The 72,089-nt window shown below is 39.4% G+C and overlaps 4 protein-coding genes across 7 annotated transcripts; 1 reads left to right on the top strand and 3 right to left on the bottom strand.

The window, feature by feature from the left end:
• Positions 1-17,736: 17,736 nt before the first annotated feature.
• Positions 17,737-18,682, bottom strand: gpr160 (G protein-coupled receptor 160). The gene has a single exon (XM_056236484.1). The coding sequence runs from the start codon at positions 18,643-18,645 to the stop codon at positions 17,737-17,739; it is 909 nt and encodes a 302-aa protein (XP_056092459.1). The 5' UTR covers positions 18,646-18,682.
• A 5,831-nt stretch (positions 18,683-24,513) lies between these two features.
• Positions 24,514-40,635, top strand: nadkb (NAD kinase b). Of its 4 annotated transcripts, none has more exons than XM_056236480.1 (12): positions 24,514-24,591; positions 25,443-25,703; positions 25,791-25,874; positions 26,578-26,707; positions 26,869-26,977; positions 27,131-27,216; positions 27,386-27,488; positions 27,608-27,762; positions 37,943-38,042; positions 39,170-39,327; positions 39,468-39,550; positions 39,797-40,635. In XM_056236480.1, exons 2-12 carry the CDS (start codon positions 25,453-25,455, stop codon positions 39,954-39,956), a joined length of 1,419 nt encoding a protein of 472 aa, XP_056092455.1. In that variant the 5' UTR covers positions 24,514-24,591; positions 25,443-25,452; the 3' UTR covers positions 39,957-40,635. The 4 variants fall into 4 exon arrangements, with proteins under 4 accessions (XP_056092455.1, XP_056092453.1, XP_056092454.1 ...); XM_056236478.1 differs by lacking the exon at positions 24,514-24,591 and adding an exon at positions 24,659-24,693; XM_056236479.1 differs by lacking the exon at positions 24,514-24,591 and adding an exon at positions 24,773-24,864.
• Positions 40,636-42,075: 1,440 nt separating this feature from the next.
• sec62 (SEC62 homolog, preprotein translocation factor) lies at positions 42,076-57,499 on the bottom strand. Its single transcript, XM_056236483.1, has 8 exons — positions 57,404-57,499; positions 53,670-53,778; positions 50,325-50,430; positions 49,680-49,887; positions 49,492-49,587; positions 44,310-44,370; positions 44,114-44,233; positions 42,076-44,008 (listed from the first exon to the last, which is right to left on the bottom strand). Exons 1-8 carry the CDS (start codon positions 57,437-57,439, stop codon positions 43,509-43,511), a joined length of 1,236 nt encoding a protein of 411 aa, XP_056092458.1. The 5' UTR covers positions 57,440-57,499; the 3' UTR covers positions 42,076-43,508.
• A 2,845-nt stretch (positions 57,500-60,344) lies between these two features.
• Positions 60,345-67,502, bottom strand: samd7 (sterile alpha motif domain containing 7). Its single transcript, XM_056236476.1, has 10 exons — positions 67,369-67,502; positions 65,371-65,440; positions 64,414-64,530; positions 64,154-64,277; positions 63,352-63,476; positions 63,181-63,259; positions 62,367-63,055; positions 61,721-61,833; positions 61,525-61,635; positions 60,345-60,598 (listed from the first exon to the last, which is right to left on the bottom strand). The coding sequence occupies exons 3-10, from the start codon at positions 64,514-64,516 to the stop codon at positions 60,359-60,361; spliced, it is 1,584 nt and encodes a 527-aa protein (XP_056092451.1). The 5' UTR covers positions 64,517-64,530; positions 65,371-65,440; positions 67,369-67,502; the 3' UTR covers positions 60,345-60,358.
• Positions 67,503-72,089: the final 4,587 nt, after the last annotated feature.

Below are 72,089 nucleotides of genomic sequence, written 5' to 3'. Positions count from 1 at the left end.
CCAGCAAAGCAACCATGTATTTTGCATTCTAAAGGAAAATATCCCATTTTACAGGGGATAATGAATAATGTGGCTCCCTTGAGCTGATTAATGGCAAAAAGAGACAAAAGAAAATTACAATTATATAAACCGAACATTTTTTATAATGGTAAAAAAAATACACGTAGTATACAAATAACTACCTGCCAGCACAGCATGTGACCCTATTATATCGATCACACCTTTTCTAATGTGAGACATTAATACAAACAAAAAAAATTCAGATGTGATGCTTTTTTTGGAGAACACACTCAACACTGTAATAGAAATTATATTGTTTATGACTTTTGTAAGCAGCAAAGATATTTAAGTTGTAATTCTGAGATAAGAAATGCAGTGTTTGTGTGTATCATTGCATATGTTGCCAATTCTACAGTGTGATGAGAGGTTTTTTTGCTCTTGCATGAAAATGAGACGTTGCTCTCCTACCTCATGTTGTGATATAAGATGTTTTCTAAAGCAGATGACACATCTCAAACTGTTTATCATGATTGATATTTACGAGTTGAATACATGTACATGCTTTTAGCTAATACCTCAGTTGTATCTAGTATTTTATTGTTTATTTCCCCTCTTTCAGACTTTGTAAATATATATTGTATAGACAATGAACTTGGATTCAATTCAAGTAAAGTTCTGTAGTGTCAAACCAGTTGTGTTATTGTACTTTTTGTATTTTTAGCACATATGCTTTGACCGATTTAGCACTCAAGCTATGAAAATATAAAATGGGAAAACACTTGAAATTTGTTAGCATTAAAGCTAAAATTGACATTGAATTCACTTAACCCTCATCCTTCCCTCTGGAAAATTAAAAAAAATTGTTTATGGAAAGGGTCCAAGACCCCATGATTTTGGTGCACTTGAACACACACAAAAAGAATGGATTTGAGGTCAAATTGACCCCCATAGGAATTAATGGAATGCGAGGAATGCTTCAGTACACATAAAAAAAAACTATAAATGCTTAAAAATTCAAGCTATAATGTCTACATGTGTATCTAAATGCATACTGAAGAGAAACTGACTTTAGGACCCAGGGGTAACAACTCATTTGCTCCAAATAGTGCTATATAATATTTAATGGTATGAGATGATTAATTAATTGCATTTGATAGATTATACTTTCAATAAAATATTTGCAATGGGTTTGTAAAAGTTGTTTTTATGCAGGTTTGGTCTGAGTTTTTGTTACATTTACCCACGCCAGGGTGAACAGGAGCATGACATTGTCCAGCCATGACTTCCTGTTCCACAAGACTGTGATGCAAGGAGGAGTTCCAGTCAGATGATAAATCAATTTTTATTTTTTATGAAGACAATCAAATAATAAATGAGAAATAATATTTCATCCATAATCAGTATTGAAAGTTTATTAAAGAAGCAACATGAACAGTTAAAATATAATAACACTATTATAATATTCTTGCCTAAGGAAAAGTAAAGTTGTTGAGAGATCTCTCTTTGAGTCCAAAGCGAAGCAGCCCCACGGGACATAACTACATATGAAACATAGGCCTATAGCTTTTTATGGTTTCGCACCCTATAGCCTATAGTTTTCTGGACCATGTGCCAAGGAAATCACTAGGGACAGCTGCCACTCGACCTGCCACCACTAGGGACAGCTGCCACTCGACTTCTAATATTTCTACTTCTAATAAGTCACACTATTGAGTATAATATTCTTTATTCTTTAACCCGCCACTTGACCTGCCACTCGACCCGCCACCCGGCACTCGACCTGCCACTCGACCCGTCACTCGACCCGCCACCACTAGGGACAGCTGCCACTCGACTTCTAATATTTCTACTTCTAATAAGTCACACTATTGAGTAGAATATTCTTTATACTTAATATATATTCTTTATTCTTTGACCCGCCACTCGACCTGCCACCCGCCACTTGACCTGCCACCTGACCTGCCACTCGACCCGCCACTTGACCTGCCACTCGACCCACCACTTACATTTTTGCATTTTACAACGGGTGAATATCCAGTTGTCACTAGTGTTTGTCGTTTGAACCTTTCTGGATCCGCCATCAAATTGATAAGTTTAATTATATCAAGTGCTGTGAGAAAAGGCTATAAATCTCCACCTCCAACATCCTCACATGCACGCAATATAGCCTACTAGCCGGAGGAGCCATAAAGGCTCCTCCTTTATGTGTACAGATGTGACAATGAAGCAAAGACATGCTCAAATTTCCCGCGGAAATCCACCAGTACCACTAGAATTAAAAACATTATTACAAGTGTCATATACACAACTGCCATTTTACTGGGGGTGGACTCACACACTTTATTTCCGGTTCAGCACCACAGGTCAAGTATACATGACAACGGTATTATTTAGATCAACATGTGACATCTCCCCTTTTAACACAAACCCTCAACTTATAAAGTTTTCAACATATCCCACCGCAAGTCTTATTTGTCGTCATTACTAAACTGGATATGCTTAGCCGCAATTGCACTCTAGCTGTACTTACAGTGGTAACGTATAGTGCATATTATTCATCAACCTGTTTAATAAACATAATGAACCAGAATAGGTGGGAATAACTGTAGCTTAACTGGTCTAAATTCACTAACTTAAATATTAATTGCAGAGCTAAAACTTGAACATATAGCTACCAACGCATGTACAATATTTACGCTTTACTTGTACATAACATAGTCATCAAATCTCTTTGGCAAACATCTTGCTCTGACTGGGCGCTCACAGACTGACACTGGCAGCTGTGAGGATACCTTGGGGAACCCACTATTTGTAGGGGACACTCGTGTCTCCATCTGCTCTGTAGGTGTACAGTCTGGGTCTGCAATGTCCGGTATCACTTGAAGCGCTGATTTGTCAGGATCAGCAGACAGGTGAATTCTGTTGCGTCGGTAGGTGGTTCCATTTTCTGTGATGACCGTGTATGATCGAGGGGTGGTATGAGGTTGTACCACAACTGCACGGTTCCACACCCGGCCTTGTCTGATGCGGCAGCTTTCACCAGGTTGCAGTGAAGGCAGTTCTCTCTTTCCCCGGTTATAGTAGTGTGCCATCTTTCGTTGTCTCACCACCAACTCATCTCTACCTTGCACAGTGGCTTGAGGCATCAGTTTACGAGAGGTTACAGGCAAGATCGACTTGAGACGGCGACCCATAAGCAATTGTGCTGGAGTGACTTGGAGTCCGCTAATAGGACTGTCTCGGAGATCAAGCAGGCACTTGTAGATGTGTAGAATACCTCTGCTGCTTTTCTCATTAGCTGTTTTATTGTTTGCACAAACCTCTCACTTGGTCCATAAGACTGAGGATATGTAGGACTAGACGTCAACAGGTTAAAGTTCCAATCTGCGGCAAACTGGCGAAAAGCCTGACTGGCATATGGCATATTGTCACTCACCAGCATGTCCGGCACTCCATGCCTGGCAAAAAGAGACTTCACCTTGTTGATGATCTCTTGTGCTGTCTTGGTTCTCAGACTCACCACTTCAGGGTACTTAGAGAAATAATCAACGACGAGTAGGTGATCTGTTCCATTATAAGTAAATATGTCAGAACCCAGCTTAGCCCATGGACGGTCTGGCACTTCATGTGGCAGCATTGGCTCCCGGGTGTTGCTTCTGTGAAATTTTGCACACACACTGCAACGAGCAATTGCATCTTGAATGTCCCTAGACATCCCAGGCCAATACATGATAGCTCTGGCCCTGGTTTTGCACTTCTCAATGCCTACAGTATATGAGTGTCATGTAGGGCGGAGATAATCTCCTGTCGCATAGACTCTGGGATTACTACTTTGTCTCCTACAAAAACAAGTCCATGTTCAATATATACTTCATCTCTCACCTGCCAAAACTGTTGCGCTAGGGGAGGTACACTTGCCTTGTGAGACGGCCAACCTCTCTGACTCACTGCTCTTACTGCCTGGAGAGTCAGGTCACTTGCTGATGCTTGCTGGATCTTTTCAATTGTTTGGTCACTCATAGGTAGTACCTCAGTAATGCTGTGTACCCGTAGCTCTTGTGCATCCTCTATGTTGGAAGATGTAGCATCTCTGGTCTGATACGCTCGGCTTAAGGTATCCGCAATGTACATATGTTTTCCAGGGTGGTACTTCACATTGATGTTGTATTTTAACAAGCGTAACAACATTTGCTGGAGCCGTGGTGAAGCCTTGTGCAGTGGCTTCCTGGTAATCATCTCCAGCAGGCGGTGGTCGGACTGTACTGTCACTGGTCTGCCATACACGTACTGGTTGAACTTTTCAGTTGCGAAACAGATTGCGAGCAGCTCCTTTTCAATTTGGGAGTAATTTTGTTCTGATGTTGTCAGAGAACGAGATGCGTATGCAATGGGATGACTATCCTGCAGCAAACAGGCTCCAAGACCGGTTGATGATGCGTCACACTGTATCACGGTGTCTTTGGTTATGTCAAAAAACTTAAGCACTGGCTTGCTGCTGATAAGTGTTTTCAACATCTTTAGAGCTGCTGCATGCTGCGGTTCCCAAGTCCATGCTGTATCTTTTTTGAGTAGACTACGTAGTGGCGTTGTTGTTGTGGACAGATTGGGTATGAACTGTGACAAGTAATTGATCATGCCCATGATCCTTAGAAGATCCTCTTTTGAAGTTGGGTCAGGCATGTCAGTTATGGCTGTCACTTTTGACTCGTCGGGCTTCAGACCTTCCTTGCTGATCACATGGCCCATGTACGCGAGTTCAGACCTCTTGAATTTGATCTTTTCTTTGTTGAACTTACAGCCCATGGATTTAGCTCGCTGCATCACATCATGTAATGTCTTGTCATGTTGTTTCTCATCTAGTGAGGCGACAATCAAATCATCTGCTATAATATGCACGTCTGGGATGTCCCCAAAAACCATCTGGTTTCTTCGCTGTAGGACTTCGCTGGCGCTTGATATTCCGAATGGCATTCGCTGGAAGGAGTATCTCCCAAAGGGAGTATTGAATGTACACAGGTCTGGACTGGCTTCAGTGAGTGGAACTTGGCAGTATGAAGTTGTCTGATCAAGCACCGTGAACATTATTTTCCCTGACATCTGGCTGATCACATCAGAGCTGGTTGGGATCATGAAGTGTTCCCTTCTAATGGCGCGATTCAGATCTTTAGGGTCCAGGCATAAACGAAGTGAGCCATCTTTCTTTTCCACTACCACAAGACTGTTGACCCAGTCTGTGGGTTTTGATGTTTTACGGATGACGCCGGCAGCCTCCATATCATCAAGCTTTTCTTTAAGACATTTATGAAGACTCAAAGGCACTCTGCGCGGCGGGTGAATTACAGGTGACACATTGGGCTTCAGCCTAATGTCATATGGTTCTGTGAATTTTCCAAGACCAGTAAACACATCAGGGTACTGTTCAATCAAATCTTCTTGAGTTAGTGATTTTTCAATGTTGTCTACTCTTTGAATGAGTCGAAGACCAGAGCATGCTTGACGACCTAAGATGGTTGGTCCATTTTCAGTAGTGAGGAAAAAGTCATAGCTAGCTTGAGCACCCTTGCGCGTCGACCATTTTAAATGAACTTTTCCTATGTGCTCTATGCTTTGCTTTCCATATCCAGACAGTCTAGCTGAAGACTTGTAAACAGGGATGCTGCTGTATCCTGTTAGCTGTCTGAACTGTGACAGTGGCATACAGTTTGTATCTGCTCCTGTATCTAGCTTTATTTTAATCTTGTCTTCATTAACAATTACCTCCTCATACCAGCAGGGGTCACTGAGATCATGTGTCATTGAGTCTATAAAGAAATGTTCAAAATCAGACTCCACTGTGTGTACAGTTGATACTCCACGACCACGACCTCTGCTACGATAGCTAGGTATTCTGGCTTGACATAGATCTGCAAAGTGGTTTAATTTCTTACAGCGACGACACTCCTTACCAAACGCGGGGCAGTTGCGAGGTTGATGTGTTGTACCACATCTGCTGCATGCATTGGACATGTGCTGCGTTGCTTTAGCGGTAGCGCCACTCTGCGGGTGGTTACTAGCTTGTGCTGACTGCACGCGCTGTTTCCCTCGTCCTCGAAAACGTCCACGGTCTCTGCCTCGCGTGTAGGTGTTTAGAGTGTGAACTGACTTGTCCAGGGTTTGCGGCGACTTGCCTTGTATCATATCAAGCTCCCGCTTAGCGCTCTCAAACGTGCGAATTCGCTGTGTCACTACTTCAAGGGATGCATTGCCGTCATCGCCCATTACTTTCATTTTCATTGCCGGATCTTTTATGGAAAAGAATAATTTGTCTCGTAGCATGGTCTCTAAATCAGCAAACTGACAGTTACTTGCCATCGTCCTGAGGTCATTCACGAATGCTTCTAATCCCTGGCCTTCAGGTCTCTGATATGCCCAAAACTGTGCTCGCAGAGCCATTACTGGATTCCTCGTGTTGGAATACTGCTCGAATTTTCTGAGCACCGTATCAAAGTCATTACGATTTTCCGCGTCTCTATCACCTTCAGCCGGTGCCCACCTAAAGTTACTATATATATCATATCCTCTCTCTCCCAGAATCGTGAGCAAAATAGCAACCTTTTTCGCTGAAGATGCGTCACTGTTTCCCGATGCTGTGAGGAACAGGGCGAAACGTTGCTGCCACTTCTTCCACGCGGCGCTCACATTAGGACAGTCAAAATCAAACGGCTCGGGTGGCTTATAGTGTAGAACCTCCATTGGAAAACAGTCGGCCGTCGTACAATGTTCTACTCCTTGTGTATTAAATTAACGATAGCCTTACTTCTGTTCTGACACCATGTCATATACACAACTGCCATTTTACTGGGGGTGGACTCACACACTTTATTTCCGGTTCAGCACCACAGGTCAAGTATACATGACAACGGTATTGTTTAGATCAACACGTGACAACAAGCTTACCGTTTTGAATCGAGCTAAGGCAAGCAGATAGTTTTGAACACTGGCTGGTTATGCATTTTCTCAAAAAAATATTTTGGATAATTTTTAACCCCAAAAAGCTATGGATTGCAGCTTTAATATTTAATGGTATGAGATGATTAATTGCATTTGATAGATTATACTTTCAATAAAATATTTGCAATGGGTTTGTAAAAGTTGTTTTTATGCAGGTTTGGTCTGAGTTTTTGTTACATTTACCCACACCAGGGTAAACAGGAGCATGACATTTGTAATGGAAATTTTTAATCTAACCAGCTTATACTTAAAAGAAACTGCAAGCAGCATAGCATCGTCTTCCTTATTTGCTGAAGACGAGTTGAGAAGAACATTCGCAGAAGAACAATTTGTTTTCTGAACAATTTGTTTCTCCCTAAAACGGATAAGCTCGCCTGCACTAAGAGAAAATGTGTTGCAGTGGAAAATATACTTAATTGTTTAGATGACATATGTGTGTAAGTGTGTGCGTACAACCAAGGGGTGTTAGAATAAGTGTGAAGTTTTGGTGTATATGAACCGAAAGAAAAGGGAAGTCATCGCCCCTTCTCATGTCAGACTCTGTCTGTGTGTGAACTGCCTTTCTTGCAAGAAATAAAAGCTTATACTTATAACTTTTCTCCAGCTGTCATTCCAATTATCGATAAAAGTCTAAAAAGAATTTCCACGACACATTGTCCAGCCATGACTTTATAATAGACTGTGATGCAAGGAGGAGTTCCAGTCAGATGAGATTTCTTAGCTGAAGACAATCAAATAATAAATGAGAAATAATATTTCATCCATACTCAGTATTAAAAGTTTAATAAAGTAACAACATGAACAGTTAAAATATAATAACACCATTGAGTATAATATTCTTGTCTAAGGAAAAGTAAAGTTGTTGAGAGATCTCTCTGAGTCCAAAGCGAAGCAGCCCAACAGGACATAACTACATATGAAACATAGGCCTATAGCTTTTTATGGTTTCGCACCCTATAGCCTATAGTTTTCTGGACCATATGTGCCAAGGAAATCACTAGGGACAGCTGCCACTCGACCCGCCACCACTAGAGACTGCTGCCACTCGACTTCTAATATTTCTACTCCTAATAAGTCACACTATTGAGTATAATATTCTTTATATTTAATATATATTCTTTATTCTTTGACCCGCCACTTGACCTGCCACCCGCCACTCGACCAGCCACCACTAGGGACAGCTGCCACTCGACCTGCCACCTGCACCTGGAACTTATTGATGGGCATCCGCGTGCAGTGAAAGCTCTAACCTGTTAACATGGGTACGGGAAGAAATATGCACTGGAAACGGAGTAGGCCTATGTGTAACCCCTTATTTACACTGCACACATCTGCGGCGCATTACGGCTCCTGCCACTTGACCTGCCACCCGCCACTCGACCTGCAGCCCCCCACCCCCCGCGAAAAAAATTCATAATCAAATTACTAAGCAACCATTGAATCGAATAACAAAAAATAGGTATTATTTTAAAGCTTAGAATCTCAGCTTAATCTCAGTTGCCACTCAACCCGCTACTCGACCTGCCACCAGCCACTTGACCCACCACCTGCCACTCGACCTGCCACTTGACCTGCCACCCGCCACTCGACCTGCCAACCCCCCCCCCCCACCCCCGCGAAAAAAAATCATAATCAAAGAAATTACTAAGCAACAACTGAATGGAATAACACAAAATATACCACCCGCCACTCGACCCACCACTTGACCTGCCACCCCCCACTTGACCTGCCACCCGCCACTTGACCTGCCACCCTCCACTTGGCCTGCCACTCGACCCATCAGCTGGCAGATCGCTAACACTTGTCACCGTTATATGCGCCTGGCACTTGACCTGCCCAATCCACCCCCACCCCCCCGCGAAAAAAAATCATACAAATTACTAAGCAACCACTGAATGGAATAACACAAAATAGGTATCATTTTAAAGCTTAGAATCTCAGCTTAATCTCAGCTGCCACTATAATCTATAGTCCCGCTCAAAAGGTTTCAGAAAATGCTGGGTCTCATGGCCTCAGCATCATCAGTACTCCAGTTGGGTCTGCTTCGCATGCGCCCGCTGCAGTTATGGCTAAAAGCGCGAGTACCACCTCGGGCATGGGCCTCCGGTCTGTTTCGCCTCAAGGTCAATCAGAAATGCGTCACAGCTGTGAAACCTTGGAAAGCAATCGACTGGTACCAGTCAGGTGTAAACCTGGGGACTTCCTCGAGTGTGAAGGTGGTGTCCACGGATGCCTCCACCTCGGGATGGGGAGCGCTGCTCGAGGGCAGACCGTTCTTTGGCCAGTGGTCAAAACGGGAGAAGCTCCTACACATAAACTGTCTAGAAATGATGGCAGTCGACAACGCGCTGAGGCGTTTTAGTCCCCGAATAAAAGGTCACCACATCTTGGTCCGCTCGGACAACATGTCAGTGGTGGCCTACATAAATCGCCAGGGTGGCGTCAGGTCCCTAAACCTTTACAGGCTGACGGAACGCCTCCTGGTCTGGGCTCAGCACAATCTGCGCTCATTGAGAGCAGCACATGTGCCTGGTCACCTGAATTTGGGACCAGACAGACTGTCCAGAAACAATGTTCCAGCAGGAGAATGGTCTCTGCACTTAAAAGCTTTATATAAGCCTTATAATGAAGGCAACACATGCTGTAAGTGTTATATTAGCTCTCTAGTATCAAAATGATCAATAGGCTACAAATTGCTTAGATCGGGCCCAAAAAATCAAGCCCGGCCCAACACATTAAACGTAATTATGAGCCCGAGCCCGATTTTAACCCGACCATTTTTTAATGCGTGGGTCGTTATAACTGACGTTCTCAACTTTCTTTCTCCCGCTCGCAACATTTATGTTTTGTCCCGCCCGCAAATAGACTTTTTTCTGTACCTCCAAATACTTTCAAGTTAGCCTACTTGTCGCCAACATACATCCTCCTGCTAAATTATTTGTTATTAAAGCATTAAAACACAAACCACTGTTAATTTAACATAAAAGCAAGCAGTTTACTATGCGTGCATGGTTTGGCATGACTGAATGCGCGCAAGTGCGCTCTCTTAATAATTCCTGAAAAAAGCTGACAGTTCATCGCGATCTCACACATCTCTGTTATTATCAATGAAGCTGACTGCACAATGAATCTTTCATAATATCCACACGTTGTTCGTTATTATTGGAGGATTTGCCAGCATACAGAATTCAGCACTGAACAAAAGTTCTATCTTAAATAGATAGGGGAGTCTATCTTAAATGCTTCTGATTGGCCATTGCGTTCAAGAAATCAACACATATGTCTGTGATTGGCTATATCGCTCAACGCTGCAAACATGTTATGAATAGAAATTCTGGCCTGTAAATCGTTTCTATTTTGTTTTAGTAGAGTGAGTGCATTACCGCACGCACCCGCGCTTGCACTCGGCCATCAAATCTAGTCCTGCGCCGCACTCTATTGCGTTGGGAGTGCTCGGCTATCTTCCTCTTTTTCCCCTTGGGATCCATGGCCCATGACACACCAGCCGGTTTGTTTGTTTGTTTGTCAGCCACTGGTCTGGCATCACGCCGATCTGACAGACACGTGTGTCACAGTCTATGACGTAAATTCTTCGTTGACAGAAATGTTGAAATTAAATATTTATTATACACATTTTTACAACGTTGAAAAACTTTAAGAATGTTTGTCATCTTTTTCATCCTACAGAAATTATATTAAAAAAAAAAATATTTTTTCCATTTTCAAATTTTTGAAAAAGCTCCAGGGAGCCACTAGGGCGGGGCTTAAGAGCCGCATGCGGCTCTAGAGCCGCGGGTTGCCGACCTATGCCCTAGCGTAAGATATTACGCAGTACGAGAGAACCTCTTGTAAGAGAACGTACTCGGTTACTAACGTAACTTCGGATCTCTCTAGAAGAGGGAACGAGTACTGCGTATCTTTGCCATGCCTGCAAAAACTTCTGGTTCGCTTCGGCGATGAAAAACCAGATTATATCAGCCCATCGAGCTATATTTATAGGCCCAGGGCATGCCCGCTTTGGCGGGAGGTGACGTAGTGGGCGCAAAGCTTGACTTCTCAGAGCATTCTGGTCTGCAACCCATGTCCCCTTCGGTAACATTCCTTTCCCTTGTGTGCCATTTACTCCTTATGAACAGGTTTGGTCCTGCTAACTGGCTCCACCTTTGCCAGAACTTGTCAATTTCTCCTTGGATAACCCTTAATCTCCTGTATGGGTATCCTGCAAAATCAAAATTGGGATGGAACATGGTTGAAGATACATGGGACGTAGTCGAGTTAAAGAGGGTTGTCACTCTTTTTCCCTAAGACATTAGTAAACAGAAAATGGCAACAATTTAAACTTCTAACGTTACATTAACATCTATTAATTTATCTGTCACTCTAATCCAAATAGACTTACAAGTAGCCTAAGTACTAACATTGAAGTTACACAGCAATGAACTTTAGTTAACAGAAAAGAATACCAACTAGTAAGTTAATTAGCTTGACGGAGAGATACAATCTCAAGCGCTCAGTCAGTGTGTTCAGCGAGTGAAAATAAATATGCTAAACGTATACGTTACTATTAGCCTCTAACATACACACTGGCATGTAAAATCTAAGAATGTATTAGCCAATGGCTAATGATAGAAATTATTTAGTCGCCCAGAGTGAAGATTTAGTCGCATATGCGAGTGATTCACTCGCTTTGTAGAGGGTTGAAAACTTAAACGTAATGGAATTACAATCGTCAGAAACAATATTAAACATATTAGTTAGCCAAGTTACATTAGAAAGAACATACCTGATTGATATGAAGTGATCATTCCACAAGCGAAATCCATTGCTTGATGGCTCCCATCTCTCTGTTTTGTTGTGTTGGGTTAGCACGGTTAACAGTGAGCACATTCGTCTGTCAGGATCCTTAGGAATGCGATAAAATGATTTCCCCTTTGCTTTCCTCCGCCTATTCTGGCATCCAGGCGCAGCAGCTGCAGTCCACCATGTTGAAATTGTAAGGTTTTAAAATCTTAAATCATCATTCGACCGCTATTGATACCACTGCTTGCCTGCCAAAATGACGGAGTTTAGATTGCGTGACGAAAGGATTTAAACTTGTGAACACGGAGAAGCACGACGCAAGTGACAAATCACCAGAGGTGGAAAGTAACGAATTACATTTACTCGCGTTACGTAATTAAGTAGTTTTTTTTTGTGTACTTCTACTTTTTTAAGTAGTTTTTAAAATCTGTACTTTTACAAGTACGTTTTGTTTGAAGTATTGTACTTCGCTACATTTGAAATCATATCCGTTACTGAGTAAATAATAATAATACAAGGGAGAAAAAAAAAATCACACTCCGCAAACTACTGCATTGGTTGAGGGGCGGGAGAACAAACTCGCAAGAAAGGTGACGCAGACCCAGCTGAAGCTGAAAGCGAACCGCGATCGAATTCTTATGAAGCGAATTATGGCCACTTTTCTCAGGATATAATTTTTTGTCTAGTAATTTGAATGTTGTATTCGAAAGAAGATGCAACAAAATTACACATTACTGGGTGTTAGATTTTTTAGAGTCACTTATTTGCTTTAAAAAGTCTTTTAAAATGTCAATGACGTCATACACATCGTACGACCAGAAACCTGCTCGTCTGTCTATGCGCGAAAGCACCAGTGAATGAAGGATTGCCGTAAAGCAGGTTTCTGGTCGTAAAACAATCTTCTTTCGAATACAACATTCAAATTACTAGACAAAAAATTATATCCTGAGAAAAGTGGGTTTTTAGGGGTATTGCTCCATAGACCTCCATTCATTCTGCACTCCGCCTGTGAGCGCCCTCATATGGACCTAGAGTGGAACTGCAACCAGTTCAGACCCCGGAAGTTTAATGTGAGTGGGAGTTCTCCCCAAGGGGGTAATCCATCAGCCGGAAGTTGAAGCTGCCTCCGGGGGCCGCCATTGTAGCTGGCTATCACCTGCTGTTAGCATCCCATTGACTCCCATTCATTTTGGCGTCACTTTGACAGCGAATAACTTTACATCTGAGGCGTCCAAAGACTCCATTTGTCCATTATTTATTTCTAAAGAAACACGACAATGTATAAAAGGCTCCATTATTTTGTATCTTACGTTATGGCCCCGTAGAAGCCATTCTTGTAAAAATAGGCTAACGATTGCGTCATAACCACTGGACGCTCTGTCGCACAGTAGAGAAATTACCGTATAGACAGAAGTAGAAGTTCGTAGGCAATCGTTTACTGTCTATGAGGCAATCGGGTGGACATGGAGGCATAAAGTCAAGGGAGAAGCCCATAGATAGAGAGTTCATAAAAGCAACGGGACAAAATATTTCAACAACAGATTTGTTTCAGATTTCAATTCAGATTTGTACCGGCACAGCTACTAGAAGGTCAGAACGGTTGCTCACGTGACAACTACGTCGTCAAGCTCAGTTTGAGCCTGCGCAGAACGCTTGGCTATCAGGAAGTGAGTGCCTATGTTGGGCTTCAACTCTCTCCGTTGAAATCAACGGGGTCGCTGTGTCCATTTCTTTTACTGTCTATGGTTCTCCCCATATTAGACTGGATTCTCTGCCCCGATCTTTCCGATTTGTGGGCGTGTCACTGAGAAACATGGCGGAATACCACAATACTTAAATAGTATGCAGTATGCAGTGATATTGTCAAGGTTTTCAATTTACAGCGCAAAGCTAATTGCTCGCACAGAATATGATGGCATTAACAATGCAACATGTAACGATAAAGTTGGCAGTGAATTTATAAATTAATTAAAAACATTAAAAAACATTAAAAAACAAAGTACATCTGATGCACATTTCTTTGTTCTTCATTTTCTAGAACAAGAGTTTAAGAACCTTACTGTATTTTTGTGTAATTAATTAAGAGAAAGTAGGCTACTCCGCCATCTTACTCCGACGAAAGTGACTCAATATCCCTCGTCTCCTCGCTCCTCCGTCCTCCATCCTATGACCCGGAAACCAATCGAGCTCAGCCATCTTGAAGGACATCTCAATTCTCTAATGGGCTCTATGCACGGCGGTATTTCCGGTGAAGGTCTAAGGATGCTGGATTACTTCCGCCGATCGTAGAGTCCAATGGTATACCGAGAATTTATATTGGTTTTTATACTCTATTGCTATACTAAAGAAACGTTAGTCACAAAAACAGACAAAACAGACACCCCTCATTTTTGTTTATGCTTCTTTGTTTATTATATTAAATAAACACAACTATATATAAAATCACATCTAAACGTATTAAAGTTTCGTTTCAAAGACGAGAGGACAGTAAATTTTGAAGACTCTGCCATAATCCCGGTTTCCTCGGTTTTCCTCCGCTTTAAATCTCCCCAACCGGAAACGCAAGAGCATCCTTGCATCAAACGCGGAAGTTATGCGTGCATATAGCCCATTGCACCAGCACCGCGAGGAGGCGAGGATCGAGGAGTGAGGAGGCTTCCAGAGGAGCTATGAGCGAGGATACACAGGTGTACCCTTTGCGGAAGAGTTTTATCGACTAAACATGACGCATGTATCAATTCTCCTCCCCCTTCACATCTGTCACAATCATTTGAATTTATACTTTACTTTTGTAGTTTTCATAAACCACACAACTCACATATTTCAACAAGGTATCTTGCTTTATTATTATTTATTATGAATTTCTTAAATAAACAAACTTTAACAACATAAGGCCAGATCCTTTAGCACTGCTGATGACGCAGTGAAGTGACGCTCGAGTGATCAAGTATTCCAATGTATAAAAAAAGCTTTCATTCAATTCCTCCGTCCTCGTTTTTTTCCCCTTGCAGCCTTCCCTCGCGTCCTACAGGGGGTGGAGCTGAGACGCGAGGAAAGGAAGCGAGGAAGGAAACGAGGATGCACAAATAAGAACAAATGGTTTCAAGTTTGTTATGATTAAAAGCATTTGTTCAACCAAAAAAAAAAACCTGTTTCATTCATTTAACTGTCATTTTAACTGATGATAATAATAATAACCATAATTTAATAATACAGTTTATTTAATAATTGATTAATACTGTACCGTGATATTTTCTGAGACGTTATCATACTATGAAAATCTCATAACATTACAACCCTACACGGGAGAGTCCCCCACCCCACCCCGCTGTTAAAAAAGTAACTCAGTAACTTTTACTCTGAGTACATTTTAAATGAGCTACTTTTTACTTTTTCAGTAGATTTTTAGACCGGTAATTTTACTTGTACTTAAGTAAAATTTCATGGAAGTAGTACTTTTACTTGAGTAGAATATTGTATTACTCTTTCCACCTCTGCCTATGTCGGAGGGGGTAAATTGGCCCAAAACCGGCTCGATTATCTTGTAGTGTGTGGCTGCTTTAAATTGACCTCAGTAGTCTTATAAAGGGTGCTGTCTAATATTCACTTTTATTCTACTACAATCAGTTTTTTAATTTTTTTTATTTATTTATTTATCAGGGACAATGCACAAAGTACATTAATCTTTCGAAAAGATGTTTTGTGCCAGAGTTAGCCGAAGCTAATTTTCATCCGCAGTCCCCGGGCAGGTGCACACAATTTTTAAAGGGGTCATATAATGGTACATGCACTTTTACAAGTTGATTGTACTGAAATGTGTGTTGGCAGTGTCTGTACACAACCATCATATAATGATAAAAATCCATCCAGTGGTTTTGTTTTAATCTCCTTATATGTTTTCCCCTGCCTCAAATCGAGCCGTTCGAGCCTGTGACGTCACAAGCTCGCACGCCCCTCCCACGATTGTTGATTGACAGGAGCGTTTCAACACAGACCCGCCCTCGCTCATGAGGGAGCTGTCAGTCATAGTCTGCGCGGCGCGGACCGGCGCGGTCATTGTTGATATCCTGGAGCACTCACTGTCTATGAGCAGAATGGCGTCTAAGCGATTGTGGTGTTCTGTTCTTGGGTGCAATAAGGAACACAGCAGTCATTTTAATGTTCCTAAATCCGAACCGCTGAAGACGCATTGGCTGTGTTTGTTTTCGAAGGGAATATTCCCCACGAGCAACGTCAATGCTTTCATGTTTGCGCGAATCATTTCTCACCAGACTGCTTTATAAACGAGGGTCAGTATAAAGCTGGATTTGCTAAGAAGCTGCTCATGAAAAAAGGATCGGTACCAGATTTTCGTGTTCCTGCTGAATCTCCAGAAGAACAGAAGTGAGTGTAACGTTTTATTAAACTTTATATTAATATATTAATCTTTGCAAATCGCTTGCACGCTTCACAATGAATGCATTCATTGTTTACACTCAGGGTACATTATGGCATGTTTTCTATGTATGACGTTCTCAATATAATTCATAATCCCACGTTTATACTGAACAACGCGTTATGGTTATTGTGTTATTGAGTTACAAATGGTGTATGCACAGAACAGAGAGGCGGGGTGAGCAAAGCTCATTATCATTTAAAGTCATATGCACTGAAACGGCGTGCTGAAAACAGAGCTGTTTTTGACCAGGTAAAATAAGTGTTTTCTTACAATACTAATGAGAATTTTTAATTAAAGTATATTACAAACTTTTAATTTAGACCCTAAAGAATCATATTAGCTTGTACAAAAATGGCATTATATGACCCCTTTAAAACATTACATTACAAAACCACTATCAATAGTAAAAATAATGGCAAATAGGCTACACATAATATTAGTCAACGAAAATCATATAAAAACAAACAGATGTTCAAAATGAGAGAACATGTTCAAAAGACAATCTCTATCCATAATATAGGCTACATTAAATGTGCTGATGCTGACACAACTGGTTCTCAAGGATATATTTCTTTAAGTGTTGAGAAAAATGGTTCAGATCTATAGACAGCTTTAAACTGTTGGGGAGTTGATTCCATTGTTTAATGATTTTTAATGAATAAGCTGTCTGTGCAAAGGCGGAGGATCTTTTCGGGATGGCAAGATTTCTGTGAACAGTGGATCGTGAGGTTCGTTTGTTCCGAATAAAGTTTTATGAATTTTTTCATTGAGGGAGGAGCTAGGTTATTAATAATTTTAAAAACAGTTCTCAAATTTGTAAATTGAATTAGGGAATCAAAACTTAATACTTTGTATGTACATAAAATATTGCAATGATGATAGCGAGAGGGGCTTTTCTGTCAAGCACCTTTAACGCCTGATTATAGACTGATCTGAGCGGTTTAAGTGTAGTCTCGTCGGCCTGAGACCAACAGGACAAACAATAAGTGATGTGAGAAGAAATCATGGCATTAAAATACATGAAAGATGCCTCAATTGTCAAACTATTCCTAATATGCTTAAAAATAGAAATATTATATTTAATGGAGTTAGACAGTTTTTTTATATGTTTTTTAAAACTTAACGTTTGATCTATGGACACCTAGATATTTAGTCTCTGTCACGATAGTAATTTTTTGCCCATTAAAATAGATGTTAGGCATATCTTTTACTTTGTTTGACTTAGCGAAGAACATTCCAACAGTTTTTTTAGTATTTAGTGTTAAGCAAGAAGTTTTTAGCCAATTACTTATTTTGTCAGGACAATTTAGTGGCTACTTGCTCCATATCCCTCCCATGTGTGTATGACAGCATCATCTGCATACATGATGATGTCTACGCCCTTGCACACAGCCGGGAGATAATTTATGTAAATACTGAACAACAAGGGTCCCAGACACAGGTTTTAACAAACCACATGTGTTTAATTTTCTTTTTGTAATGCAAACAAAAAAGCAAATACGCATAGGTCAAACATTTAGTGTTTTAACTTCAGTGCGGTCAGTTTGTTGTCCATAATTCCACTCGTCAGCTCCATATGTAAAACAAAAGTACCAGGAACAAAAACCATCTGTAATGGTGTCACTTTGCTGGGAATTCTGTGCAACAGAGCGGCCACACAGTGCCAAAGCGACAGAAAAACTGTTGAGGAAACTCAACCAGATGACGTTTAACTGCAGGTACGCATGCATCTCTATCATTAGCAGCGGTGCGATGATCTTCAGAACGAGAAACGAGGCCCACGTGCTGAGAAACGTATGCATAACCTGCCTTAAACAAATCAAACAGCATTGTGGAGTGGAATGCAGAAAAACCTGTACCCTCCATTTCTCAAAAGGAGCATACGTGTAAAGAATAACAAAAGTGACCGTCAGTAGCAACGCAACAAGAATCTGAGAACTCTGAGGGCTACTGAACAGCTGGCATTGGTGCTTCTCGTCGTCTCTAAACAGTAGAGCAACGTCAGGCACCCAGAAAACATACAAAGCTGCTAGAATCCAAAGGAGACACACTCCCACAATGTAAGTCAGCTTTTGTGTCCAGGATGTGTGTCTTGAGCTTGATGATAGTGTCCAGAAGTTATCTAGTCCCATAAGGAGAAACACTGGCCAGTGGAGCATGGCGTAGATAAAACAAGCAATCTGAGTCAGTAGGCATATGTAGTACCTGGTGAAGTGCCAGCCTGAGATGCTGAAGCCTTCCAGATAGAAAATAGCTGTGAGGACAAAACTCAAGAGACTGTCAATCAGTGCCAAGGAAATGCAGAAGAATCCCGAGAAAGTCCGGATCATGTAGTGACGCTGTACCACGACCACAAGCCAGTTCAGGAAACTCTTGAGCCACAGAACCAGCAGAAGAGAAGGGATTGATGTGTCCATGGTAAGGCATAATCCACGGCAGAAATCACAACAGTCACAACTCTAGTCTTTTTTTGTAACTGGCCAGCAGTTCCTCACTGAAACACTTTATACCAGCTGTCAGTAGACACACCCACTTAAGCAAAGTCCAGCCCTACACATCAAATGAATAGCCCTTTTCTTTGGAAGTTCATTATTAGTAAATCCGTGCATAATTGTCCCACACAATTAAATGTAGGTGTGGTTTTACCTTTCTTTAAGTTAATCTGTTCTTACTATTGCTGATTCAACAACACTACTCGTTCAACAACTTTATTTAAATAGATCTAAAATTGAAAATGAAAATAACTAGAGTAACCAGCATACAGCGCCGCCGCTCCCACCACGCGCATCACGCGCTGTGCGTAGGGCACCAAGTGCTGAGGGGGCACCAAAAATAGCCTAATGAAAAACCAATCATCAAACTTCTTGTTATAATCAGATTCAGCGCGTTCTTCCTCTTCATTCCGCAGCGGCGCCGAGCAGAGACAGAGAGCACGTCAGAAACACAGGACAGGGTGTGTGTGTGTGTGTGTGTGTGATGTGTTCATGTGTGTGTTCATCATTGGTCTGTCACTGCTCGTCAATGTCAGAATATTTGAGATGACCAATCAAATCAAAGTAGGCGGGCTTTATGTTCACAGACGCTGAGCGCGAATTTTAACAGTGCAACTCGACGCTTCAGTGTACGGTCAAGTGCGAGATAAGATGTAAGTAGCTAAACTTAACTTTATTTGACAGTTTTTTTTTTAGGTCATAAATGTTAAACGAATGACAAAAAATAATTAGGCAAACTAATATAGTTTTGTCTAATTTCGCCATTTTGAACTGAAAATAGGCCTATATGTAACATGTAGCCTAGTGTAATAGTTTAGGCTACTGTCATTGTGAGGGGACAAGAAACATGAACAAAGCCGTTTTCATCATGTTAGGCACAGGATTTATAATGAATGTGTACATATTGAGAATAAAATACAAATTGTAACCTTTAGTAAATTAAAAAAGCCAACTTTAGGAGGGGAAGAGACAGGGCAAGATAAAAACAAAGAGAAAAAGAGTGTGATGCTGATGAGGAGAGAAAAATAATCAGCTGCCCACTGACATAGTTTTAAAGCTGTTGTTATCGATTTTTTTTTTTTTTTTTTTTTTTTTTTTGCCTTCACAACATCTTTAAAATGCACATCTGTAGTTCAGAAAAATCCCAAATTTCCCCCGAACACCCCTAACTAACCTGCCTCAAATTCGGGATCCCAGTGATTATAAAACCATGCCATTGCATGGTAATGAAACTAGTTAATAGTAAGCATTAGACCTTAATCTAAAGTGTTACTTTTTAGCTTTTTAATTTTTTTATAAATCATACCCTCATTGGGGGCTTAGCCCCCCTAAATGAAAATCCTAAATAAAAATTCTTTTTTTTTTTAGGGGGGGCGGGGGGACATCATAAAGGAATTATGCTTAGGGCACCAAAATGGCTAGCAGCGGCACTGCCAGCATAGCAGCAATACATTACTTGCCCTTTCATTAATCAACTACTACTATATATATATATATATATATATATATATATATATATATATATATATATATATATACTGTACATACACTACATACTGCTACTTTTCAAATATCCATTAAATTGTTATTTTAATCTTAAACTGACAATTTACTATAAAATGATTAATTTTTACATTTACAACTATGATGATCTAAACAAAGTGTAAAACACAGTGTGAATAATCATGAACCATTTCAAACATTATTATGTGACAATGATTTATATTAACCAGTAAGAGAAAAATATATATATTTGTTTGTGGCAATAATTGCATGACAGCAAAAAAAATTCCACAAATTAAGTTTTTTCCCCTAAAGTTTCCCAAAAGTGAAAGAAAAAGCCACATAATAAATCAGTTAATCACAAGCAGCTTATCTAACAGAGCTATGGCAAATATTAATACATATGGAAGGCTTGCAGTGTCATACACACAAATACCAAACAGTATAATGGTAAATTGTAAGATGATTTGTTCTTTTTTTTACTTCCAAAAATGGTTTACCAGAATTATAAAAATGACATGAAATGTAAGGTTACAGTTTTTACCCATATATAGTAAGGGAACTTACTGTAGTATTATTTTTTATTATATAGTATTATAGTTAAAATTTCAACAACAAAAAATTACAGCATATTAAATATAAAATAAAATCTGTATTGTGGTGGCAATTACATTGTTGTGAAAATGTTCAAGATTAAAAAAAATTAAAATAACATGACAAAACTTTTCTTCAATCATGTGTCCACTGTTGGACATTTGTTAGTAGACAAGTTAAAAATAATTAAAGGAGCTGTATGTAAGAAATTTATTTCAATTAATCATAAAATGGCCCTGAAATGTCACTAGACATTAAGAAATCATGTACATTTCAAAAACTTATATCACTGACAACAGTAGTCTGGCCAGGATATTGTCATTTAAAAAGTGCAGTTGCAGCCCTCAACTGATGTTGATGTTGTCATGTTGTGTTTTGGTCTGATGCTCCACCCTCCACCTATCTACCAATCACGAAGTCAGTAGTGTTGCGGCATCCGGGTTGCCAGCTCTGCCCTAGTTACCACAGCTGCAGCTCGTCACGTTCCTGCTGGATCCTGCAGCCTATCTGGCAACCTCGAGTCACGGAGGAGGGGGAGGGGATACACCGCTCTACAGTAATTTGACAGTGATTGCAGTACTAGTTTTGGCCACAATCTTACATACAGCTCCTTTAAATAAAAAACTAGTGGGAATGTGAAAAGTGTTTAAGAGAGTTTATTACTTCAAGTCCTTGTTGTCTCTTCAACTAAGGTTAAATATATCGTTGTGTGAGAAGGGGCTTGACTTTAAAATGGAGTGGGAACAAGACTTTTAAAAAATCTAAACTGCTAAAACAGAGCATTTGTAATGTTCAGAATAGACAGTTATACTTTCTGACAATATACTTTCTGATGCTGAGGCTTTTCTGTAGCTCAAACAGTAGAGCGTTGGCGCTTGTAACACCAAGGTCATGGGTTCAATTCCCAGGGAAAGCAAGAATTGATAAGAATGTAAATGTGTACCTTGAAATGCAATGTCAGTTGCTTTGGATTAAACCATAAATGTAAATGATATTAAAAACTTGGATGTGTCATGATGAGTGATTATATTTACAAAGATGCTGGTCATAATTACACACACCCTTACTAATGGGTCTGTCTCCATCCCTGGCTAAAATAGCTGACCCGGGTCACAATTTACAAGATGCAGCTCAATCCTTCTATGCCTGTCCAATGAGCCCAAGACAGAGTGTTAATGAGAAGGCTTTGAGATGAAACATGGTTTACTTAGATTATTAAATTCACTTTTTGACCAGATGTGGTTTAAAGTGAACAGATAACAAACTTTCCACTTTCAGAACTCAAAACAGGTTTAAAAAAACAACTAAGCTGCAGAAACACGATGAATATGTTTTTACTAATAACATGTTTTAGGATCAACCTCTTTGTTGACCCAGGAACAACATTCAAATCAATCATCATGGTTGAGGGATAAGTTTACAGATCATTTTAAGGCTTAAAACCAGTGTTGGAGCTTCTGTGCCATTCTTATTCATCTCTCCTTTCCCTAAGTTGGGTTAATAATAGGTTTAGTGGTAGGCAGGGTTAGGACTATGTTTTTGGACAGGAATGTTCCAGGATCAACAAAAGATATTGATCCAGGAATATGTCTTACTTGACTGGTTAGCATAGCCCAATTAGCACTTGCTGGTAAATAGCCTAAACTTCTATTTGCATGTTTCACTGCAAAAGCAGGACGCCGCTGGAAGACAGATGTGATAAAATGACTGAAGAAGTGCAGCTGCTATTGACATGATATTCAAACCATGATGAAAGAAAAAAACTACATACCACGTCTGATTATTTCTTGCTTTATTCATCCTGGAAAAGTTTGTTTAATCTCTTCTTGTATTTCCGGCAGGCTAGACACAGCTATGGCGTATTGCTGCCCTCCTCTGTTCTCTAATCACTATTTACAACTTATTTAATACTGCTTGTCTATATCTTTTTATATTAGGGGTGTAACAATATATCGTGCCACAATATATCGCAATACAAAAATGCAACAATACGTATCGTGGATAGTGACAATATGTATCAAGGATAGTTCCCCCAAAATAAAAATTGAAGTTTACAGAGTTTTAGTGTCAGTACTGCATTAAACTACTAGGCCTATATTGTTGAATATAGTGTATAATAATGCAGTGGGGGGATATTTGTGGGTCCTCCTGATAATGCCAAATGTCTTATGTTACCTGACATTTATTTATATCTAGTCAGTGACAGAGTGCAAGCATATTCGTCTAAAACTATCCTGTATTTTCAGCTTCAGAATCAGGAATATTGTTATTCTGGTGTCACCATTGTCCTTGGGTTTCAGCACCAAGTCCAAAACTATTCATTTAAACCCACAATGTAATATCAAATTTAGCATTTTAATCAACAGTAAATTTTTTGTTAACTTTTTACCATATGTCTTGGAGTATCGCAATAATATCGTATCGTGAGTTCAGTATTGTGATATGTATCGAATTGTGACATGAGGGTATCGTTACACCCCTATTTTATATACTCCAATACTTTGCAGATACTCCATCAATTTTTTCATTTTGTCCCAACTGTCCAAACTCAATAAAGAGCTTAAATTAAAAACAGTTTCTCCTGTTGCTCCCAGTTCCCTGAACAATTTATTTCTTTGATGAGAGTACCTCCTGCACTGTACTAATACATGCATCACTGTTTCCTTGTCTCCACATTCACACTGTCCATCAGGATGTTTACCAATCAGAGCCAGCCCACTCCTCAGCCCACAATGCCTAAACCTCAATCTAGATAAGACTACTGCATCTCTTCTCTGACATCTATAGCCTAATTACATCTGTCTTTTTCTACTTTGAACTGAATAATAAGTTCTCCCATTCCTTTCACAATCCCATGACCTTTGCCACATTTCTTTTACTGGCCTATTTATTATTTCTGTATAATCTGGTAACCCATACTGCAAATTAAGTTGAACTCTTTCCTCCTGCACTGCTTTCTTTGCCTCCTCATCTGCCTCCTCATTACCCTCCACACCCATGTGTGCCGGAACCCACAAAAACCCCACCTCATTCCCTGCTTTGTGAATTCTATACAACACCTGCAAAATGTCCACAAGTAAGTCAGGTCTGGACTTAGTTTTGATATTTTTAATTGTATTTAGGGTTGCAGCTGAATCACTACATATGACAGAATATTCCCGTTAGTTATCTTCTACCCATAGAACTGCTACCAACTCTGCAGAAAATACTGACAAATGATCAGGAATAGTTTGTTTAATCGTCCTAGTTACACACAGGTAAGTAAATACAATTTATCATGTGACAAGATTTAAATAAAAAATAATGTATTGTTTATTTACTCGAGAAACATGGTTTGTGAGGTGTACTAGTCTAACGTAACGTTAGTTCACAGTAGGCTTAGCTGATATGTGTATCGTCGCAAGAATGCGTGTAGGCTACTTCTTGATTTGTTGAGTTCAGATTGTCCATACGTTTTTTTTTCAGCAAGACTTAATAAATGTATTAAAACAACACAAAAGGAAAGTCGATAAAGAAAATCAAGGCATAAAAACTATAGCGATAAGAGTTTTCATTTGCTTCTCAGGGATTCTGCGCAGCAGCTAGAGTGTCACGATCAGCCTCGTGATGTCATTGTGGACATCCCATGATAAATAATATTACACGCATAAGCCGTTCAGCTTGGTTTAGTAGAAATAATCTATTTATTAAATGTACCTAGTGTATTAAATTTACTTCTTAGGTGGCGAAAGACTGTCCAAAAGGGAAGTTTCGCGGTATTTCCTGTTGTGTGCGGTTGTGTGGTAAGCGCTGGGGAAGTGTTTGTTTAGCTAACGGTAGCTCCGCGGCTAACTTAACTTAGGGGAAGTTTTGGTCGATGGATATGATCCGACTGTTGTGTGTTTTCAGTGCAATGTCTCGTGTCGCTTAACCTATTTAAGACAATTGCTCCTTGTCACCTTGTGACCGCTAAACCCTTGTTAGTAGCTTGATAGCTTGCATGTTTAGTAGAATGAGTAAATCTGCCTTTGCGTATTGTGCAGCACATGCGTTTGCTGGCTATTCATGGTAAATAAATACATGGGTAGTTGACAGATAACATGTCCTTGGAATTGTTTTCATCAACACTAAGGTTTTAGTGTTACAGTTTAAAGTGACTATAATTTAAGTCTTCACCCCTTTGCACCTTAAATCACCTAGTTTGTGCAAATTTGCATCGCAATATGGTGAATTATGTATATATTTAATGTAATCTCTAAATTAAACTAAAAGTTAAATGTATAATAATAATAATAATAGAATTGTGTTAAAATAGTTAAATAATAGTTGTGAAATACTAGTTTTGCTTGTCTCAGTTAGGTAAGGCATATATATATATATATATATATATATATATATATATATATATATAAAAATGTATTTGCACAAGACACCAGCTGAATATGTTTAATTCCTCTGTTCACATAAGCATGTCATAAGCATAAGCATGTTTTGTAATGCATGTCAAAATGTCTATTTTGATCAACAAGATCCTATATAAAGCAGAGGTGACCATGGCCCCCTGAGGGGGCTCAATTAAGTCTTCCACCTCATTTTTAGAATTGATTTGATTCTTGTAATAATGTTGAATTGTTTTTTCCCATAAGAATTGAAGGCATGGAAGACGGGCTGCCCTCCAGAAAGCCGGAGGAGGGTGGTTCATCTAAGCGTTCACAGAGGCAGCAGGAACGCCAGGGGAAACTTCCTAGGAGACGGAAAGAGGTGAAGAGGTCTCTTCGGAGGCCGGACTGTCCAGAACACCTGTCGGGAGGAAGCGTACATCGGTTGCCCGAACAGCACGAATCCGAAGCCTCTGCATCAACGGAGGACACTGCAGATAGTTGCCCAAAAAGATGGGATAGATGCAGGTATATAACACGCCATTTGATGTAGATCAGTTAAACTCTAAAGATAAAAATGTGAAGGGACTTAAGTTAAATGTCTGTCTGTTCCAGACGAGGGCACTTTCTACATGGACCATATCCTGCTACTCACTTTGGACCCAAAGCTTGCATTCTTCCCAACCCGACCTCAGTCATGTAAGTAAGCGCAGTCAGACCTTCTTTAGGTGAGGGGTGAGGTCACATCCCTTGTTACTGTTTAACATTAAGTCAAGCAAAGGATTGGACAAACAAGTGACAGGACCCACAGGAGCGTTCATGCTGGAACTATCTAACGGACCCCTTCCAAAAGCCCTCCAGCACTATGCCTGTTTTACTCCCCTCAGGACAAAACACACGCAGAGGGTAATGTGGGGTTTTGTGGTTTGATATCTGATGTTGTGCCTTCACATTTTCTTCACATGTTGTTTAGATGTTATAAATGTTAGCTATGTGTCAATAAGGATGAGTAGAGTGAATCTAAAAATGACTTATTCTGGATGTCATGCAACATTAAATTGTTGAAACATTTTTGAAATGATAGAAACCTAGCTGTTACTTAGGCTTGGTTATTCCTTGGTACAATAAATAAAAGTGTGTATTAAAGATTTATTTAAATATTTGACAATTAAAGGTAAAAAATTATATTATTATTATTTTCATTTCCCCCCCCATTTATCAATATCTGATGCTAGATCTGCCAGAAACCAAAAGCAGAAGTCCACATTTACAGTGCTTACAAAATGTTTGACCATGACTGTAAGTTGCATAATGAGTGTACAAAGTACATGCAGTGTTTCTCTGTGTGAAGTACAGTGCAGACTCTCAGAATGTTTTCCTACTCTGTCGACTTTCCCTGCAGGCACATTCAGGATCCAGCCAGCCAGCGGCTCACCTGGAGCAAACCACCACTCAATGTCCTGGTCATCAGAAAGATCCGAGACGAGACCCTGCTGGAGCCGTTCAAAGAGCTTTGCAGGTTTCTCGTGGAGGTAGGTTACACAAAATCCAACCTAAAAGCAACGCTAGTTGTTGATTTACAGTCTTTAAAGCTACAAGTGCTATTTTTTACCCTTTTATTTTCATTGTGTTATATAAGATTTATGTTTAGATTTGATTATACAAATTTGATCTAAATTATTTCTACCATCAGGAGAAACATCTGATGGTTTATGTGGAGAAGAAAGTTGTGGACGATGGCTCTCTCATGAAGGACGAGTCATTTTCCGCCATCCGCAATCAGCTGTGCACATTCAGGGAAGGTACTGAAACCTCATAGTTTTGTATTGGATATGAGTGAATTGTCGGCAGGTTGACCATTAACAGGATTTACATAACCCTGACACACCATTAACCAATAATGGAGTAGGTGCATTAGGAAAATGAGCGATTCATCATTGTGTTTGTTCGTACAGGGTATGATGACATCTCGGACTGCATTGATCTGATTATTTGTTTGGGTGGAGATGGGACTCTTCTGTATGCATCATCTCTTTTCCAGGTATTCTTTCATCTCATCTCATTTGTTTGTGCACAAGAGTCCTACTATTTTCATTCTCAGCTGCTTTTCAGTGGATGGTCTCTGTGTGCTCCATTTTAGTTGAGAGAATTTGGATACGCAAAAGGTAGTTGGTTCAATCATCCAAGGTGTTTTGTCTCATTTGTTTAAGGGCAGTGTCCCCCCGGTCATGGCCTTCCATCTGGGTTCCTTAGGATTTCTCACACCATTTAAGTTTGAGTCCTTTAAAACAGAGGTGGATAAAGTTTTTGAAGGTAGAGTGATTGAAAGTTTCTTATATTTTCTTTGAAAATATCTTTGAAACTAGACAAACTAGTTTTAGTTTTGTAGCATGATGTTTGTTATCTGAAGTGTTTGTGTCTGGCTCTTGTAGGTAATGCTGCCATCATTCTGCGCAGTCGTCTGAAAGTTAAGGTGGTGAAAGGCATGTTCCAGAGAAACGAGCAGCTCTTCGGCACTCAGGAGAACGGAATAGTGCCTCATAACCACATAAATAACGAGGCAGGCAAAATCACACTGCAGTTACAGGTAACTCAGCACTCAATCAAAACATTGGGCTTGAGACAAAGTCTGTCTTTTATTTGCCGACACATTTTAACACAAAGGAAAAGAAAGTACAAAAGGTTGTTTAAAAACAAACACTGCCAAAATTCAAACGTACGATACACCAATAAGGACACTGGAAAAAAATCTGATGATATGCAGGGTTTTTCCTGGCTCAAAATGAGGCGGAGGTGGTAAAATTATAACACTAGGGGTGTCCGGGGGCATGCCCCCCCGAGAGAAAATTTTGTACATTTTAAAGATAAATTCATTAATCTGGTGCACTTTGAGTCTCTCGAATCTGTTGTTAAAAATAAATAATAATCCACCCGCCAACCACCCATATTCTTTGATTTAGATATCTGCATCTGATCATCACATTACAATTATTCAATTAAGCATGATAATATGGTAACATATCACACAATTAACATTTATTTAAATTAAAAGTTCTTCTTTTGGCAAAATTACATTTTCTTTATGGCCTAAACAGAGGCTTTACTTTAAAGCTTTAACTTATTGTCAATGTTTCATTTTTGAAAACACTCTTATCGGAATAATTTTTTGTCCCTTTATAAAGGGCATTTTCCACCTAATTTTATTTAATGTATGCTCTAAATATCATTTAAAATTCTTACATTTTATCAATACATTCGATTAAAATAATAAGACACTAGGCTGTTACCAATCAAATTAAATAATTTACATTGAAAAATTATAACTGTATTAAATGAGATTATTTTGAATATTTTTTGAATATACAAGGAATGTTGAAAAGAATGATACTTTGAAACTAAACCGCCAGTAGGAGGCGGCGTCTTAATGAGCGAGTCATTGAGTCATTAATGTAAACGATTCGTTCAAACGGCTGATTGATTCAGAATGAGGCAGTTTAATAATGGGCAATTGAATCTTTGACTCAAGCGATTAGTTCAAAACGCTGAATGATTCAGTAATGAATCATGGATGAGTGTTGCTGTGAGACGCGATATGGTTCTGTTGTTTGGAACTATTTTCGCTGCTAAAACAGAACAAAAACAGTCTAAAAATGTAAGTAACTTAATTTTAACTATTTGTTTATTGAACTGTTATGAAATTAATATCTCGGTTTCAATCGTGATGGCATTCAGGAAAACAGCACTCTGGTCGTGTGTAGCCTATATATTGTTTCTTAACTATAATTAATGTTATAAATAACTGCGCGAGACTCAACACCGCAACTTTGTTACCGTCCGTACATTAGGTACCATGATGGGAGTTCCGTGTCTTTATTACACTCATTTAGCTGTCATCCACCCTCGATTGAATGGAATGTTTTTATTACTCGGCCCGCTCGACCCGCGGATTATGATCCGTGCAGCACTATCGGCAAACTACACGGTTAGAGAAGGGACACAAGCAGCAATCGCGACAGAACTGTTCCCTTTCGAGAGGTTCCTCTTATTGCGTAAGTAGCTTACGCTATGGGAAAACTCCTTTTCTCGAGAAATATTGAAGTCTTTATGTAAAACGCATTGCAGCTGCACAGCATACAGCAATGAGCGAGGCAGCTCGGTCATTGGCTGTGCTGCAGCAACTGCACGAACCTATGACGGGGCGACTCTGAACCCGCTTCCAATGAGCGTGCTTCGCGCCTACGCGCGTCAGAGCCCGCCAAGATGGGCGTGGCCAAGGGCTATATATTGAGCGCCCCGTCATCTGAGTTCTTTAGATCTAATCTCCTTCAGCAAAGAACCTTCTCTTCGCTGGATCCTCCGGATTTATTGGAGTCTCTTCGCCGCCGCCGTCGACAAGCCTACAGCAGGACTGCTTCGAGGACGCCGGCGCCTTCAGCCGCCTTCGATCGCCCTTCTGCTAAGCCATCCGGCGCGCATCATCTGAATATCCTTTTACAAAGCTTTCAGTGTTCGCCCCCGCGACACTTTCTAAAAGAGCAAATTTTACAAGGCGTTGTTTCAAATGCCTTCCTGCGCCTCGTGTCGAGGCCCTCTTCAGGACGGGGATCATCACATCATCTGTGCCCGCTGCCTGGGACTGGACCACGCAGAGGCTGCCCTTACTCGAGGCGGATGTCCCGAGTGTGACGCCCTGGGCCTCACCAAGCTGCGCGCTCGCTTCGCCGTTTTCACCGCGAAAGAGCCCACCTCTTCCGTGCTACCATCTCCTCTGGTCGAGCCGCGCAAGAAAAAGCGCCGCTCACAGAGGCCGCCGGAGCACACGGTTTGTAGTGATGTCACGCCGGGCCAATCCCCGCGTGCTTCACCACCACCTGATGACTCCCCGCCGCCAGTCCAGTTCACACAGGCGGACCAGCACCCCTCCAGCGGAGCGATGGGGCTCGTCTCGTTTGGCGCGTCAGGGGATGACGATGACAAGGATGTCAGTTTTTTGTGTGATGCTGCATCCGACGAGTGGCCGGGTTCGTCGTTCGACCCCGCGCCATCGACATTAGCGGGCACGAGCGCGGGCTCCAGCATGGATTCTGAGATCGTCCGCATCCTGTCTAAGGCCGTGGAAGACCTCGGGCTCGATTGGTCTTCCCCGGAAGAACCCGCCCGCAGCCGACTGGACGAGTGGTTCCTGCAGGGGCGCCGACAGGCCCCTCGACAAAGACCCTCCCCCTTCTTCCCGGAGGTTCACGACGAACTCACGAAGTCGTGGAAAGCCCCGCACTCCGCTCGCCTGAAGCCTTCTTTTTCTTTGTCGCTCTCCTCTGTGGACGGCGCGAAAGAAAGAGGCTATGAGGGGGCTCCGCCCCTCGAGGAGGCTGTGGCCAATCATCTGTGTCCACCCTCCAACGCTGGATGGAAAGCTAAAGCTTCTCATCCCTCGAAGCCTTGCCGGTCTACTTCAGCTCTCGCCGGTCGCGCATACGCCGCCGCCGGCCAAGCTGCATCAGCGCTTCACTCTATGGCTGTCCTCCAGGTGTTTCAAGCTAAACTTCTCCGCAGTATGGACGAGTCTGGACCCGATCCTGAGGCATTTAAGGACCTACGCAGCGCCACTGACATAGCGCTGCGAGCTACAAAAGCCACCGCCCAATCCATCGGCCGTGCTATGGCTAACCTGACTGTCCTTGAGCGCCATCTGTGGCTGACGCTAACAGAGATGAAGGATGCAGATAAGGCGCCATTTCTCGACGCGCCTATCTCACAAAGCGGCCTGTTTGGACCAGCGGTGAAGGAGTTCGCCGAGCGCTTCACCGAAGCCCGTAAGGACTCGCAGGCTATGCGTCACTTCCTGCCCAAACGAGCTAGCTCATCGCAGAGCCGCCAAAGGCCGCCTCAGCAGCAGCGAGCTAAGACGGCGCCTCCCGTCTCTCAGCCCAGACCTGAAACAGATTTTCGACGCCGCTCGCGCTCTGCCAACAGGAAGCAACCGCCCGAGCGACGGGGACCTCGGCCCAAGATTGTGCTGAACCCAGAGCCTCGTAAGTCCTCCTAGCTACAGGGAGAAAAAGGGGGAGCGCGTGTCTCGCAAAAGCCGGACCGTTCTCTCCAAAACGTTTAAAGCATTACCCAGTCCCCTTACAGGCGGCTGGAAATGTCTATACAGCAGCCAATGTGCCAGCAACACAGCTCGCCCACCTGCAAACAAACGCCGTTTTTACGGCGACACACAGAAATCACATAAAGAGCTATTTTCTGCCTGTGTCATTAAAGGGTCATGTGTCCACACCAAAGTGCGCATTCCCACATATCAAAACTGTCAACGCAGTGCCAAATGTTTTCCCAGCTCAAGCTGGACGCCCCATAAATGTAGATTGTGTGCCAACTGTCACGTATGCACCACTACACATAAGCACTGTTCCCACAGTTATAAACACTTCCCCAGTAAAAGCGGGAAGTTTTATAAGAGTGGCGCGTGTGCCCGCTGTTATGCATGCACCCCAACTCACAAACACTGTTTATATGACCAAAAAACTCCCGCCGCGAGCGGGAAGTTTTATGAAAGTGGCGCGCGTGCCTACCACAGTTTATGCACCCCCACCCATAAGCACTACCCATACAGTGTTAAACATTTCCCCATCTCGCTCTGTGAGCATTACGGCGAGCGTGCCTGTAATCTCACACACACCCCTGCACTCGGCATTCAACAAAGCTGCTCAGCGCGCGCCCGCGCCGCTGAGAGCTGTAAGCTCGACATTAGCACAAGGCGATTCGCTGGCGGGAGCCATACGTCACTGCGACACGCCCCCAGCCAGCATTCAGCCCATATCTGTGCGAGCGAAAGCTTGGGAAAATATCCCCGACATGCCGAAATGGGTTTTGAACATAATAAAACACGGTTACTCGCTTCAATTCGCTCGCAGACCGCCCCGCTTCACAGCAGTGGTCGAGACGAAAGTGAGAAAAGATGTTTCACATGTTCTACGCACCGAGATGCTCAAACTGATAGAGAAAGGCGCTATAGAGACAGTCCCTCCCTCTATGAGCGAGGCAGATTTTTACAGCCGCTATTTTCTCGTCCCGAAAAAGGATGGCGGTCTCCGCCCCATTCTGGATCTCAGACATCTGAACAAAGCTTTAATGATTCGCTCGTTCAGAATGTTAACAACCAAACATATCCTCGCGCAAGTTCGCCCAGGGGATTGGTTTCTATCAGTGGATCAGATCAGTGGATCAGATTCGCTTTCGAGGGACAGTCATACCAGTACACAGTACTACCATTCGGCCTGTCACTGGCACCCCGTACATTTACGAAATGTATGGATGCAGCACTTTCCCCCCTGAGACAGCGGGGAGTGCGAATACTAAATTATCTCGACGATTGGCTAATCCTAGCACAATCAGAGAGCCAGTTAGTGACACACAGGTCTTGGATTATCAGTCATCTAGATCGCCTGGGTCTAAGAATCAATTTTGCAAAGAGCAGGCTATTCCCCAGCCAGAATATTTCTTTTCTGGGAATAGTGCTAGACTCAGTGCCTCTCGTCAGAGCGCGCGCTCACTATCCGGCGCGTTGCAACATTGTTCAGAGCGGGTGCGCGCGCCCCCGTCAAGCGATTTCAAAGGATGCTCGGTCTCATGGCCTCAGCATCAGCTGTACTCCAGCTAGGATTGTTGCACATGCGTCCTCTCCAACGCTGGCTCAAAAGCCGTGTCCCCACTCACGCGTGGCGCTCGGGCCACTTTTTAATCAGAGCGAATCACGGCTGCATAAAAGCCCTGACGCCCTGGAAAGCTGTCGACTGGTATCAGTCCGGCGTGAGTTTGGGCGTGAACACAAGGAGAAAAATGATCACGACAGATGCCTCCAAAATAGGCTGGGGGGCCCTTTACGAGGGCAGGCCTGTCTCCGGCTTGTGGTCAAACCCGGAGAAGCGCCTACATATAAACTGTCTGGAATTGAAAGCGGTCGCTTTGGCTCTCAGAGCCCTGCTCCCGTACCTGAAGAACGAGCACGTCCTAGTCCGAACGGACAACATGACGGTAGTCTCGCATATAAATCGTCAGGGTGGACTCAGATCGAGCTCCCTGCACTCGATGGCAGAAATGGCCAGGGAGCTCCTCCTATGGTCCCAGCGCAACCTGCGCTCGCTGAGAGCAACGCATGTGCCAGGTGCTCTGAACCAGGGAGCGGACATACTGTCCAGAGACAAGGTTCTCCCAGGAGAATGGTCTCTCCACCCCCTGACGATTCAGTGGTTATGGCAAACCTTTGGCAGAGCAGAGGTCGACCTCTTTGCCTCCAAGGAAAATGCGCACTGCCCTCTCTTCTTTTCAAAGAGCACAGACGCGCTCGCCCAAGTCTGGCCGAGCCGCCCGCTGTATGCCTTCCCTCCGGTCGCGATGCTACCTCAGGTCATCAGCCGGATCAGGGAGGAGAAATGTGCAGTGCTCCTGGTAGCCCCACTCTGGAAGAACCAGACGTGGTTTCCAGAACTGATGCAGATGATGAAATCTGCCCCATGGCCGATTCCACTGAGGCTAGACCTCCTCAGGCAGGCCAACGGGATGATCCTCCATCCCCGCCCCGATCTGTGGGCCCTCCATGCGTGGCCCCTCAACGGGTTCCCAGGAACCTCCCCAGTGGAGGTTTAAGAACCATCACTGAGGCGCGAGCACCCTCTACGAGGCGCTTATATGCCCAGAAATGGAAGGTGTTCAGTGACTGGTGTAAATCCAGAAACCTGAACCCTGAGTCATGCGAAGTACCGAGTGTGCTCGTTTTCTTACAAGAGCTGTTGGAGGCAGGCCGCACCCCCTCCACGCTCAAAGTATATGTGGCTGCCATAGCAGCATCGCACGACCCTGTGGAAGGACGCACACTAGGGAAAAACTACCTAGTCGTTCGTTTCCTGAGGGGCGCCAGGAGGATAAATCCCCTACGCCCCCCCTCGGTGCCGATCTGGGACCTGGCCACGGTCCTGGACGCACTCAAGCGTGCCCCGTTCGAACCCCTCCGAACTGTGCACCTTAAACAGCTCTCGCTCAAAACTGCTCTCTTGCTGGCTCTCGCCTCGGTCAAGAGAGTGGGCGACCTGCACGCGCTGTCGTCAAGCGCTGCCTGCCTGGAATTTGGACCTAACGACAGCAGGGTTGTCCTCAGGCCAAAACACGGGTATATTCCGAAGGTGCTCTCTACACCTTTCAGAGCACAGGTGATATCTTTGGCCGCGCTGTCGTCTCCAGCAGACGAAAGCGACGCTAATTTACTCTGCCCGGTCAGGGCGCTCAGAGTATATTTGGAACGTTCTGCCCTGTTCAGACAGACAGAGCAATTGTTTGTATGCTTTGGCGGCCGCACCAAAGGTCTCGCTGTTTCAAAGCAGAGAATATCGCGCTGGATAGTTGATGCTATAGCGCTGGCTTATGAAGCCAAGGGCCTTCAGTGCCCCTTGGGCATCAGAGCTCACTCTACGAGAGGCATGGCCTCCTCGTGGGCGTGGTCGAGTGGGATACCCATTCAAGATATTTGTGCGGCAGCAGGCTGGGCCTCACCGTCAACATTTATCAGGTTTTATAACCTACAGGTCCCCTCATTGCACTCTAACATACTGTCGGTCTAACTATGCATAGGCTGGGGTGTGTACATGCTGAGCGCTGTCTCCTCCCTCATAGAATCCGTCTCTGACTGATGTAGAGGATTTTTCATACATGACAGTACATAAAAATGTGCTTGTGTGTTTCTCTGGACGCACATTGGGCCGTTCCACGTTGTCCTTTGTAAAGCCCGCCTTCGGCTGGCTCGTTGGATAATTACTTTGCTTAAAGGCTCAGGCATCTGCCTCCGGCTTAATAGAGCGAAGTCAGCACGCACGGCGTTTTACATGGCGTTCCCATAGCGTAAGCTACTTACGCAATAAGAGGAACCTCTCGAAAGGGAACGACTCGGTTACTAACGTAACCTCGGTTCCCTGAGAAGAGGGAACGAGTATTGCGTAAGCTGCCGTGCTTGTGCTTGGTTAGTTTGCTTCAGTCGATTGAACCTAAAGAACTCAGATGACGGGGCGCTCCACGCCCATCTTGGCGGGCTCTGACGCGCGAAGCACGCTCATTGGAAGCGGGTTCAGAGTCGCCCCGTCATAGGTTCGTGCAGTTGCTGCTGCACAGCCAATGACCGAGCTGCCTCGCTCATTGCTGTATGCTGTGCAGCTGCAATGCGTTTTACATAAAGACTTCAATATTTCTCGAGAAAAGGAGTTTTCCCATAGCGTAAGCTACTTACGCAATACTCGTTCCCTCTTCTCATGGAACCGAGGTTACGTTAGTAACCGAGTCGTTTTGTCGAGAGGCGGAGGCGGCACGAAATTTGACGGAGGCGGCCGCCTCATAATTGTCTATGCAGGAAAAACCCTGATATGGTGTCTACCAGTCACATGACACAAAGGGAGATGCCATAAAACAAGCTACGGGCCTTTTTTATGTCATGCCATTTTACCTAGTACTTTGTACCAAATAATAGATTTTATATATATATATATATATATATATATATATATATATATATATATATATGTATATACACACACAAGAGTGCATTTATATTTATAAATGTGTACATAAACATAACGGTTCAAATGTTTGGGGTCAGTAAGATTTCTTTTGAAGGAAATCAATACTTTTATTTAGCAAGGATGTATTAAATTATTCAAAAGTGACAGTAAAGACAATTATAATGTTATAAAAGATTTATATTTCAAATAAATTCTGTACTTTTGAACTTTCTATTCTTCCAAGTATCCTGCAAAGAAAAATGTATAACAGTTTTCACAATAATATAAATCAACCCCACAACTACTGCCGTCTTATTAACATTAATAATAATTAGAAGAGCTGTTTTAAAATGGGAATAATAATAATGTTTCTCGAGCACACAATCAACATCTTAGAATGATTTTTGAAGGATCACGTGACACTGAAGACTAGATAAATGGCTGCTGAAAATTCAGCTTTGCCATCAAAGGAATAAATTACATTTTAAAATATATTAAATTAGAAACGGGCTATTTTAAATTGTAATGATATTTTACAATAATTCTATTTTTACTGTATTTTGATCAATTATTTGCAGCCTTATTGAACATAACAGACTTTCAAAACCAATTGGTAAAAATCTTGTTGACCCCAAACTTTTAGTTTTGGACGATAAGAGTACATATTGATGCATATCTACAAATTAGGGCTGTCAGTTAAACGCGTTATTAACGACGTTAACGCAAACCCATTTTAACGGCGTACATTTTTTTATCGCGCGATTAACGGTCTTTTTGGCCTAGTAAACTTTGTTGTTTTTTTCACATGCTTTTGCAACAGGACGCGGCATGCGCGGCGCTATGAACCCCATTCATTTCAATGGCTTGCGCCGCGCAAGGACGTTTTGTTGCTTCGTCGACCAAAGCGCAAGCGGATCTAGCTAGACCGAAAACAAAACAACAGGCACTCCGCCGCACACACTTGTTTGGGATTGCGAGCCGGCCAAATAGTAGGTTAACGTTACGTTTTGAGTGGTTGACGACCACGAGACGCCGAAATGGATGCCAATAAGATTCTGAATGGAAAGTTTACTTTTAAAAAGTTGCCAAATGGTTCCATTGTCAAGACCAAAGTGATCTGTGTGTTTTGTCGTTGTGAACTGAGCTATCATCATCGCAGCACGTCCAGTCTGAAATACCACTTGATGATGGCCAAGCACACACACACACACAGCTGATGCGAATTCTCTGCCCCCTCGTCAATATCAGGACCTCGTCAGTATTTCTTTCACCCTTTTATTGATGGACAGTGTTACATTGTGTGAGAGATTATTTGCTCCAAGTGAGAATGTTAGTGTGAAATTGAACACAGTATATGCCAATGTTGTTTTCAATAAAAAACATTTGCACAAAGCAAGCCGATCCACTTTTCCATGTTGATAAGAGCATTAAAATGAGAAAAAATAATGGGACAAAAAGAAATCAAGAGACATTTAGAATAGATAAAAATGTGTGATTAATTGTGATTAATTGCGAGTTAACTATGACATTAATGTGATTAATCGCGATTAAATATTTTAATCGTTTGACAGCACTACTACAAACATATGCGTATTTATAAACATATACATATAAATGCATGTACCTGCTCACAATGAATATACAATTTATTAGTAAGCCATAAAATAATTTACATATTTTTTAGAATGCAGCACTCGTATACATTAGTTATAGTTGTAACTATAAATTGTTATAAGGGTTGAGGAGACATGAAGAAGACCAGTAAAATGTCTTCAAAGCAGATCTTGAAATTTGTTGCACAAGAAAAAAACATGAATGTCTGCCATGTAAGGGCACTCTTTGAATATAATCTTAGGGGAAAAAGGAGTTTTTTAGGCCAAAGAAGCTTAAACGATTGTTTAGGCCAGTCTAATTCTACACTTGATGGTAAAATAAGTGGTATATGAAAAATGTATTTTTTTTCTGTCCTTCAAGACTGTTTAGAGACATTTTTCCATGGTGACAGACATATGAGTTATTTGAAAATAACAGCTGTGATAGGTCTGTATGTCCAGTTGCCATAGCAATAACATGATGTCATTGACAACCTTTTCTTTTATGTCTGAGATGGATATTTTTAACCAGAGTGGCATGTGATTTGTGCAGAAATACACCTGCTTGTTAAATGCTTTTGTGTGTAATTCATCCATTTACCATCTGTGATATGAATATTATGTGTGTATGAAGGTGCTGAATGAGGTGGTGGTGGACAGAGGACCCTCATCCTACTTGTCCAATGTTGACCTTTACCTGGATGGACGTCTCATCACATCTGTACAGGGAGACGGTGAGCACAGATTTACTGGCCCGATCAGTTTTAATATATCTCAAGAAATTAATACTTTTATTCAACAAAGTTGTGTTGAATTGATCAAAAGTTATTTTGAACTTTCTATTCATCAAATAATCTGTATCACTGTTTCCATGTAAATGTTAGGCACCGCAGTAGTTTTCAACATTGATAATTGCAAACATTCAACATTGCAAATCAGCATAATTTATGAAGGATCATGTGACACTGAAGACTGGAGTAATGAAAGCTGAAAATGTAGCTTTGCCATCACAGGAATAAATTACGTTTTAAAATAAATTAAAGACCACGTGGTGAAAATGCAGTTTTGTCAATGTGTCAATATAGCATTGCTGAGTATTTTCTCTTTAAAACTGCAGTGAAAAAAAGACAGTCTCAAAAACACAGTTTGAAATCGCCGGTGTTTCTTACAAGCAGGGGAGTCTCAGGAGCAGCCAGGTTATCTCTTCTGTATATTTCTTCTGTCGATATGAAGAAATCGTTTTGTGTAACATTAGCAACACATTATTAGCTGTTTGATAACGTAGTCTAGCAAAAGTCTAATCATATTAATTACCGTTATGTGTCCGATGTTGTAAAGATACCATCGTGTAGCGTTTACCTCAGTAAAGTTGACCAAGTGGATCTCTGAGCTGGTTTGAATGGAGGCGGGGCTAATTAGCATATTCATGGGTCCACCTACACTAAATGAAGCAAAGCTGTAAAATGACATTCAAACGATTTAAAGACGTGAATAAAAAAAAAATTCACAGGATTTTTTTTTTAAATGTCAATTTGGTGATCAAAGATTAGTTTTGAGGAATAAAATTACAGGGGGGCTTTAAAAATTATATATATTATAATAGTAATATTTCACAATATTGCTGTTTACTATATTTGTGATCAGATAAATGCAGCCCTGATGAGCATAAGAGACATAAAAAAAATCTTACAGACCCCATGGTGTGTAGCTTAACATAGACGCACTTCATCTTAGTGTTTGATTAGTTTTTTCTTCTAGCTCAAGCAGGTCACAGTACATTATGGTCTTTTCGTTTGCTTTGGCAAGAGAGTCCAGCTGTAGATGTAAATAGATGTAAATATGTGGCTTTGTTTCTATGCAGGTGTAATAGTGTCCACCCCCACGGGCAGCACGGCCTACGCTGCTGCAGCGGGAGCTTCCATGATCCATCCCAATGTCCCTGCCATTATGGTGACCCCCATCTGCCCTCACTCCCTCTCTTTCAGACCCATAGTGGTGCCCGCTGGCGTGGAGCTCATGGTGAGAGTGTCATTTTGCCAAGGTTTAGCCATTTGAATGACTACATTTACTAAGCAAACTTGCGATTTTTGTTTATTCATCTCATATGAGAGCTTCAGAAGAACGGTGTTATCTTACAACAAACTGTATTTTTTCTGCAGATAACGCTATCACCTGATGCTCGTAACACAGCCTGGGTCTCATTTGATGGCAGAAAGCGGCAGGAAATCCAGCACGGGGACAGGTGACACTCGTTTACACAATCCCATAAGCAAACAACTTTTACCTTCCTCATAATGCAGCAATACAACAACAGCTGTGTTAAAGTTATGGAAATGAGCATTAACAGTATCAGTAGGGATCAGCACTCAGCCTTTGTACAGTTCAAATGCAGTTTGCCCCTTTTTTCATTAAGAATTCATTGGCTTCATTCACTTGAACTCTCACAACAATCGTATCTGGTAATCATGAGTTTTGTTTTCCCCCATAGCATTAAGATCACGACCTCTTGCTTTCCGGTTCCTTCTATCTGTTGTCACGATCTGGTGTACGACTGGTTTGACAGTTTGGCTCAGTGTCTTCACTGGAACGTCCGCAAGAAGCAAACACGTTTAACAGATGCCAGCGACTCTTCCGAAACGGAGAACTGAAACCACCATAAAAACCAAGTTTCTCACAGTCTGTTGACATTCCAAATAAATTCAGATTTCCATCCTGACTCACTGAAAAGGAGGGTTCTTTATATTTACATAACATTGTTCATGTCCATATTCATAGATTCATTTCATTATAGCTCACAAGTGCTTATGTTCTACCTGTAAAATAACACATTAACTAGTTAGAGGTCAGCCTGGATTACTCGTAATTTATCGGTATCTAAAAGTTTGTTTGTTTAAGAGCATAAACTCATGATGCATGATTGCTAAACGTCATTATGCAGACAGTTTCCTACATTCTGTTTTTGTAGCTGACGGCTTCTCATAATTAACAACATGCTGAAGAGTAACTGATCCAATTTGCCATAGAACAGTTTTTTTAATACCATTTACTGACATTTACTATTGACAAAAATGCTTAGTTAATTTTTTCCCTGTAGATTCATCCATGTTTAAATAGTTGTTTAGGAAAACTGGAAATGCACATTATAGCTGGAAATGTAATTTGTCCATGAGCATAAAACTTTGATTTTGAGGTGTTTTTACAGTGCATAACTCGTTACAACGTAGCTGTTGACTAAATTTACCACAGACGTCACATGAGTTGGGCTTTCTATGTGGTTTGCTACAACAGTAGTTCCACTTGTGTGGTATTAAATTGCATAGGACGCCATTCTTTGTCAGTTATTGTGTTTGCAATGCATTGTACATTCAACTACTAAGATTAAATGTGGTTTGGCAGGCTTAACTTGTAGCTCACTTTAGCTATTGTTCGATTTCCATTCAGATTGACTAACTTGTGCAGAGCCTTTCTGAATATGAATCGAGTGTTCTTGTTTTCCTCTTTGTCAGGTTACATTGAGGTTGGCCGTCTGTGTCGAACCCAAGTAGATCTTGAGAAAGAACATTGTAGCCTCCCTGTGGCGACACAGGATGGTGCTACATATACTGCATTTTCAGAGCTGCATTTCCTAATTTTTACACTACATAAGCTGTGATTTTGTTCATTTTCACAAATGCACTTTGTTTTGCATTTCTCACTATGTATTACTGATCCTTTATCTTGGTCAAATCACATTGTTGCATAAGAACTGGTATAGCTGAATGTAAGCTGTTTACATTTTGATGTAAATAAGAGATACTATGACATGTATTTGTCTCGTTTGTAATATTTCAATAAAAACTTAATTATCTTGGATGTTTGGTTTTATTTTATTATTTTAAATATACCCTTATATTTTAGGGACTATTTATATTTTACCATTCAATCTTGCAGTGGTACAATCTTGTATTTAATCTTATGTATAACGGAATAAATGTAATTGTTTTTGACTATCAAGCTTCTTAAGTGAAACAATCTGTAATGTTTGCAGAGGAATGGAATAGAAAGCATTACATATGTATATTAAAAACTATAATAGCTTGTGTGAAATATAAAAACTGAAATGCTTGTGACAGTTTCCAACAATGCAAACTGGTTGTGTTCTATATTTTTATTGCAATGAAAGGATACAGATAGTTTTTGACAGACACTTCAATTATTCTCCATTTACTGCAAAAAGACAATCCTCAACATTGATCCAAATACGGACAATTAGTTAGTTGAAGATGCTGACCACATAAAAAAGATGAGATTTAATTTTTTTATAAATGATATAACTACAATTTTATATGACAGTCACCTAACGACAAAATGAAACTTCCTGCAAATTATAAAAAAAAACTAAACAAAAAAAACATCTGGGATATCGACATCTTTCTCTCTAATAAAGACACCGGGACAGAAAAAAGGTGACTGAAGTTCCATTTAAAGTAAAAACATGTCTTAAGTTACACGTTGTGTCATGGCCAGTCTATCCAGGTCTTCAAAGTCAATGACAGAATATTGAAAACATACATAGTATTTCTACAGGAACACGAAGTGACCCCTCTGGGGGTTTGACTGACAAGATCATCTACTTACAGATGTGGTTAAAGATTCATACATTTGATGAAGAGAAAGAGAGAGACGTTCTCTCAGGCACGAGGGCTTTCCCTGCTCCTCGTCAACTTGGGATGACCATGAATTTTGAGAGATGCGTTTAACAATGGTTTTTAGTTTTTTAATATAGGAAAAACACCTTTTCTGCATCTTGTCTTGTGCGCTTTTGACAACCACTAGAACTCAGATGTTTGAAGCATTCTTTCTGAAGTCTTCAGCATTGAAAACAATTGGTGGTTTTAGTATTACGGTAGTACAAAATGCAGTGAAATGAAAAACCTGTGTGTCTGACATTATAAAATAGAGTACAGTTCATGCTGAACCTGACCTGCTGGCATGAACATCTCTGGTAGATTTATAGAATCCATATATAAATGATACATTTGTATTTTATCTCTTAAATATCATCCTCAGTATGAGTCAAAGAAACAGCTAATGTAAAATAATACTCTAGCCAATTAGTTAGCAACCCTACGGAAAGATAGCATTGGACCTTGGCCCTGTTAAAATGCGCACTAACAAACTATTTTGGACCACAAGCCGCTCGGGGAAGTACGATTTGTCAACCTCGGACTTTGAACACCAGACGGGAGAACCAGAGGCTAATGATGCACAGATGTGATTGGCTCTAGAGGACATATACGAGCTACGGCATGACATGTTTGAACTCCTTATCTGTAAGTTGGTCATAATTTAAATGTACATGAAAAAAGCATCAATATCCCGCATCATTTGGCACGAATGTGGATGTAGTTTCCCCTTTTGAATGCAGTCGACCTCATAAGACTTAAATGGAGTTTGGTTTTAAATAACTGCCTACCACAGTTAAGGATACTGCTCCAATTTATTAGCCCCTCCGTTTTCATTAACAAGAACTATTTCTCGTTAGGGTCACAAAACATAATAGCAGAAATGTATGTGGCAGACCGTGTCAAGTGCCCAAAAATACAGCTCTCGTCCCAAACCTAGCAAGATCTCCCAGAGTTCCTCAAAAAAAATGTCACAGGTCAAGTGCCATTGACATTTATGACTGAAACGATAGATATCTAAGACAAAATATGTTGGTCCGTCCAAATTATCCAATGTATCTAAAAGGAAAGAACAAAAAAAAAACCCTTCAACTTCAGATTTGAATCTTACAGACTATATTGGAGAGCGAACATTCATATGTGGGTTAAAAAAAAAAAAAAAACACTGTGAAAGTTGACCGATTCAGTCCTTCTTAACACTACCAACATGTTTATACAACAAAACGCTTGACATTAGATAAAGTTAACATGAAAAAAGAGAAAAATCAAGGAACCAGAGAAACATGGGGCTCGGGGAGACTTGCATTGTTGCATCCACAGTGGGGAAAGCATTTTCAGAGAAACCAAACAGCCTTTGCGATATTTCCATTGTCATCGTAGCCGTTTCCTGCTCTCGTTTATCCTTTAAGCCTGTCTGTTTTCACAGAGGAAGATCTCAGCCTGAACAGAAATGGGAAACATCTTCTGAACTTGACAGAAGTACGTCAGCAGGTCCACATGGAGCATGGGAGTATGTGTGCGGTGTGAGGAAAACGTTTATGTCTGAACAGTCAAGGGCTTTGTCTTACTTTGCTCTTCTTCATCAACTTCTTCCTCATCCTCCTCCTCCTCCTCTTCTTCCGTGTGCTGCTCCAGCTCTTCTCTGGTGATCATTTCAAAGTCGTTGCCGTTGCTGTGTTGCGAGCCCTCGTCCTCTCGCCTGTCACTGTCTGTGTCTGACTGACGCTCTGCGCCCGCTTCCTCGCTCGCCTCCATTTCCTTATTCTCGTCTTCATCCTCTTCCTCCTCGCCGTCTTTCTTCTCGCTGTCTGATTTATCCTCGCTATCTGATTTCTGTGCTTTGCCGGAATCCGAGCCCTTGTCAGATTTCTCGCTGCTGGATTTCTTGGAGCTGGAGCGGGGACCCTTGTACTCATGCGTATAGAGGGGCCGGAAAGAGTCGATAAAGCCCACGTCGGCTGTCAAGTTTGGTAGGAACCAGAAGTGATGGCGGCCGCCGGTCACCACCCAGATGATCAGGAACAAGATGCAACGAGCTGAACGAAAGGGAAAAGAAGGAATAAGAGGATGAGAAAACATGTCACTTGAAAATGGTAGACGATATCAAATTGCAACTAGAATGTAAATTCTTGAGGTCGTACCAACAGCCAGTAGTAGTATGCTGGCGACGAAGCATCCTGCTGCCACGCTCAGGTAATACACACCAACTCTCATCTCAGCAGGCCACAGAGGGAACAGAGTGGCTGCGATGACGGCAATGACTGCAAACACACACAACGCTCTGAATCAGGACTGGAGCCAGTCAAACGACAGACACTGTAGAAGAAGAGATCCTACCTAGAATCAATCCCATGGCAAAGGTTTTAAAGTGGACTGGATCGTAAATCCAAAAATAAACCTGTAGGGAAGACAAATGTTTGAACTTTTTTATTAGAAAAAAAGACATGAAGAATCTATAACAGTATATTTGCATTTTATCACCACACAGTAACAATACCCAGCCAGCCTGAATATTATAATATTATGTTATACAAGTCTATAATATAATATAATATTCAGGTTGGTTGGGTTCCAAAAACATCAGTGTGTAAATTTAATTCTATTATTTTAAATAATAACAACAGTAATAATATTAAGACTAATATATTAACAATGTTATAATTAAATATTAAGGTAAATAATTAAATAAAATAATTATGCAACTAGTGTGGATATTGTTAAAGCTAAAATTTAAAATGAATAAAAATGAAAGGGGCACATTACAAAATTACTAAAACTAGAATTAAAATGAAAGCTGAAAATATAAAAAAGCTAATAATTTTTTTTAAATAAAATCTATAATCTATAATAGTATATAAATTATACCAAAATAATACTGTATACTAGCCCTGTGCAACATTTTATTGTTTTATTCCATAAAATAGTTACTATATAAAAATCTTACTATATAAGGTAAGGTGTATTTTTCTTACACTGTAAGCGTTATTTCTATAACTGTTAGTAGCTCCAGTCCTCGATTCTGATTGGTCAATAGCTGTTTTATTCACGATAAGGCACGACTATGAGCTCTTCACCCAACGGTTCTGTGTATCACTGCGTAACATAAACATATGTGTGTTCTTATAAAGAAAAACTTAAGAATTAGAAGGCTAAAATGTTTAAAGTAAATTTTCATTTCATAGGCGGCATGACAGTAGATGAGTGGTTTGAGGAACAATTTGGAGAGACGTGAACCGTCATGCTCCAATGCTGAAATTATAATTACATGTATTTTGTATTATGAGTGTATTGTGTATTATAAGTAAAAGTATTATGAGAGAGATCAACCAAGAGAGTGTATTACCTGCATCTGATGTACCATTCATTGTCAAGCTTATATCCGATTCCATAACAAAAAATAAGTTGCAATGACTGCTGAGGAAAGCTATATCTTTGTCTTTTTCCCTTTAACGGTTAAGGGGATTCCCCATGACTAGTCGATGCATTTGTCGATTGTATCTTATAAGGTGTTGTTTAAAGTAAAAACAACGTCCCTGTTTACAACCTTGTTCTAGGCCAGGGGTGGGCAAACTTTTTGGCTCAAGGGCCACACTGGGTTTTAAAATTTGACAGAGGGCCGGCCCAGTAGCAGCAAACACATTTACGTTGTGGCAACGTCTGCGCGACATTCAAAAACTGAGAGACAACGTTCTGACAATTCATTTTTTATGCTATAGACAGGGGCGATTGTAGGATTTTCATTTTAGGGGGGCTCGGCCCCCAATGAAGGTATGATTTAAAAAAAAAAAAGTAACACTAATGCTCACTATAACTAGTTTCATTAACATGCATATGGCAGGGTTTTATAATCCCTGAGGTCATGAATGTTAGGTAGGCTAGTTAGGGGGTTTGGAAGGTTTCCTCCAAGAAAATTTTGATTTCCACATATCTACATACAGTATGTGCATTTTAAGTTGTTTTGAAGGGCAAAAAAATTGGATAACAACAGCTTTAAAACCAGTGGGCAGCTGATTATTTTTCTCTCCTTATCAGCATCACATTCTTTTTCTCTATGCTTTTATCTTGCTTGCCCTGTCTCTTCCCCTCCTAAAGCTGAGCTTCGACTGATATAGGCTTTTCATTTTTGTCTGTCAGTGAAGAAAGTAAACATATGGGTGAACTGATAGGTTGATTTTTAGCCTATGAATCATTTTCTCAGACGCGTTAATTTACTGAAAGCGACTAGGAAAGCTAGGTAAATAACTTTATTAAATTCATTCACAATATAGGCTACACATTCATGATTGATCTATAATCAAATAGGTCCTAAATTTGAGGTCGTTAGGGGGTTCAAATTTTTGATTTCTCTGATATGTGCATTTCAAGACGTTTGAAAGCAAAAAAAAAGAGGATTAGATATAGCTTTAAAACCATGTTAGCGGGCAGTAGGTTATTTGTCAATACCTGCTCTCTCATCTCCATCTCCATCTCCCTTTCTTTTTCTCTCAGTCTCCTCACCTTGCCCTGTCTCTTCCCCTCCTAAAGCTGGGCTTTTTTAATTTACTGAAGGCTACAAACTGTATTATATTAATTCTCAATATGTACACATTCATTATTAATTTTGTGCCTAACATGATGAAACGGCTTTGTTAATGTGTCTTGTCCCCTCACAATGACAGTAAACTAATTATTAGGCTACATTACATGAGTCACGTTACATAGGCCTATTTTCAGTTCAAAATGGTTTATTAGACAAAAGTTTATTAGTTTGCCTGATTATTTTTGTGATTCGTTTAACATTTATGACCTAAAAAACGGTCAAATATGAAATGTTTAGTTTAGCTACTTACATCTTATCTCGCACTTGACCGTAAACTGAAGCGTCGAGTCGCTCTGCTAAAATTCGCGCTCTGAAGCTTCTGTGAACATAAAGCCCGCCTACTTTGATTTGATTGGTCATCTCAAATATTCTGACATTGACGAGCAATGACAGACCAATGAGGCTCAGATGAACACACACACACACAACCCTGTCCTCTGTTTCTGACGTGCTCGGCGCCGCTGCGGATTGAAGATGAAGAACGCGCGGAAACTGATTATAACAAGACTGAAGCGAACGGGAATTTGTGTAGCCTAGACGCTCAATCACAAATGTATATATATAACGCAAAGTATTGCAGGAAAAAGGCTAAATGAATGCGATCTTTAACAGGGTACCCCCAGGATCCTCCAACTTAAATTCAAGGCTTTTTAAGACCTTTTTAATACCATTTCAAATGAAATTCAATGCCAACTTCGTACCCATTCCGACAGAAGTATGAGGGGAAAATGTCAAATCTGTATACATTTTAAACCCTAGAAACTAATTATGTGCAAGGCTACTTGAATTAAATAAAACATTTTACTTAAATTATCAGTCATATTTAATACATACGCAACAGCATTGTAGCGCGCACGTGTATGTAGGCCAGTGTTAATTTTGGCAGCCATTTTTGATTTACGAAAATGCTTATTGGTCTTAATCACATTTGAGTCATCCTGTTTTTTATAGTTGTAGTTGACGAAAAGTCTTTGTATTTTTTGTCAACTTTTAGTCAAACTGCAGTTACTTTACAGGTAGTTATTTTATATGTAGTCTTTAGACAGAAAATGTCATAATAATTATTCTCTCTAGGCCAATTCAATTAAGCTTATGATAAATTATTGACATTGCACTCTTTAGCAGTAGCACTTGTGCAGTTCTACATAATTTGGTTCTCCAATGTTTTAGAGTGCCGTACCCCCTGGTGCAGTCACACCTTTTCTATTAAGGGACAAGATTTGCCCCCTTTAATACATTTTTCCATTTCATTTTTTTCCTTTGTAATACCTTAAAAAATAATAATAATAATAATCCTTTAAATAAAACAATGTTCATTAAATTTGCAATGTTAAAAAACATTAAAATCGCCAGTAGGTGGCAGTAACTCACTATCTTTATGAGTGAGTCTGAGTCATTCATTCATTGAATCTCACGATTCGTTCAAAGCCACATATTTCGTTGCAAAACAGAGCAAGCCTGACAATGCTGTTTTAAATGTAGTACATCACTTAATGTTACCCTTTTTTCTTTTCTTTTTTACTGTTGTATAAAATCAATGTCACGCTTGAAATCGTGTGGATATTCGGGAAACATTGCATTCTTGCTCGTATGAACACTGGTGGATATCAGCCTGCATTTTGATCGCAGATTTAGTCGCACAAACAGCGCAAGCGGCTCGTGACAGAACACAGACCGACTGAATGACACTTGAATTTAAGTAGAAAATCTTAAATAAAGATCGTTGAACTCCAGCTTGTCTGTGTTTTCAGATCATCCGCGCTTCTTCAGCAGTGTAGAGAGAACGCGCGCGCATGGTTGCCAGATACTATTGAAAAGACCGGGTAGAAAACATGCTCTTTTAACAGAAAAGCTCTTATTTGGGGTTTAAATTCTGTCATTTGTGGCCACAGCGGATTCAACTAGGCTATCTTGTTCTGTACCTCACTTGCCTAGTAACCATAGTAACGGTGCGCACGCTATCGCTTTTTCTGCTATGACGTGGAGCGCGAGGTGCACTCAACGCTGCATACATTTTGAATTAGCCTACATTAGTAACAGTTAATTTTGTTACGGTATGAACTTAATCCTAGCAAAGGGGGAAAAAAAATATAAGACCTTTGTAACGAAATCCAAGACTTTGTATACTAAATTCAAGGCTTTTAAGGCCTTAATTTGAGATGATCAAATTCAAGACTTTTTCAAGGCTTTTAAGACCCGCGGGTACCCTGTTTAAGACAATTTTTTAAATACTCGACGGGCCGGATTACAGCCTAACGTGGCCCGTGGGCCGTAGTTTGCCCGACCCTGTTCTAGGCCCTTTCAATATAAAAGTCTTTGCTACTGACTCGCTCATAAAGACAGTCTTTGCTGCCATCTAATGGCACAACAATGTTACTTTCACTGAAGTCAAAAAACCCAATCACTAACGGACCCTTTTTCAATACAAATTACGGCATATTATTTATATAAAATAAAATACTATTTATTGAACGATAATATTTAAATGAAAAATAATAGTCATTATTAAAGTATAAGAAGTATTTGTGAGGAAATAATATAATAAATGACAGACTATGAGAACGGTTCCAAGTCTGTTTTTATTTGAGCTCCATGAGATGACGCATATTACACCTAGGAACATTCTGTTACTATTTACGGTCAGAGACTATTTTTTCCAGCGGAAGGAAGGCATTTAGGGATTTTACTTCATGAAAGTAGCATTGATACATATTTTTGGCTTTAATATTTGTATTGTGTAGTAACCGTTTTATAACAGCAATAAGGTGTGACAGGCTGTGCTGTATGGTGAATAAGTCACGGCGGAAGGGCGTTGTTAGGAATGACGAGCATAAAGACGACAATTAAATTGTTAACTGCAAATGGAAATTCATCGCCAAGTGAGATTTATATTTACAAGCATCTGTTAGATATGATTTTCTGAATGCTACTCATCCTGACCTCACTGCCATCCAAGAACAGTTGGTCCTCATGAGGTTCCAGCTTGAACTTCTTTTTTACATCCTTCTTCTTCTTTGGAGATCCTGGACTGTCATCCTAAACACACAGAAATAAGCCATCAAAATAAAGATTCATGATATGCACATGTAACAGCACATGTATTATCCTCTCAGATGTTCTAGTCATACATTTTTTTCCTTCTTTGTGTCTACAGCCTCAGAATCCTTCTTTTTGTCTTTGTCTTTTTTGCTCTTTTTTTCCTCTTCCTTGCCGCTGTCACTTTTAGCCTTCTCTTTTTCCTTTTCTTTCTCTTTTTCCTTCTCTTTCTTTACATCTTTCTCTGGCTTCTTCTTCATCACTTTCAGGGCTCTGTGGAAAAACTGCTTCTTTAGGAGCCTGTGAATAGTAAGAATAGTTCAAATTAGTGGTTGACTGATACAGATTTTTCAAAATACACATTCTCAAATACAGATATAATGGGAGCAGACTAATGGAGGTCATATAAAATCAAATCAAATGAGATGTACACAAAATTATGGAATTGAAGAATTTTACAAGACATTTGTAATTTAAAGATTTCTATTTTAAAACTGTCTTCCCACAACACTGTTTTCAACATTGATAATAATAATAAATGTTTCTAATGACAACTCTGCATACTCTGATTATTTCACAAAATTACTCTTTTAGACTTAGACTTAAAATAGACTTCATTCTTTTTTCTTTAGCTTCGATATCTCAACTAATTATTTCGATAAACAGCTTTGTAATATCAAATACTACTGAAAAATCCCATTTGGCGTCATAAAATGAGAGAAAAAGACTAGGTTTACCTGTTGCAGTAGTCCACCACTGACTCTCTGGTTGTGAACAAAGCTTCCTCACCCTTCTTTGCTTTGGCCCACTTTGAATCCAGCAGACATTCAACTGCTTTAGAGGCTGATGAGCAGAAAACAAACATTTGGTTTAATGACAGCATCTGAAGCAATAAATAAATAAAGTCCTCCTGTAGTCAATAATTGTGTCCCTTAAAGCTCATCTTTAATCCCCAAATTGACATATTTACAAGTTTTTTTCCTGTGAAAACTAATTCTTCATGCCTTTAAATAGCTTGAATGTAACTCTACACCCTTGCGTCATTTAGAATTAGTATACGTGGATCCATGAATTTTAATATCAACAGAAAAATATACCGGGATAACCTGGCTTCTCTTGAGACTCCACTGCTTCAAAGCGGTCATAGTTAATGATATGCTAAAGCCCACCCACACGCTGATGTGATTGGTTACAAGGACGTAAGAAACACCTGCGATTTCAAACTGTTTTTTTTTAGACTGTCTTTAGATCACTGCAGTTTTAAAGAGAAAATACTCAACAATGGTGTTGACTTTCCACATGGTTTGCCTTAACCCTCATGTGGTGTTCGGGTCAATTTGACCCGGAGAAGATTTTCTTTTTCCCGAAAATACTAGTTAATGTTATCGCTTTGGACTGAAACTTAGTGACTTTGTTCCCAAACGGTATAACTAAATCTCAGTGTTTTTTTTGAAAATGTTCTTATTTTTTTGTGGGAGTATTGTTACCTTGTTACACTTGTGGTGTTCCCGGTCAAAAATGACCGGCCTATAAAAAATAGCTTATAAGTCACTCATTATACCATATTTTCACCCAATCTTGGATTCAATCTTTTTGTCAACTTGTTCTCTTTCAATTAGGACTGGTTTTATATTTCTGTTTGAATCTGATTAATCGTGGGCCTCATTTGTCTGAGAGTAGGCATCTCATTTTTTGAGTAAAAAACAAATAATTTATGAGTAAATTTGGAAATATGAAGAAAAAAAAATATGAAAAAAATGGCTACGGTTGATCACACTAGTCTACTCTAATGTTTCACCAGGAATTTTGTTTTGAAACTTTTGTTTTGTAAAAAATATGGCACAGTCACACTTGTGGTGTTCCCGGTCAAATGACCAGCCTATAAAAAATAGCTTATAAATCATTCATTATACCATATTTTCACCCAATCTTGGATTCAATCTTTTTGTCAACTTGTTCTCTTTCAATTAGGACTGGTTTTATATTTCTGTTTGCATCTGATTAATCGTGGGCCTCATTTATCTGAGAGTGGGCATCTAATTTTTTGAGTAAAAAACAAATAATTTATGAGTAAATTTGGAAATATGAAAAAAAAATATGAAAAAAAAAATGGCTACTGTTAATCACACTAGTCTACTCTAATGTTTCACCAGGAATTGTGTTTTAAAACTTTTGTTTTGTAAAAAATATGGCACATAGTCACACTTGTGGTGTTCCCGGTCAAAAATGACCGGCCTATAAAAAATAGCTTATAAATCATTCATTATACCATATTTTCACCCAATCTTGGATTCAATCTTTTTGTCAACTTGTTCTCTTTCAATTAGGACTGGTTTTATATTTCTGTTTGCATCTGATTAATCGTGGGCCTCATTTATCTGAGAGTAGGCATGGTCAAAAATGGTCACAATGGCCGACCATTGAAAGTGAATGGGAGAGACTGAAAATAACAGAACAATTTAGTTTTCAGGAGCATGTTCATTATTTTCATGTACACATATGAGCATGTGTGCTTGCAAACATTGAGCCCTTGGACCTGTGCATGTATCGATACATTTATACACACGCTACCCAGACACACACACGTTAAAACACACAAACTTTTTTGAGTATTACACACATTCTTTTCCACAGAGAGAAATTTGATAACCTAACCTGCATCTAATATACATTTATCCATCTGACATTACCACACACACACACACACACACACACACACACACACACACACACACACACACACACACACACACACACACACACACACACACACACACACACACACACACACACACACACACACACACACACACACACACACACACAGGCCGTGACTGCAGTGACCCGGCTTCAAAAGAATCTTTCTTTCATGGTCTTGTTTCATCACAGCTTCCAGACAAAATATTATGACATTTTGTTTTGGAACTGTGAGGTTCTCACACAGAACTAGACAATATTTACAAATATACATCATGTGATAGCACAGGCATATATAAAATGCCTCACAGCACCTTGCTTGTCATTCATTTGTGGCAGCACAATGGCAAAACAGCTCTGCACATGATGTTATTCATCCGATTTTTGACTCAGAAACTAGTGAGGAGGAGGAAATGCAGGATGCATCTTGCAGTGAAGATGTTTCTGAAGAGGAAGGCCTTCAGAAGAAAACCTGCCTTGCCTCATAGGTGGGGATGAAGGCCAGGACAAAGTTCCATCTTTTGACCAGAATGAAACGGTCACCTCAGCTGGGCCCTCATCACTGGAAGACTGCTCCTCATCAGTTGTTTCAAGCTCCGTAGCCGATTCAGTGGTGCCTTCCTCTTCAGAAATATCTTCACTGCAAGATGCATCCTGAATTTCCTCCTCCTCACTAGTTTATGAGTCAAAAATCTGATCACGGCCTGTGTGTGTGTGTGTGTGGTAATGTCAGATGGATAAATGTATATTAGCTGCAGGTTAGGGTAGGATCAAATTTCTCTCTGTGGAAAAGAATGTGTGTAATATTTAAAAAAGTTTGTGTGTTTTAACATGTGTGTGTCTGGGTAGCGTGTGTATAAATGTATCGATACATGCACAGGTCCAAGGGCTCGATGTTTGCAAGCACACATGCTCATATGTGTACATGAAAATAATGAACATGCTCCTGAAAACTAAATTGTTCTGTTATTTTCAGTCTCTCCCATTCACTTTCAATGGTCGGCCATTGTGACCATTTTTGACCATGCCTACTCTCAGATGAATGAGGCCCACGATTAATCAGATGCAAACAGAAATATAAAACCAGTCCTAATTGAAAGAGAACAAGTTGCCAAAAAGATTGAATCCAAGATTGGGTGAAAATATGGTATAATGAGTGACTTAAGCTATTTTTTATAGGCCGGTCATTTTTGATCGGGAACACCACAAGTGTTATAGGGTTTTGAACACCACATGAGGCTTAAGGAATATTAAACACAACATATAGACATATAAACAACATTAAAAACTTGATTTTTGCCAAAGGGGGTCTTTAAAAGAAGCCTTGATATAAACCCTATGCTGAAGGGCACAGAAGAAAACAAGACATGAATGAGTGCACTGACCGACAAAGTAATCCACTCGATGTCCCATCATGTTGGTGGATTTGGTGGGGCAGTTAAAGCGCAGGTACTTGGCCACCGCCTTCTCCTCCTTGGTAGGTTCACTGACCTCCTGAAAAAAGTGATAAAGATTGTAAAGGCTTGATGATAAAACTGGTCTCCTGAAGATCTAAACCAGCTTCCATCTGAATGTGCAATCAGATCACATTAAATATAATGCTATTCAGTCAGAATGTACAATATATAGGTAAATTCAGTACCATATTGGTTTTTTATTTATAAATTTTTTTTTATTTATTAATAGTACCATCAGTCAATATTGGATACATGATACCGCTCAAAAGTTTATGTTCAGTATAATTTCTTTTAAAGATATTGATACTTTTATTTAAACATTTTATTTATATTTAATAGATTAAATAAATAATAAAAAGATTTCTATTTAAAATAAATAATGCTTTTTTTTAAAATAAATGTTCTATTCATGAAATAATCCTGAAAGAAATGCATCACGGTTTAATTTTTTTTTAAACTATTAACAACATTGATAAGAAAAATGTTTTTTTGAGCAGCAAATCAGCCTATTAGAATGATTTCTGAAGGATCATGTGACACTGAAAAAAGACTCTAATGATGCTGAAAATTCAGCTTTGCCATCACAGGAATAAATTACATTTTAAAATAGAAAAAGGTTATCATAAATCGTAATAATATTTCGCAATATTTTCACTTTATTTTGATCAAATAAATGCAGCCTTGGGAAGCATAAAAACATTTTTAAAGAAATCTTACAAACCCCAAACTATTGAATGGTAGTGTATAATTGTAGGAAAAATGAACATGCATATTTTACACTAATAATTGACTAACACGGTTAAATGTTATCTTTAGCAAACTGTTGTAATGCTGATATTACCTTCTGAAACGATGTGTTTTAATTTTGAATTACCTCAGACAAAATAGCATAGAATTGTAATACCTGCCAAAACTTTAAAAAAAAATGAGTTGTAATATATGCATCCCTATTATATGTAGAGCATAATTCTGGACCAATGAGCCTTGAGACACAATGGGAGTGGACCTAGATACTAAACCAAGACTCATAGGGGTAACAGAAATGACAAAAAGCTGGTTTGTTCCTTTGGCCACATACAGCCCTTAATTCCAGTGAAAAATGATATCAAGAGAATTTAGGATAACAGCAGTGCAGGAATCCAGCTAACTCCCACTGAAAAAGCTTTGAAATGAACCTCCTGCACTTGCAGCAGGACCCTCGTCGATCAAGGACTCAATGAGTGTGAACTAATTAAAAGCCTCAGCTCACCACATACTGATGTGCTGTGCTCTGTAATCACCGTCTCCATTCAGACACACCGAGTCCTCACTGACCTGCTTTATTAAGCTAAAAATCATTACTTGTGTGACCACACTATACAAAAAACCCTTACAAATCTAGCCTCTATAGAGACATCATTCATTTGAGTAATGAATGACTACCAGGCATACACTCATAAGCCTGAGGTTTTAGTATAGACTCCACAATCCTTCAGTCATACTCTATTTGGTCAGAATGTCTCCTGAACGGCTCAGAGAAACATTCAATGAAGACCATATAAACATGGTATTTTTGCCTGGGAGATACTGGCATGTTGCCTGATATTCCTTTGGATTTTGTGAAGGAAGTCAGCCAAATGTTTATAGATTATATTGTCTCAGTCACCTTGGTAAATAATAACTTGTCTTGCACACTACAGCAGGCCCTGGTCTTGTTATCATTACGGTTTGGTGGTCTCTCAGTGGAAGCTGTACTACATTAGACAGGCTGATGACTTCAGATAAACGGCTTGAAGGGATGATAACTCATTTCGCCCTAAACCTGTACGACTTACTTTCTTCTGCGGAACACAAGATTATGTTTTGAATATGTCATGGTTGCAATTGACTTTCATTGCACGGACAAAAAAAAAACAGACATTTTTAAACATATCTTCTTTTGTGTTCCACAGAAAAAAGAAAACCTTACAGGTTTGGAAAGACATGAGTAAATAAAACATGACAGACTTTTCATTTTTGGGTGAACTTCCCGGTAACACTTGATCTAATTGACATCTTTACAGTGAAACACATTCAGTACTTTATTTGTTTTAGCTTGACACTTTAAAATCTAAAGATTTGATTTAGGTTTCCTGTTGATGTTATTAAGAAAATGTAATGCAGGATTTCTCATCTATCACTCAGAGTGGAAATGTAATTTTAATTTACTTGGCCTTTACGTGGCACTTTTATTCAGCAAGGACACATTAAATTGATCAAAAATTACAGTAAAGAGATTTATAATGTTACAAAATATTTCCTTTCAAAAGGAATGCTGTTTTTTAAACTTTCCATTCGTTAAAGAATCCTGAAAAAAAGTATCATGTTTTCAACCAAAATAATAAACAGCACAACTGTTTTCAAATAAAAATATTAAGAAGGGTTTCTTGAGCAGAAAATCAGCATATTAGAATGATTTCTGAAGGCGCATGTGACACTGAAGACTAGAGTAATTGCTACTGAGAATTCAGCTTTGTATCACAGGAATAAATGACATGTTTATGCACTGAAAGAAAACTGACCAGCAATGACAGTGGATTTCAACCTGTTGCATAAGAGCAAAAACCAACACGCTGGAAAGATCACGAAGAGTGACTCTCTTATCAAGACAACACGTCATTTCCCAAAACTCCAGTGTTCTTTTACATAACACCATATTTATTACAGGAACACACAGTGGCTATCTCAAAGCCAAATGAGTTGCCAACCTAACAATGTTTTTTAGGTTTTTAGGGATGATAAACCCATTCTGACTACGACCAAAAATGATGTCTAAGTAGGTAGCACACTAGGTTTGAAGTCAGTGGCATATCCACATAATGTAGCACTGCACTTGCATTTGTTTGAAATATTGAGGAAGCTACACACATTTTAATGATGGAGAATAGCCTTACAGGGATGTAATGTAAATGTAAATCCTGTCAGCATTTTCTCACTTGTTTGAAATCTGTATGCGTTTTCTCATGGAAAATGAGATATTAGGTAAAATGTTATGGACTGACAGTCAGAGTTCACTTTTAATGCAGTAAAAGGTGACTGAGCCACACAAGTCCTTGTGTATTCGACGCAGAAAGAAAGTCAAATGAGATTGAAACAACATGAGGGTAAGTAAATGATTGTAAGGAAATTTTATTTTGGGTTGAAATGTCTGTTTAATTACACTGCAAATAGGTACAAATGTGGCGATTGTGCAATCGTTGAGAAGTTATGTATTATAGGCGAAATTTGGTCAAATTCGTGAAGCATCTGAGACAGCAGCTGGTTAATAATAAGAACAGCCTGCAAACCGAGCAGTCTGTACCGAGCTAAGATGGCCAACTCCATCAGCTGTGCACCAGACACATACTCTTCACAGGGGAGAGACATTCAAATCAGGTCATGCTCACATCAAATACATCGAGTAAATGTAAAAGTGTTTAGATACCTGCCAAGAGATACATTGCATTACCGAAGAAAGGCGCAAAAATTGCGCCAACACTGATAAATAATCCACCTCCCATATTTGAAAGCACTGCAAAAATAACGGATCAATACACAACTGTATGTTATGTCGAATAAAACACTATCTCGAGAAATGACACAATACCAAGCAGAGGCCATCTAAGATTGAGCATCTGATAGCAAATATTACGTGAATTTGGTACCTGAATTCGCTTCTTATGTCTCCTGCGCTCCGCCATGATTTCTAACTTCTGGGTTCCCTTGACGTGGTCACGAACAGAGTGGGGAGGGAGATCTCGCGATATTTCGAATAGCCCGTGATCCGTCACTTCTTCGCTTTGCAGATTAAAACCTGAATGAGTGAATACTGCCATCTGAAGTGCAGGTGAGGCACACAAAGTGCGTCAGTGCATTGAAGTCCTTTTTAATGCTGTTAATGCAACTGATTGTACGAAGCAAACTGCTTGATGAAAATATCCAAAACGTAACAACACTGAAACGGGTGCGTTTAGTTTGTCTGTCAGTCAGTTGCTATTGTGTAATAATTTCAACCCTGACGAATCCCACAATTTTGTTGTAAGAACTATGATAAAGTATTATCTATCATAAAATTAACACATCCATTAATGTTCCTGACACCTTAAAAGAAACATTTGAATCAGGGTTGTTACCTTAAAGGTTGTAAACCTTAAATAAAATGACTGTTGTTAAAAAAAAAAAAAAAAAAAAAAATATATATATATATATATATATATATATATATATATACACTCCTGAACGAAATCTTAAGACAGGGGGAAACATTACCAGTATTTGCATTTCACGCTGGTGGATCGTTACCGGGTTGTAAGTACTGCTTCAAAATGTCAAAAGAAGAAACAGGAGCAAGAGACAAAAAATAGAGAGAAGGCAATTTATTGAAAATTGTATAATCTCAAACAGGCTGTTCATCAGCTGATCAAAAGTTTAAGACCATAGCCCCAAAAAAACCTACAACAGAACTAAAAGTGTCAAAAAAAGGACGTCCGTTTTTGTAAACTTCCCTTGCCATCCATCCCCAAAGGTTCTCAATGGGATTTAGATCCGGGGAACACGGTCCAAAAGAGCGACGTTATTCTCCTGGAAGAAGTCCTTCGTCAGGCAGGCGTTGTGAACTGCAGTGTTGTCCTGTTGAAAGACCCAGTCATTACTGCACAGATGAGGGCCCTCAGTCAAGAGGGATGCCCACTGCAACATGTCCATAGCCAGCCGCCGTTTGACGCCCCTGCACAACCTGAAGCTCCATTTTCCCATTGAAGGATAAAGCACCCCAGATCATGATGGAGCCTCCTCCACTGTGCCGTGTAGAAAACATCTACGGTGGGATCGTTACGTTGCCAGTAACGTTGGAAGCCATCAGGACTGTCCAGGTTAAATTTTTTTCTCATCAGAAAATAAAACTTTCTTCCACCTTTCAATGTCCCATGTTTGGTGCTCCCTTGCAAATTCCATATGGGCAAGTTTGTGGCGTGTGAGGAGATGTGGCCTTTGAAGACATTTTTGGTTCTTTAAGCCCTTCTCTCACAGATGACGTCTTATGGTTATTGGGCTGCAGTCAGCATCAGTAAGGGCGTTAATTTGGGTTGAGGATCGACCTGTGTCTTCACGGACAACCGTGAACAAGGCTCAGTGCAGATGACATTTTTTGGGGTCTAGCACTTGACTTCTTTGTCCCATAACTCTCAGGATATTTTAAGAAATGTAAAATTACTGTCTTACTGCGTCCAACCTCGGCAGCGATGGCGCGTTGCAAAAGGCCTTGCTTGTGCAGGTCAACAATCCTGCCACGTTCAAAGAGAGAAAGCCTTTTTACGTTTGCCATCAGGAGATCATGACAGTGTGACTGCCTGAAGGACAATGACATGAAAGTCATATTTTTGTGTAGATTTGACCTTTTTAAAGCTATGGTCTTAAACTTTTGATCAGCTGATGAACAGCCTGTTTTGGTTTAATTGCAGTTTTCAATAAATTGCCTACTCTATATTTTTTGTCTCCTGTTTGTTCTTTTGGCATTTTGAAGCAGTACTTACAACCCGTTAACGATCCACCAGCGCGAAATGCGAATACTGGTAATGTTTCCCCCGGTCTTAAGATTTTGTCCAGGAGTGTATATATATATATATATATATATATATAAAACTTGTTTTATTTAAGCTAGAAGCTAGAATTTAATGATAAATAAAACAAAAATAAAAAATTATAAAAACTATAGACATATTTAAAAAAAACGAATAAAAATGGGGAAAAAACAACAAAATTACTAAAACTTTAACTAAACTTAAAGAAAATGGAAAATATACAAAATAAAAATTATTTCAAAATATTACCAAAAAATATATAGTAGCCTATATCAATTATCCTAAAATAACACAAAACTTTGGAACCCACAACACAGACGGGTTAAAGAAAGACAATAAATAACCACCATTTTCTTCAGTTTTTGCAAATATTGTTGTGTTGACTGCAGTAATAAATCTTTCAACCATTCAGCTGTGATAAGCTAGACCTATTGTAAGAAAACATTTCACACACACACACACATATATATATACATATATATATATATATACACATACTAACTACAAAACAACATTTGGTACAAGCTAGTAACAGCTTAATTAAAGCTACATTGGATTTGATGTTTATTTCTAGAAAATTACAAAAATTACAAAGGATTTAGACTATTCAGTCATATCATAAATAATGTATTTTCATTTGTTGAAAAAGAATAGTGAAGATTTTGTGATATTTTTTGTGTGTGTGGAAAATGCTGTATTTAAATCTTTTTTTTAATTTAATATACCAATTTACCAAACAAAGACCAAAGGATTTTTTTTTTTTTTTTTTTTACTTCACAGCAAACAACACATGACAATAGAGGATAATTCAAGTTTGAAGTAAAAAACAAAATACAATTTTACAATAAAAAATAATAAGGACAAAATGTTTTTAATTGATTTGCTAATTTATTACAAAATATACATATAAGTAGAAAAATCCAGCATTCAACAGACTACTAAGTCTGTTGGAGGACATTTTGAACCTATTGCATAACACAGATCATAATATATTTGTGATTCACTATAGAAATGTCAGTTTAGTCCAATAGTTGTGCTCTTTCAGGTGGTCTCACTCATCTGGGTCGGTGAAGCAAGATTATCTGCTTCACTAACAGGCTCCGTAGATTTAAGAGCCTCTGTGTCTCTGGGGCTGCTGAGAAGCTCCATGCTGTGGCAGTTGAGGGGGGAGCTGATGTCTGATGATCTGTCCCCACTTTTCTCAGGTGGAGGCTGCAGGCCAGAGACAGGCAGGGGCAAGTTCATCATGTTGTAGAACATGCTACCCATCCGTCGGGACAACTAAAAAGAGAGTAGAATAACCTAATGAGTAAAAAGAGTTAGAGGAAATTCTTTAAAAATCTTTAAAGGGATACTCCACCCAAAATGAAAATTCTGTCATCATTTACTCACCCTCGAGTTGTTGCAAACCTCTATGAGTTTCTTTCTTCTGCTGAACACAAAGGATGATATTTTGAAGAACGATTGGACCCAAACAGTTGTGGGGCACCATTGATTTCCATAGTATTTTTTTTTTTCTACTATGTGTGATGGTTTCAGTGAGTAAGTTTCAGTCAATGGTGCCCCACAACTGTTTGGTTCCAATTGTTCTTCAAAATATCGTCCTTTGTGTTCAGCAGAAGAAAGAAACTCATAGAGGTTTACAACAACTTGATGGTGAGTCAATGATGACAGAATTTTCATTTTTTGGGTGAATTATCCCTTTAACCTTTTGAAGATCAAGGACCTATTGGAGGATAGAAAGAACCCTTAAATTCACCATAAAACCAAAATTGACAATTCTTTTTTTTATGGAATATTGCAGTGTTTATAAGAAATGATTTTATCCGTGCACATGTTTTTTTTGTTTTTTTTTTAAATGTGTGCGACCTCATAATCTTTCATCAAAATAACTCCCTCTTGCGGCAACATCTCTTCTCTTCTCTGATGACGTTCACTGGCATGAGGGCGGGACAACCTGTCACTCACATGAGATCTACCAATAGCAAACGACAACAAAATCAAGTCCCGCCCTAAATTATTTTAAGAAGCCTTTTTACTCAGATATACGTCACAACAGGAAAGAAAAGATTATTGCAACTTCTGTTTGACTTTAAAATATATTTAATTTTCTTAATACTTTCATATTAACTTAATTTAATTTGAATGATTAACCTGCTTATTGGGACATTATATGTAGAGAATCTTGTCCTTTTAAAACATTATACCTGTGATCGTATCTTGAGTGCCGGCCCAAGCTTTAGCCCAAGTGTATCCAGGAGGTGCTCCTCTGTAAGAAGAGGTAAAGTCTCTCCATCAATCATGTGGTCTTTGAATGTCTGAAGTGGATGACACACAAAAGAATAAGATTGAAAAACAGCTTTAAAATTATAATGACATTTTGTCATTTTACATTTCTATTACCTGTGCATATTCAGCACAGCTTGGTATTTCACTGATAAAGTTGAAGACGTCATCAACTGTCCATTTGCGAATATCAGACATCTCTTCTCCATTAAGAAACATATTAGGAGGACCTAAATGAAAACAAAACAAATGAATAGGTAGCATTGACTGTAATATGTCATCATCATCTTAATTTTTCTTAAGAGAAATGTATATTGGCTCACAAAACATGCCTAACAAACAGCCAAACACCTGTGTTGTATTGTTAACTAGAACTATTAAAGATGTTTTCTTTTGAAAATTGAAATATAGCTAAAAATAAAATATAAATATTTGACGAAAAAACAAACTTAACCTTATTAAAAAACCCGAAAGTTAGAAATGTTGCCTTTGCATCTAACTGAAATAAATAGTTAGTTTAAAAGTTGAAGTACTAAACTGACTAAAACTAAAACTAAATAAAGAAATATTTAAAAAAACAAACAAACAAAAACAAAAGCACGTAACAAAATTAAAACTTCATCTAAAATTAATTTTTTTTAATTAAAATATAAAAATATAAGCTCATTTAAAATATGAATAAATATTCTAATAGTATATAAACAATACTAAAATAATGCTAAACACAACCACTGCATTTAAAAAAAGTAACTAACAAACACACCAAGAGGTAGAAGTCCATTTCCTGGCACGGGCAGCATGTAGGGCATCCCTGTGAGAGGGCCGGCGGCAGATGGGTACAGAAACTTTTCTTGGAAAGCCGAGCAAGGGTTGGAAATATCTTTGTCAATGGTGCCGGCATTGCAGTTGTTGACTTCTGCACAACCCTCCTGTCCACTAATACATGCCTTGCGAATCCCTGGCTCTCCTTCCTTAAAACTTTTCCTACTGCTGGCTGAAGACAGCTCTGTTTCTACTTTGGTTTGGTGTGGTTTGTTGCTGGTGGCCTCACTGCTCATTTCACCTTTCCCTTCAACTTCCTTCTCCTCCCCCGATGCACCTCCTGGACTTTGCTCGATGTTCTTCTCTTCTGATTGGCCTTTAGGGAGAGTGATGTTGCTGTCGGAGCTCTTATGATTGGTGGCCCTCCTGCCTGTCCTGCGTCCTCGCTCCCTTTGCAGTGTGCTGATCTGTGGGTAAGGGCTTGACATGAGGAGACTGTTAGCATGCAGGTCTTCAAGTGTGGCGCGGTGGACGAATACATCATGACCATCCGGGAGTCGCTGGCGGCCCCTGAAGGCCATTGGATTGGGGTGGATGCCCTGGTACATCATGGGATTCTCCATACCAATAAGACCCTTTTGGTGGGCGTTCTCCAACTCTTTTTGATGCAGGATAGCATTCATTTCCATCCTCGTTAAAAAAAAAGAAAAAGAAAAAACGTATTGATTACATTTATTAATAGCTTTGTATTGTACTCATATTTTTTACTCCAATATAATATTGTTCACATAGAAGGCAAATACACAGAAATTTACCTGGCTATGTTCTGTTTGTGAATTAACTCTTGTCGTCTGGCAACTGTCTCCATGGTTTCAGTTGGAAGGAAGCTGTAACCTGGAAATTTTTTTTTTTTTTAATAAAATTAGTTTGCTCAATGAGCTTCCCCTATTCTCTAAAAATTAACCTGTATATAATTCCATTCCAACCTGTGCCAGGGAATCCCCTGCCTTGAATAACATTGGAGTTTTGGGGCAGAGGTGGGCCGAGGTGGGCACCCATGTGTATTTGTCTACCATCAGCTGACAGCATCTCAGTGGGCTGCACCAGTTCTCTGCAGATAAAGAGGATTCATTCATCAATAAAGTCCAGCTTACAACTTGTTTGACTTTATTCTGCTATCTAATATATTTCTATTTACATTGTGTTGTAATTCTATTACTGTTCAATTTTATTCTTATGCATGTTTTATTTTTTCCTGTTATTTCTATTAGCACGTCCTTCTGTTATACTGTGTGTGTGTGACAAATACAATTTAAATTTCGATTTAAGTATGTAAATTTCTAGTCTAGTTGAAACTGCATAGTTTATTCACAGCATTTTTATCGATTTACTTTGCACTAACTGCCATTTTATTTTCAATGTAAATATTATGTATCTGCAGTACTATTATTGTACTTTACATTGCACACATGATTATTGTACTCAGCTTAAAGTGAGTGTACCCGGTCCTACTCGACCCTCTCCTAGCGGGATTCAAACCAGGGCCTCCGGCGTGGGAAGCAGGCGCTCTAACAAGAACGCTAAAGACCACAGCCTTTAGCGTCTGTCGCTAGAACGCCTCTTGAGGACAAGGGAGTGAGGTTTACACACAGGTTTCTTATTGGCATGGTTCCATTACATGTCATGAGTACAGTAATAACTGAAATTGTCCATTAACAATTAAATCTCATTATTAGAGATTCTCTTTTAGAACTAGTCTTGCTAGTTTTAGAGTTCATTCTAACTGACCTTTCCATGAAGCGGGGATCAAACTGCGCAGGAACACCCTGCAGTCTCTGCTGCCCCTGAGCCAAGATCTGTGGAGCCATGGCCATCTGGTTCCTCATCATGAGCTCCTGCCTTTGGCGCAACTCTGTTTCACATGCAGAGTAACAGATGAAGGTGTCAATAATAGTATTAGCTCTTTTTTAGCCATAGTTCTTCAAGATTGTGATCAGCTTTATTTAAAGTGTTTCATGGACAGTGCCGCTTCCGTGAGGAACTCTCACCTCCAGCAGACATTCCATTGACCAATCGGTACCAGTGTTTCTCATCTAGGGCACCTTGCTCTCCTAGCGCTGATATCTTCCTTAGCTGGTCACGTGGGGTCATGACACTGCCTCCTCCTTGAGTGTAACAAACATACACATTCTCTAATTAAAAAAATTCTCTAATAAAAAAAAACACTGCATTATAGGGACAAAAAAAAAAAAAAAAGGACGCCAATGGGAAATTAAACCTTTTGGTTATCAACATAATTCAAAATATATTTTTTTGTGTTCAACTCAAAAACACATACAGGTTTGGAACAACATGAGGGTGAGTAAATGATGACTGAATTTTCATTTTTGAATGGCCTATCCGTTTAAAGGGATAATTCACCCAAAAATTACAATTTTGTCATCATTTACTCACCCTCATGTTGTTCCAAACCTGTATGAGTTCCTTTTTCTGCTGAACACAAAAGAAGATATTTTGAAGAATGTTGGTAACCAATCAGTTGACTTTAGTATCAATGGCTACCATCAACTGTCTGGTTACCAACATTCTTTAGTTTAAAATATCTTCTTTAGTGTTCAACAGAAGAAATAAACTCATACACATTTGGAACAACATGAGGGTGAGTAAATTATGACAAATTTAAATTTTTGGGTGAACTATCCCTTTAATGCTCATCAGACTGTCTGGAACGTATGGAACATTATGTACTTGGCATGATGTGGTCTACCTATTCACAGTCACTACTGAAATAACACAGAGACAAATGGTATAGAATTCACACACCACCGATTACATCGGCTCTTGAGGGCTCATAAAGCAATAGTGTCTTTTATTATCTAACAGTCCTACTAAAGATTTTCTTTTCTAGACAGGCCAGTGAACAACACCCATTTAAGATTCAATAAAAACATCCCAAGAACTCAAGCATCAATGCTATATAGACGTGATATAATAAAGTAGCCTACCTGTTCACCTCTCCTTTGCTTTATCTTCACTCACTCAGGTGTATATTTCTGTAACGTCGCTCCTTTCAGTCTGATATAGAGAAACCAGATAGAGAGGGGGAAATGATCGGCTGTAACAAATTTGTCAACACCTTTGTTCCTCAGTAGTTTGAGATTTCCTGTTAAAATGATTAGCTTGTTTAGTGTAACAAGTAGTTGGGATTTGCCCCTGTTATTTCCTGTGTAGTCATATTATATTATACTATATTATATTATATTATATTATATTATATTATATTATATTATATTATATTATATTATATTATATTATATTATATTATATTATATTATATTATATTATATTATATTATATTATGATGATTGTCATGTAGGCTAATTGAGTGTCTATTTCTCAACCTGCAAGAATTTCATTACTGGAATAATAGCATGGTCTAGATAATTAAATCTATGCAGATCTTTATTACTGGATAATTCTCCTGTACTCTGCTTGGGACTGCCTCTGTGCGTATTACCCGTTATGAGGAGCCGTTCTAATCTGAGTCCAGTAATCCTCCTGTTAGTCCAGCAGTCTGCCTGCGTGCTACATCTGCTGACCTGCATGCGTGCGGTCCTGCTGTCAGCCAACCCCCAAACTACCTTCAGGGCCCCTATTCCCCCCTCAGATCCTATTAGCTAAGTCCTGACTATACAGCATTTTAAAGGGATGTGTTGGAGGTAATCCCAGAGTTTAGAGTTTTACCCTCAGCAAACCTTGCCTGTAAGCATACCGGACAATACACCCTAAGTGCTAAGCCTATTAGCCTCCATTAGCCCCAGAGATGTCCTAAAAACACCTTGGGGATAAATCTGGGATACAATCGGTTTATGTGTTAAATGTGGTGCAGGCAGACACTCCGTCAACAGTGTTAAAACCCTGCCTGATACACAGAAGAGTCTGTTTATTGAGGAATTATATTTATTATATTTATTATCTATGAGCATATTTCTATGTATATCATTTTTAAAATACTTTTGCAAAATTCATATAACTTTTATCAAAATGTATCTATTCAATATATTTTCAAATATTACCCAAAAATATGAATTCATATCATTTGAAAATTCATAGACATATGAGACAATATGGATGTTGATAAACACGTGATTTTTTGAACAAACAATGTTCTTCATATAAATATGGAATACCCCCTTTTGGAATAATAAATATATTATTCCATCACTTGTCAGACATGTGACAAGTGATGACATATCCAAGTCACAGACTTGAACTGGATGGATTTGCTTGGGACTAATCTCATTAAAGGAATAAATTAAGGGAAAACTGCTGACGACTTAAATCAAGCCTTGCATTTGGGTAGGTCATAGTAGAGATAATAATCATCTGGTCTAATGTACTTCCTTTGTACGGTATAAGGGCACACAATAATTGCAATGGTACACATCCAAGTCTAAGACAGTTATGAACAGAAGTGACAATGATGCGAACACTACCAACTACCTTATCCTTGATCACTTGTTTGGCACATAACAAAGAGTTAAATGTGATATTAACATGTAAAGATGGTTAAAATTAATTGCATGTTCTAGTCAAAGTCAAGTCACCCTTATTTAGACATTACAGATTGTTTCAAAGCAGCTTTACAGTGATAAACAGGAAAATGATTCAGTGAACAACAGTGTCATTATTCAACTGAAATCAGTTCAGTGTTGATTTAAAGTTCAATTATGGAATTAGTTCAATTCAACTAAAGCATAGCTCTGCCGGAAAAAGTGATGTCATCATATACGGATGACATCACTGTTCTATACTGTTAAAATTCTATACTGTCTGATGAAACTGTTGCACACCATTGCAATGAATCTACAGTGAAATGAACATGTTTAAAATACAGTCTAAATCATTAACCACATTACAGGTTAAACATATTCAACATAAACTAGAAAAACACCAATTAGTGGAAGGAAAAGTGCAGCCATAAAAACAGATGAGACACTCACCTCTGAATGTCGGCCAGAGAAATGGGAATCTGTCCAGGCTCTCAGTCAGGAAGTAAATATCAATAGGCCTACATTCATTCCAAACAAGAAAAATGATTCCAAAATGAGCACGAGACCTGAAGCTGCAACAAGAAAGGAAAAAAGTCAACAACTCTCAGGACTCTCAAGTCTTCAGTCCTGCCGCAGGTGCCTTGGCCAACAAGTGCCAGCTCCTTGTCTTAACTAAAAAAGACCTTTAATTACAGATTCATGTTATCTCTATTAGCTTGGCTTTATCTGCCTGCTTAAGCCCCCCCTTACCTGACATCACTATGATCTCTCGTCCAACTGCATGCAGGACACTCTGCTGAAATGTAATTAAGAGCACTGCCTAAGCACAGTGGCTAAACCTCTTTCAACATTTACCTCAGTAATCCCCTGTTAGCACTTTAAGACAGAGGGTAAGACACCTAAACGCTCAGCTTCCTTTTCCATGGAAAAGACAAAGTCAATTGAAACCAAGCAGGATGTGCATGTGCCTTTCAAGTGCAACTCATTGAAATCATTCTCATGGTGTTAATCAGAGACTATATCAGGTTGCATTAATTGGGCGCCTGCCCCCCTGACTATGTTGTGGATGATCATGTGCTCAGACTGGTTAATCTGACAGTTTGTGCTCACCACCCGCTTACAGCATCGTCTGCAGTTCCCTGACTTATATTTTTTAACACTGAGAGGATCAGGGAGAATTAGTACAGGGATAGGTGTGCACACAATTGGGCGGCATATGAGCGTTTTGCTGGAAAACAGATTCTTGGGGAGACGCAGAGATTGGCGGCAAGTGTTCACCTCCCGCGGGGATAAGCTGACAGAGGGCTAATAAAGCTGTTTTGCTGATTATTATAAATGGCCCCACACACCACCTCCGGCGCTATGCAGAGCTTTGTAAGAAATGAGTAAACAAATGCTCGTGAAACCGCAGGAATCTCAAGTGCTTTTTGATGACATTACTAGTATTTCATCAATAGCATTTGAACTTGAGGCCTTGAAAATTACAATATACAATGTAGACTATTTAAAAAAAGTTTGGGGTCAGAAATTGATGCATTTATTCAGTAAAGACATTTATAATGTTACAAAGATTTCTGTTTCAAATGGGCTATTCTTTTGAACTTTCTGTTCATGAAAGATTCCTAAAAAAACAACATGACAGTTTCCACAAAAGTATTAAGCAGCACAACTGCCTTATATTTGTTTCTTAAAATGTTTCTTGGGCATCAAATCAGCATATTAGAATGATTTCTGATGGGTCATGTGACTGAAGACTGGAGTAATGATGCTGAAAATTCAGTTTTTCGTCAGAATAAATTACATTTCTAAATATTTTAAAATAGATAAATTATTTTAAATAGTAATTATATTTCACAATATTACTGTTTTTTTTATTTTATATTTATATATATTTAAATAAATGCAGCCTTGGCGAGCATAAGCATTTAAATTAAAACATTTTACTGACAAAAAGCTAAAATTATTTGAAGTTGACCATTATGCAGTTCTGTGTAACATTATTTATAAAAACATTTTTGACTCTAAATTCAACACAAAAATCTGATTTTTTTCACACACAAAAAAAAGACAAATTAAGTCTTATTAATGATAATTTAAAAAATATATATTTTGTACAAGTCATTCACACAGGTTTGACTAAACACTCTTCTACAAACAATATCTACAATACAATTCTGAACAAACCATAGATCTATTAGCAGCAGTTTTACACTTTTAAAAGACAAAGATGTTTTCTTTTACATGATTAGATCACAAATTATCACAATCTTTTTGGATGAACTTAAATTTTTACATTGTTTTAAATCAAAAATCCAAATAACTACAAACCAATATGGCAAAAACAAAACAAAAAAACCCCCAATACATTCACCTTAAGAATGAGTGATTTTACTGTGTGAAATGTCACTGAATTACTGTTTGGAAAAAGGTGCATGTTTTTTTTTTTTTTTTTATCTACTCAAAACTGAGTCAGATGATTTGCAGTGTGGACTGCAATGAATCATAGTTTGGTGTGCTTGAAAAACAAACGTAACACTCAACACACAACATAATTCAGACATCAGATGTTCTTGTTGGTTATTGAGTGTTTGCTGAGATGCATGATTAGAAGAAAACGTTGCTGTGGACTCATATCAGCCAAAAAGAGAGAATCACGAATAAAGTGCTTAGACTTTGAGATAGCAGAGTATTAAGACATGTAAACCACTAATTTAAGAATCCATGTGGAGTAAGCTTTTTAAGAGGGATTTCTGCCCAGCCTGTTTGTGCTCTGTATTATAGAGTCACAGTGGGGCAAAGGGATAACGTGGGGTTTAACCCCAAAACAACTCTGTTTGTGAAGTCCGAATTATGCTAAAGGATAAGGGAACTCTCCATTGAAATTAAACAGATAAATAAACAGACATCTGATAAATAAACACAAAGTGTAACCCCAGTGACAATACATGCCAAATACAGAAGAGCTGTGACCTCTGCCTCCTACAGGACATACCGTTATTAGTACATAGACCTGCAGTATGAACCAAGACGTCTTTTAGACAGATGGATATACTGGTTTAGTTTCATAATACATTATTTTCATAATTCTTTACACAGTAAAGTAGACATGTAAACTCTGCAACTTAAAAAAATGCTGGGTTGTTTAATATGGATATTTTTTATAGCTGGATTTTTTGGGTTGAAACAACCCAACATTTTAAATAATCTTTGCAGCCACTGGGAATCAAGACATCACAAAGACATGTTTTGGAGGAAACACATTTTCTTAGGTAAAAACTTTTATTTGATTCTAATTTATTTATTTATTAGGTTCTTCGGGTCAAAAATGACCCGAAGCGTTTAAATAAAAAAATGTTAAAAATCGTAGCTTCATCGGAATGGTCCAAAACTTGGTGACTTTTTTGGTACTTGGTATATGAACACCCAAAAAAATTGGGGAAAAGATTTTAAAAGTCTAAGTGGTCCTAAAAAAAATAGTCACACTCAGGGTCTTCGGGTCAAAAATGACCCCCATAGGAAATGAATGGGAAATTGGCAAAAATGTGAAAATACAGAGTTTTTTTGTGCATACAATCTACAAAACAGCCAGGATGCAGAAAAAAAGCACACAACAGTGAAGGGGTGAATCTCTTAAAACAATGGGTGACAATTTTTTTTCCATTTGTTCTCTTTATAATGCAATGTTCAGGTTTGACTGTATTATAAAGTAAAACTGCCTAAAATTACCATTTAAACCAGCCAATTTTTTTTTTTTTTTTTTAAATAAAAAAAAATGACAAATATAGTCTTTGAGAATCTGTTATTTTATATTCAAATCAAAAACCTGAAAAAATTAAACAATATGTGAAAAAATCACTAGAGTGTTTCTACCATAGGTTTCTACAGAGAGCTGTAAATCCACTAGTGGTAAAAATGTGCTATTGCGTGATAAAAATGCTCAGTGTGTCCACCAGATGGCTCCGATCTCATTTCAAAAATTGCTTTCATGAGGTCTAGACTTGACTCTAAAATGAAATACAGCTTTATTTTAATTATTTATTAATCATTTTTTAATTATATATATAAATTTTCTATTATATTCAATGGGAAAAAATGGGTCTTAATTATTGCATAAATATTAATTATAAATTATAAAATTATCTCAAAACACCAAAAAAGAAAAGAAAAAATATTATTGAACAAAAATATATTTCATTGATTTTCCTCAAATAAAATGTATCTTAATGGCGCCCTCCGGGTAATTTTTGACCCGAAGGTCCTGAGTGTGAGTCTAAAATGAGGAACCCCAGAGGGTTAAATAAAGGGCATTTTGGTTGGATTTGGGTCAGTGTATTTTTTTTGTCCAGATTTATCAAGTCTATCTGATGGACATAAAATAAATATATATAATTTTTCAGATATTAATACTTGAAAACCAAAATCAAATGTGTGGTGACCAACGTGCATAGAGCTATTTTGACTACCAAACTTTTAGAAAATATTTCATGACATCCTCCAGCTTGGAGGGCCCGGCATTGACCGCCACTACAGACAGAAGCGACAGAACCAGTAGAGCCTTGTAACTCAGTTCGTTATAATGGAAAGAAGGAGGTGACAACCGACGAACATTCACAGACTTTAATAATAAAATAAACAAATACAAAACGAAAGTAAAGACAGCAGCCCCTCACGGATGACTGCTGTCATAATAAAACAAAACACATCATAAGTCCAGGCCTGTTCCTCTCTCGCTCTTCACTGTCGTCGCTCCAAATTTTATGCTTCCGCTCCTCCGTGAGAGATACGAGACCGGTGCGTTGCGCAGGTGTCGCTCATCAGTAATCACACCACCGGCCTCGCGCCGCTCTCTCACGGCCCTCTGCCCCGTCCTGCTCGCCACAAGCCTATTCTTTCAGTTTCACCTGAATGGATATAAACACCAAAAAGTAGTTTAAGCAGTTTTAGTCAAAATCATTTGTTACATTATCAAATGAATTATTAAACTTTCTTATCCTGTGTAAAAGTAATAGAGAAGGAGGAATTTCAAACCTCATCTTACCTGTGATCTTGGGTGTGATCTTGATTCTGCAAGGATATCCATGCTATGATGGTGCCTTCACGTGCTGTGGTAATTATGGTAAATACCAAAAGCCGACGTGGAAAATGCACATGAACACCCCCTCATGTGGTAT

The sequence above is a fragment of the Rhinichthys klamathensis genome, unplaced genomic scaffold (genome assembly GCF_029890125.1).
Source record: "Rhinichthys klamathensis goyatoka isolate OS25496 unplaced genomic scaffold, OSU_Roscu_1.1 h1tg000446l_1, whole genome shotgun sequence".
Lineage (NCBI taxonomy): Eukaryota > Metazoa > Chordata > Actinopteri > Cypriniformes > Leuciscidae > Rhinichthys > Rhinichthys klamathensis.
The sequence above is the reverse complement of the archived record's forward strand: the minus strand, read 5'-3'. Positions and strand labels throughout refer to the sequence as shown.

What these genes read in the sequence shown, in the direction of transcription:
- sec62 (XM_056236483.1), bottom strand. Translation starts at nt 57,439, where the DNA reads ATGGCGGAGCGCAGGAGACATAAGAAGCGAATTCAG. An exon ending in ACACAAAGAAGGAAAAAAAT is followed by an intron (nt 49,588 to 49,679) that starts GTATGACTAGAA and finishes CTGTGTGTTTAG; the next exon opens with GATGACAGTCCAGGATCTCC. An exon ending in TGCCATGGGATTGATTCTAG is followed by an intron (nt 44,234 to 44,309) that starts GTAGGATCTCTT and finishes GTGTGTTTGCAG; the next exon opens with TCATTGCCGTCATCGCAGCC.
- gpr160 (XM_056236484.1), bottom strand. Translation starts at nt 18,645, where the DNA reads ATGGACACATCAATCCCTTCTCTTCTGCTGGTTCTGTGGCTCAAGAGT.
- nadkb (XM_056236478.1), top strand. Translation starts at nt 24,674, where the DNA reads ATGGATATGATCCGACTGTT. An exon ending in AAAAGATGGGATAGATGCAG is followed by an intron (nt 25,704 to 25,790) that starts GTATATAACACG and finishes TGTCTGTTCCAG; the next exon opens with ACGAGGGCACTTTCTACATG. An exon ending in CACATCTGTACAGGGAGACG is followed by an intron (nt 38,043 to 39,169) that starts GTGAGCACAGAT and finishes GTTTCTATGCAG; the next exon opens with GTGTAATAGTGTCCACCCCC.
- samd7 (XM_056236476.1), bottom strand. Translation starts at nt 64,516, where the DNA reads ATGACCCCACGTGACCAGCTAAGGAAGATATCAGCGCTAGGAGAGCAA. An exon ending in GATCCCCGCTTCATGGAAAG is followed by an intron (nt 63,477 to 64,153) that starts GTCAGTTAGAAT and finishes CTTTATCTGCAG; the next exon opens with AGAACTGGTGCAGCCCACTG. An exon ending in CACAAACAGAACATAGCCAG is followed by an intron (nt 63,056 to 63,180) that starts GTAAATTTCTGT and finishes TTTTTTAACGAG; the next exon opens with GATGGAAATGAATGCTATCC.